The 60,948-nt window shown below is 46.4% G+C and overlaps 2 protein-coding genes across 3 annotated transcripts; one reads left to right on the top strand and one right to left on the bottom strand.

Annotated features, from left to right (window-relative positions):
- Positions 1 to 4,639: 4,639 nt before the first annotated feature.
- LOC307080501 (Golgi apparatus protein 1-like) lies at positions 4,640 to 26,512 on the top strand. 2 transcript variants are annotated; one of them, XM_079743224.1, is made up of 27 exons: positions 4,640 to 5,079; positions 9,354 to 9,383; positions 9,725 to 9,811; positions 10,176 to 10,391; positions 10,599 to 10,802; positions 11,606 to 11,677; positions 11,994 to 12,180; positions 12,710 to 12,924; positions 13,041 to 13,162; positions 13,978 to 14,079; positions 14,198 to 14,351; positions 14,858 to 14,995; positions 15,905 to 15,991; positions 16,714 to 16,776; positions 16,883 to 16,996; positions 18,038 to 18,126; positions 18,480 to 18,597; positions 18,976 to 19,068; positions 19,617 to 19,754; positions 19,972 to 20,095; positions 20,896 to 21,038; positions 21,298 to 21,399; positions 23,389 to 23,496; positions 23,649 to 23,769; positions 24,242 to 24,348; positions 24,782 to 24,945; positions 26,337 to 26,512. In XM_079743224.1, exons 1-27 carry the CDS (start codon positions 4,648 to 4,650, stop codon positions 26,422 to 26,424), a joined length of 3,618 nt encoding a protein of 1,205 aa, XP_079599350.1. In that variant the 5' UTR covers positions 4,640 to 4,647; the 3' UTR covers positions 26,425 to 26,512. The 2 variants fall into 2 exon arrangements, with proteins under 2 accessions (XP_079599350.1, XP_079599351.1); XM_079743225.1 differs by lacking the exon at positions 26,337 to 26,512 and having other exon boundaries at positions 24,782 to 26,014.
- A 6,471-nt stretch (positions 26,513 to 32,983) lies between these two features.
- LOC307080930 (synaptotagmin-9-like) lies at positions 32,984 to 56,338 on the bottom strand (the record flags this gene model as incomplete). Its single annotated transcript, XM_079743898.1, has 9 exons — positions 32,984 to 33,055; positions 36,638 to 36,767; positions 36,909 to 37,080; positions 37,555 to 37,675; positions 48,977 to 49,517; positions 49,718 to 49,935; positions 50,028 to 50,078; positions 50,429 to 50,604; positions 56,191 to 56,338. 9 exons carry the CDS (start codon positions 56,336 to 56,338, stop codon positions 32,984 to 32,986), a joined length of 1,629 nt encoding a protein of 542 aa, XP_079600024.1.
- Positions 56,339 to 60,948: the final 4,610 nt, after the last annotated feature.

Here is a 60,948-nt window from a genome sequence, read left to right on the forward strand (position 1 = left end):
TCTATGTTTTCACAATCCAAGTATTGTCACTGATTAGTCGACTCTTCTGGTTCTATCGTCATCTTGGAGAATATGAAGCAAGTTTTTTGTTGAGTACGTTGAGTGTTTTTCTTTACAACAGTCATTCTGGAACATTGGGCCGCTATGTAAAGAGCCTGAGGGGCCCCATACACACCGGCACTAGAGGGCCTATACACACCATCACTAGGGGCCCTATACACACCACCACTAGGGGGATGGGGGCCCTATACACACCACCACTAGGGGCCCTATACACACCATCAGTAGGGGCCCTATACACACCACCACTAGGGGGATGGGGGCCCTATACACACCACCACTAGGGGCCCTATACACACCACCACTAGGGGGATGGGGACCATATACACACCACCACTAGGGGCCCTATACACACCATCACTAGGGGCCCTATACACACCACCACTAGGGGGATGGGGGCCCTATACACACCACCACTAGGGGCCCTATACACACCATCAGTAGGGGCCCTATACACACCACCACTAGGGGGATGGGGGCCCTATACACACCACCACTAGGGGGATGGGGGCCCTATACACACCACCACTAGGGGCCCTATACACACCACCACTAGGGGGATGGGGATCATATACACACCACCACTAGGGGCCCTATACACACCATCACTAGGGGCCCTATACACACCACCACTAGGGGGATGGGGACCATATACACACCACCACTAGGGGCCCTATACACACCACCACTAGGGGGATGGGGACCATATACACACCACCACTAGGGGCCCTATACACACCATCACTAGGGGCCCTATACACACCACCACTAGGGGGATGGGGACCATATACACACCACCACTAGGGGCCCTATACACACCATCACTAGGGGCCCTATACACCCCACCACTAGGGGGATGGGGGCCCTATAGACACCATCACTAGGGGCCCTATACACACCACCACTAGGGGGATGGGGGCCCTATACACACCACCACTAGGGGCCCTATACACACCACCACTAGGGGCCCTATACACACCACCACTAGGGGCCCTATACACACCACCACTAGGGGCCCTACACACACCACCACTAGGGGCCCTATACACACCACCACTAGGGGGATGGGGACCATATACACACCACCACTAGGGGCCCTATACACACCACCACTAGGGGCCCTATACACACACCACTAGGGGGATGGGGGCCCTATGCACACCACCACTAGGGGCCCTATACACACCACCACTAGGGGGATGGGGACCATATACACACCACCACTAGGGGCCCTATACACACCACCACTAGGGGCCCTACACACACCACCACTAGGGGCCCTATACACACCACCACTAGGGGGATGGGGACCATATACACACCACCACTAGGGGCCCTATACACACCACCACTAGGGGCCCTATACACACACCACTAGGGGGATGGGGCCCTATACACACCACCAATAGGGGCCCTACACACACCACTGGGGGGATGGGGTTTCTAGACACACTACCACTAGGTGGATGGGGGCCCTACACACACAGCCACTTGGGGCCCTATACACACCACCACTAGAGGACGGTGAGGTGTGATTCATTACCTTGAAAGTGCGTCTGTTACGCCGGGGCCCTTTTAACCTGACATGCTGTACAATGAGTGTTTCCTAATCGTCACTTGTTTCTGTTTTTGTCCCCTGCCTCCAAACTACGGATCTACATGTATTGCGTTCTTGCCGTGCTCTGGTGCTATCTCAGATATCAAATCAATCAATTTTGCGCATGGCATGAGTAACATGTTGATATGATAGAAACAATCAAGTCTCAATGTACGTTTCCAAATATCCATATATTGGTAGTGATTCAATGACTTATGAACCCTAACCCTAAACATTTTTACATTTTCTATTGAGTTTTTTTATATTGTCTTTAAATATACATTCACTTTCTTAATGATGCAACACTAGCAGATATCCTTAACAAAGAACACACTAAACAAGTACAAGAAAATCGGGCATACATTAAAACAATTGGGGAAGTGCTGTTACTTACAGCTACACAAAACATAGCACAAAGAGGGCATGATGAATCTGAAGAGTCCAATAACAAAGGAAACTTTAGGGAAATTCTTAGCACAGTTGCTAACCACGACCCACTTGTTAAGAGAAGATTAACTTCTATTAACAATGCAAAGTACACAAGCAAGATCATCCAGAATGAGGTTTTGGGTTGTTTGGCAGAAATGGTTCGTTCTGAAATCATAGAAGAAGTGAAGAACAGTGAGGTTTTCAGCATCATGGCAGATGAAACAAAGGATGTTTCAAAAAGTGAACAGATTTCTTTCACACTCAGGTACTATTACAATGGGGCCATTAAGGAGAGTTTTCTCCATTTTGAATCTGCAGAGAGGTTAGATGCAGCAAGCCTAACTGGAAAAATAGTAAACTTACTGGAAAGTTACGGCCTGAACTACAAAAATAACCTTGTAGGCCAAGCATACGATGGCGCTGCCGTTATGAGCGGTAAACATTCAGGGGTTCAGGCAAGGATCAAAGAACAGGCTAAATTTGCCTTCTACATTCATTGTAGTGCACACTGTCTCAATTTAGTGTTAGTTGATGTAGTCAAAAATGTCCCAGAAACAGAGGAGTTTTTTTCTTTGTTACAGAGCCTTTATATTTTTACCTCTGTCTCATATGTGCACCCAAAATGGCTGTCTCTCCAAAAAGAAATGTATGGCAAAACAAGAGAGTTGCAACGTTTAAGCGACACACGTTGGGCATGCCGATTTCTAGCACTACGCAACATAATTGACACTCTACCTGCCCTTAAACGACTACTGCAACAGATTGCTCAAGAACGCCACGGTGAAAGAACTGTTGAGGCCCGAGGTCTTCTGCCTCAAATTGACCTACAATTTGTTGTGCACCTTGTCACTCTTAGTAAGTTGTTTGGGGAGACAAAACTACTGTCTGACATGTTACAGTCACAAACTGTTGATCTGGCTAGAGCTGTTGACTTGGTAAATGCTTTAGTCCAGACATTGAAAGACCACAGGCAGGAGTCTTTCTTTGATAAGTTGTGGGATGAAGCATTGACTATTTGTGGGCACTGTGATTCTGCACCATCAGTGGCAAAACGTCAGACAATGCTGAGCACTAGGCTCAGTGGCTACTGCACACTAAGCACTGTTGGTCAGAGGGAGGTAGAACGTGACAAAGCTATGTTTTGCACATCATTTTTCTATCCTGTAATTGACAGCATGCTCAAGGAGTTGAACAGACGTTTCTCCAATACCAACTGTGAGCTCATGACAAGCATACAGTCTCTCAACCCCCAGAGTGATGCCTTTTTAAAGGAGACAAATGTTTTTTCATTTGGCCGTTTGTACAATGCAGACATTGATGATTTAGGGCATGAGCTCCATCAATTTAAGAGAGTTTTGGACAGAAAAATACAGAGTGGTGAAATTACAAAGCCATGCAATACAGTTGAGCTGGTTTGTTTTATTGAGCCATACAGGGAAGTTTTCTTTGAACTCTTTAGACTGTGCAAGATTGCGTAACCCTTCCTGTAAGCTCAGCCTCTTGCGAACGCAGTTTCTCCACACTGAAACTGATCAAAACCTTCCTGCGGTCCACCACTACTGACATGAGACTCAGTGATCTTGGTGTCCTGAGCATAGAGTCCAGAAGGGCCAAGGCTCTGGATCTGGATGCATTTGTGGACCGTTTTGCCAGACAGCACAACCGCCGTATCCTGTTGTTGTAGTGTAGTGTTTACATTAATAGGTAATGCCACATTTGTATACCCTTTGTTGTACCCTGGAGGTTTGTTCACATTGAATTGAAACACTGTATTTGTACCCTGTACTGTATTTTTCATTTTTCTACGGCCCTACCTCCTTTAGCTTCAGGATTTAGGGCATGAGCTCCATAAATTGAGTGGTTAAGTTAAAAAGCCATGCAGTACAGTTGAGCTGGTTTGTTTTATTGGGCCATACAGGGAAGTTTTCTTTGTATTTTACTGATTTGAAAATAAAAGAAATAAATCTTTAAATATAATTTTGTGCCTTTCTTTTGTGCCCCTCTGGTTGAACACCGGCCCCTTTTTGCCCCCCCTAGTAAAATTTGTCTAGAACCGCCACTGCCTGTGACACTGGGGGATAGAACCCAGAACCTTCCTGTGACACTGGGGGGTGGAACTCACAACCTACCTGTGACACTGGGGGATAGAACCCAGAATCTTCCTGCGACACTGGGGGGTGGAACCCAGAATCTTCCTGTGACACTGGGGTTGGAACCCAGAACCTTCCTTTTACACTGGGGGGTCGAACCCAGAACCTTCCTGTGACACTGGGGGGTGGAACCCAGAACCTACCTGTGACCCTGCTTCAAGATCAGTTCTTAAATCCAGGGGTCCTAGGCTCCGGACATTTTTAAATACTAATGTACAAAATGAAATAAAATCCAAATAAAATATAAAAATACACTAGTTGACGTGTGGCAGTTAGTGTAGTTTTCTATTTCTTAGTGTAGAAATGTCCCACCTGATTAGGAGGTACATTCTACCAGCTGTAGCTCTATGCTGTAGCTCTATGGTGACGTCACGTCCTCTTCCTCCTCCTCAGCTCGGAGCTCTTCTGAAGATGGCGGAGTGTGTACGTGTTCCCTTTCTCCTGCTCTTCGCGTTCATCGCAGTAAATGTGTGTCTGATTCGCGGGGACAACGCGGGCTTCAAGGCCGTCGGTAAAGACATTATCAACCCGCCAGTGAGACCGGGTGCCGCGGCGGAGGCTAACCGGAGCCCGGTAGCCGGGGCCGGCGGCCCAGTGAGACAGGGCGGCCCGGCGGAGGCTGACCGGAGCCCGGTATTCGGGGCTGGCGGCCCGGTGAGACCTGGCGGCCCGGCGGAGGCTGACCGGAGCCCGGTAGTCGGGGCCTCGCCTCCCCGGCGGCGCTCCGCTCCCTGGAAGCTGGCCGAGGAGGCCGCCTGTCGGGACGACCTGACCCGGCTCTGCCCAAAACACTCGTGGAACAACAACCTGGCCGTGCTTGAGTGTCTCCAGGACCGCAAAGAGGTGAGGAGGACCGTCTGTCTCCGGGTCCGTTCCTGTCATTAGGATATAAACAGTGACCGCTTCATCACGAGGCATTAAGTCTGGGCGACCACTAAACCTGATTTTAAAGTTGTATCACACAGTGGACAGTAAACGGTTGGTCTGGCTGATTCTCGTCTCTCTTCACTCGTCTTTAAATGTCCAACTGGTTTTAAAGTAAGGAACAGAAGCCGATCATTAGGTGGGGAAACTTTACTATAAACTTAACTATTTCTTTCCAAAACGACCTATGGGGATCTGGTATTGGAGACGCTGAGCAGAATGTAGGGACTTCCTGATCAGGGGTTATGGTTATCCCCGCTATAGACGATCGAACCGACACCCTATAACGAGTGTTGAGGATGCATTCTGCAAGGGGAGGAAGGCTACTGGACGCCTTCCTTCTCCTGGGCATTACGATACTCAGAATAACTGGGAGGACCTTTGGTCAGCTGGGAGCTAGGGGTTGTACTGGTAACTACCTTTCAGTGACGTGGTGGGAGGAAGACCCTGTTATGTTCTGGGCTGTACCCTGTCATTGTGGTCAGGAGGGTTACACGTTTAGGGGATGATCTTAAAATGGAGGATGTGGACTTCCATGTCCACAGTTCGACCTGTAGGCATCCTTCTGGAAGGGTCCTTCCGGAGGAGGGATGAGTCCTTCTGGAGGAGGAGGGATGAGCCCTTCTGGAGGAGGAAGGAGTCCTTCTGGAGGAGGGAGGAGTCCTTCTAGAGGAGGGAGGAGTCCTTCTAGAGGAGGGAGGAGTCTTTCTAGAGGAGGAGGGATGGAGTCCTTCTAGAGGAGGAGGGATGAGTCCTTCTGGAGGAGGAGGGATGGAGCCTTTCTAGAGGAGGAGGGATGAGTCCTTCTAGAGGAGGGAAGGAGTCTTTCTAGAGGAGGAGGGAGGAGTCCTTCTAGAGGAGGGAAGGAGTCTTTCTAGAGGAGGAGGGAGGAGTCCTTCTGGAGGAGGGAAGGAGTCCTTCTGGAGGAGGGAAGGAGTCCTTCTAGAGGAGGAGGAAGGAGTCCTTCTAGAGGAGGGAGGAGTCCTTCTGGAGGAGGAGGGAGGACTCCTTCTGGAGGAGGGAGGAGTCCTTCTGGAGGAGGGAGGACTCCTTCTGGAGGAGGGAGATAGGACAGTTGGACTCCTCCCCCCTCTACAGGTTCCTCCAGACCTCCTCCAAGAGGGGTCCTTGAGGCAGCGAGCGGGCCCGTTCCCCTGCCTTGTGGGCGGTGGTGAGCTGTTCTCCTCTCGGCCTCATCACCAGTATCAAGGTGTTTCTAATAATAGACGTCTTGGTTTATTCCACTTTTACCCCTGTTACCAACAATGATAACATAGATGGAGGATCAGTTACCTTCAGCGGTCTTCTCGACTTGATCAGCTGGAGCTAAAACATTCGTCCTCATTCTTTGTTATTCGTCTGCATTGATTTGGAACGTGACAGGCACACGAGTCTCATGTTATTGATCAATCAGGATCAAGTTAGAAACAGGGCTGTGGTAGAATAACATCTGATTCACATAACTCATTCATCATGTTCATCATCATCCTCCAGTTCTCTTGATGCTGTGAGGTAACTGTTAGGTGCTAGGAGTTATGGGAGTTGGGGTTAGGAGCTAGGAACCACGAATTGGGTCGATAGGAGCTAGGGCTAGGAGCTTGGCGTTGGGGAAAGAAACTAGGTTTAGGAGCTGGGTCTATAGGCTGGGGGAGACTAGGACTCAATGGAAGAGGTAGAGGGGAGGGATGATAGGGGAAACGGTCAAGGGCGTACAATGAAAAGCAAACCGCAAAAATATGTCAAAAGTTTTGTATGGAAACCGTTTAGACAAAGCCACTTTAGAAGTGGTCTGGTCTAACCAGTCTGACTGATCTAACATACCCCAGCTCATGGCTGGAGGCTGGTCTGGTCTACCCCAGCTCCTGGAGGCTGTATCTCCCTGCAGGCGGTGAGGGCCGCTGGTCTTCAGACCGTAGCATTATGTCCGGACGCCGCCCTGCTGCCGCCGCTCCACAACATTCCTCCTTGTGGCCGTGTGTGTTTGCGTTTGGATGGAATATTTTGGGAAGGGCGAGTTAAAGATGCTCTGCTTTTCAGTTGTGAAAATCACGTGTGATTTTGTCTATATATGTTTGTGATTTAAGCTGTGAAGCTGTCATGGCCATTAGTGTTCTTGTGTGCGCTAATTGAGCAACGGCTGCTAAGGAACCACCACAGAACAATGATGGTGATAAAAAATCACCACCATCCTCATCTCCAGATCAGTGAGTATAGTGTCTCCTCGGGCAGGATGGTGTCTCCTCGGGCAGGATGGTGTCTCCTCAGGCAGGATGGTGTCTCCTCGGGCAGGATGGTGTCTCTGAGGGCAGGATAGTGTCTCCTCGGGCAGGATGGTGTCTCCTCAGCCAGGATGGTGTCTCCTCGGGCAGGATGGTGTCTCCTCAGGCAGGATGGTGTCCCTGAGGGCAGGATGGTTTCTCCTCGGGCAGGATAGTGTCTCTGAGGGCAGGATGGTGTCCCTGAGGGCAGGGTGGTGTCTCTGAGGGCAGGGTGGTGTCTCTGAGGGCAGGATAGTGTCTCTTAGGGCAGGATGGTGTCTCTGAGGGCAGGATGGTGTCTCTGAGGGCAGGGTGGTGTCTCTGAGGGCAGGATGTCTCATTGTTGGACTTCTCTAATGTCAACCCTCTGAAGGCATCCTAGGGAAAGATGAACCCTAACCTCTCCTTAATGAACTGTCTCTGTACTGTCTAACCCCTACCTGCTCCTTAATGACCTGTCTCTGTACTGTCTAACCCCTACCTGCTCCTTAATGACCTGTCTCTGTACTGTCTAACCCCTACCTGCTCCTTAATGACCTGTTCTGTACTGTCTAACCCCTCCCTGCTCCTTAATGACCTGTCTCTGTACTGTCTAACCCCTACCTGCTCCTTAATGACCTGTCTCTGTACTGTCTAACCCCTACCTGCTCCTTAATGACCTGTCTCTGTACTGTCTAACCCCTACCTGCTCCTTAATGACCTGTCTCTATACTGTCTAACCCCTACCTGCTCCTTAATGACCTGTCTCTGTACTGTCTAACCACTACCTGCTCCTTAATGAACTGTCTCTGTACTGTCTAACCCAGATGTGTCAAACACAAGACCCGCGGGTCGAATCCGTCCTGTTTCCTCATTTTATGTGGCCCGTGAGAGCTTAAGGCATTTGAACGTCTTAAATAAATACGAATAAGAATAATAATAATAATTTAATTTGTCTCCCACAGTGCCACCTGCGAAAATATGGCATCCTACCGCTAGATTGCAGTGTCTGAATCTGTGTTTATCGATAACACTTTACTAACAAGTGATTGTGCTGAAAAGATCTACAAATAATCCCAACATTTCCAAGGAAAAAAAAATATGCTGAGGCTAAAAACTTCTGTGCTACGAGGCAGTGTCGGTTGGTAAAGGAATACAATTTACACCTACATTCTGACACCAAACACAGAGCCAAGTATGCTAAATGTAGCCTCCAAGAAAACATAAAATTGTCCAAGACTTAAAAGGCAGACTGCAATCACAGCATCATCATATGTTTACGAAAGCTACAGCCCAAAATGATGCAGTAGTGAAAGCTAGATTTATTTTGGCTGAAGAAATCGCAAAGCTTCCAAGTGGTCTTCAGAGGGGGCATTTCTGAATCAGTGCATAATTAAGGTGTGTGAGCAGGCGTACCCCAAGATAGACTTTTTTGAATGTCAGTTTGTCAAGAAACACCATCGGAGATCGAGTTAAAGAACCATCCGGCAATCTTACCCTACAGCTGGCCAAAGAGACGCAATTGTCGATGTTGTAGCGATGGTATAACGATGTTATAACACAGTACAAATGTATGTTATTGCATGTACAATATTTGTACACATGAATAAACAATAATCAAATGCAAAGACAGTAATTTAACAATATGTTAAGGAACAGTTACATTTATGTAGTCTTACTGTTACAACCGGCCCTACTGTCTAGCCATTTACCGCTGCTGGATGACCTTTCTCTGTACTGTCTAACCCCTATCTGCTCCTTAATGACCGGTCTCTGTACTGTCTAACCCCTACCTGCTCCTTAATGGCTGGTCTCCAGTCATTAAGGAGCAGTAAAGGGTTAGACAGTGACTCCAGTCAGGGGCTCCAGACCTCTTCGGTCAGAAGTAAACGGTGGCTGTAGGCTGTGGTTAATGTGGCGCTCTCTCATATCATCCTCTGCTCCTCTGTCCACCAGGAAACTGAGATCGCTGCTGACTGCAACCATGTGAGTATTTCATCTCTCAGCATGCATTCTTCTAGCTGAGACGATATCCCAGTATGCTCTCTGCTAGCCCAGACGGTATCCCAGCATGCACTCTGCTAGGCAATATGCCAGAATGCACCCTGCTAGCCATGTGTTGCTCCATGCTAATGGCTAATATCTAAGCTGTATATTAATCAATGCTAACAGACTTCTCTAGCAGTAGTCTGTAAGCGGTTTCTCTAGCGATAGCCTAGCGGTATCTCTAGCGGTAACTGGCTAGTGGTTTCTCTAGTTGTAGCCTGCTAGCGGTATCTCTAGCGGAAGCCTGCTAGCTTGTCTTCATCTCATGTTCTCTCCTGCAGCTTCTCTGGAACTACAAGCTGAACCTCACCACCGATCCCAAGTTCGAGTCAGTGGCCGTGGAGGTCTGCAAGACCACCATTTCAGAGGTCAGACCCCCACACAGCCATCTTCTGAATGGTTCCCCCCAAAACAGTTGGGTGGAGCGTTTCCTATATCAGGGCTGCACCCTCACATTGGAATAGTGGAATCATGTTCTGAGTTGACTCAAATTCTACGCAACAACTTATTATTAAATAATTATTAAGTGCATAAGAAAAGTAAAAGCGCCCTGAGCTATGGAACCCTAGCGCCCTGAGCTATGGTACCCTAGCGCCCTGAGCTATGGTACCCTAGCGCCCTGAGCTATGGAACCCTAGCGCCCTGAGCTATGGAACCCTAGCGCCCTGAGCTATGGTACCCTAGCGCCCTGAGCTATGGTACCCTAGCGCCCTGACGCTCCGCCGCCCGCAGATCAAGGAGTGTGCTGCAGAGGAGCGGGGGAAGGGCTACCTGGTGTCCTGTCTGGTGGATCACCGTGGAAACATCAGTGAGTACCAGTGCAACCAGTACATCACCAAGATGACCAGCATCGTGTTCAGCGACTACCACCTCATCTGTGGCTTCATGGACAAGTGTCGCGACGACATCAACAGCCTGCACTGTGGCAGCATCAACACGGGAGAGAAGGTACTGCTAACTAGTACTAGTCCTAGTACAATGACTAGGACTACTCATAGTACTAGTCACTATGACTAGGACTAGTCATAGTACTAGTCATAGTACTGTGAGTGTAGTATGAGTATGTACTGTATTGTTCTAGATGTAGTGTAATATATCTGTGTGTGCACCATGCTCATCTCTCTCTCTCTCTCTCTCTCTCTCTCTGTGTCCTAGGACCTCCACTCCCAGGGCGAGGTGATCGAGTGCCTGGAGAAGGGTGTGGTGCAGGAGGCAGAGGGTGGAGCGGGGGCCACCACCATCAGGGAGGACTGTAAGAAGGCCATCCTCCGCGTGGCCGAGCTCTCCTCCGATGACTTCCACCTCGACCGCTACCTCTACTTCTCCTGCAGGGACGACCGCGAGCGCTTCTGTGAGAACGTGAGTCCTCCTGCAGCTCCTCTTCCTCCTCCTCCTCCTCCTCCTCCTCCTCCTCCTCCTCCTCCTCCTCCCCTTTCATCTCCTTCTCCTTAAAGGACAATTCCGGTATTTTTAACATTGAGCCCCCTTTCTGGTTGGTCTAGGATGAAATTGAGTGTTTAACACCGAAATTTTGAATATTGGTCCTGTCTCGAGTATTTGGCTAATTTCGAATTGCATTTTTTGAATGAAACGGAAATCAGACCGGAACTGGAAACGGAAAGGGCGGCTGGTTGTAGTCTCTCGCTAGGTTGTGCATATCAACAGTAGGGCTAGAACCGAGCGAAAAGACTACAAGAACCCCCCCCTTCTGTTTCGGTTCCGTTCCGGTTTCCGTTTCGTTTACAAAATGCAGATTTACAAAACGCCAAATAAAACACAACAGAAAGAGTGTATTTCGAAAGAGTGTATTTAGGGTTAGGGTTAGGGTTCTAACCCTAACCCTAACCCTAACCCTACGATACTTGATTAGGAACATCAACGAACACCACTAACCACTCGATAAGTTTCACATTTCTGAAAACGAACGTTTAGGGGTGTTTTTGAATGCCCATAGCCAGCCATGTGAAGCAGGCAGGGGCGATTCGAAATTAGCCAAATACTCGAGACAGGACCAATATTCAAAATTACGGCGTTAACCACTCTATTTCATCCTAGACAAACCAGAGAGGGGGCTCATTGTTCAAAATACCGGAATTTTCCTTTAACTTCATCATCTCCTCTCTGCCTCTTCCGCCTCCAACTTGTGTGTGTGTGTGTTGCAGACCCCAGCTGGAGAGGGGAGGGTCTACAAGTGTCTCTTCAACCACAAGTTTGAGGAAGCAATGTCTGAGCGGGTAAGAGAGTATAAGTGTGAACTGTGTTGGTGTGAACTGTGTTGGTGTGAACTGTGGTGGTGTGTACTGTGGTAGTGTGTATCGTGGTAGTGTGTATTGTCGTAGTGTGTACTCGTATCAGGGCAGACTAGCAGGTGATACATCTTCATTGTGTTCCGAACGCAGAGCCTCCAGCAATGATTGTGTGTGTGTGTGTGTGTGTGTGTGTGTGTGTGTGTGTGTGTGTGTGTGTGTGTGTGTGTGTGTGTGTGTGTGTGTGTGTGTGTGTGTGTGTGTGTGTGTGTGTGTGTGTGTGTGTGTGTGTGTGTGTGTGTAGTGCCGAGAGGCCCTGACCACCCGTCAGAAGCTGATCTCTCAGGACTACAAGGTGAGCTACTCTCTGGCGCGCGCCTGCAGGGCCGACCTCAAGAAGCAGCACTGCAGCGCCGAGACGCCGCGGGCCCGCGCCCGCGAGGCCCGGCTGTCCTACCTGCTGCTCTGCCTGGAGTCCTCGGTCCACAGGGGTAGGGCACGCACGCACACACACGAGCAGAGATATGCACGCACACACGCACAAACAAAGATATGCGCACGCACAGAGGCAGGCACACAGAGACGAGCACGGGCACATGCACAGAGACAAACGCACACAGACACGTACGCACACACAGACACGTAGGCCCGCCCGCACACAGAGACAAGCACACAGAGACACACACGCTCTAGTTCAACATTGTTCAGTCAGGAAGGAGGAGCGAAATGCTGGATTTTATCTAGAGATCAATAGATCGGTATCTATCGATCTCTATTTATAGATTAATAGATTGATAGATCTCGATAGATTGACCGATCACAGTTTTGCTCTCCTCGCTGTAGCGTAGTCGTTCAGCGTCAGGATGAGAGAGAGAGATCGCCTGATGAGGCAGAATACTCAGGAGGAGTACAGATGGGTCCCGGGGGGTCCTGGTGGGCCCTGGGGGGTCCTAGGGGTACCGGTGGGTACCGGGGGGGGGTCCTTGTTTGCACTGGTGAGTAGCTGTGGACCTGTTCCAGGGCGGACGGTCAGCGGCGAGTGCCAGGGGGAGATGCTGGACTACCGGCGGATGCTGATGGAGGACTTCTCTCTGAGCCCGGAGATCGTGCTCCACTGCCGGGGGGAGATCGAGGCCCACTGCTCGGGGCTGCACAGGAAGGGGCGCACGCTGCACTGCCTGATGAGGGTGGGCCGCGGCGACCAGGCCGCCATCGACAAGCAATGCCAGAAGGCTGTGAGTACCAGGCCCATCAGCGCGCAGGGACCTAGCGTCACCTAGAGGGGGTCTAGGGTTGAACCCCGTGTGGAGACTCTGTAGATATGACCCCCCTGTCCCCCCCCCCCCCCCAGCTCCAGACCCTGATCCAGGAGGCGGACCCCGGGGCCGACTACCGCATCGACCGGGCCCTCAACGAGGCCTGTGAGTCCGTCATCCAGACCGCCTGCAAGCACATCCGCAACGGAGACCCCATGTAGGTCCACACACACTGCTCCACACACACTGCTCCACACACACTGCTCCACACACACTGCTCCACACACACTGCTCCAAACACACTGCTCCACACACACTGCTCCACACACACTTCTCCACACACACTGCTCCACACACACTGCTCCACACACACTGCTCCACACACACTGCTCCACACACACTTCTCCACACACACTGCTCCACACACACTTCTCCACACACACTGCTCCACACACACTGCTCCACACACACTGCTCCACACACACTGCTTTACTCATTCTCAAAGTTTCGACAGCTGAGGGCCAATATAGGAAGCCAAAATTTGACTGCGGGCCGCCAAAGGAAGAAAAATTAGGCGGGAAACGCCGTCAGCATCCCAGTGGTGAAAAAAAACATTGCACCGTGGACCCCCGGGAGTGAGGTCAAGTGAGGGCTAAATCACGAAACTGAGGTTCATCCTCTCAAAGTAATGTACAGTCGGATTAAAACTAACAAATGTAACAGGATTTAATTGAAAGCTAGAGAGAGTCGACTTTTCTCTTTATATTTATTTATTTTTGTTTAAATTAAAATTGATACAATAAAAAAACTTTTTTTTTTTAACTTAATCTGTATGTTGCCATTGGCCCACGGGCCGCACTTTGAGAACCAATGCTCTACACACACTGCTAGACACACTGCTACACACACACTGTTCTACACATACTGCTACACACTGCTCTACACACAGTGTACACACAGAGCTCTCTACACACAGTGCTGTGAGTATAGTGCTGTACACGTGCGATGAACCAATGGGTCTGCTGTCATCAGGATCCTGTCCTGCCTCATGGAGCATCTGTACACGGACAAGATGGTGGAGGACTGTGAGAGCCGCCTGCTGGAGCTGCAGTACTTCATCGCGCGTGACTGGAAGTACGTTACCCACCCTCTATCTCGTTAGCCCTAATCAGCCTAGTCAGTCCTGTAATTTGTTAACTGTGTGTCGTTAGGCTTGACCCCATCCTGTAACTCGTTAACTGTGTGTCGTTAGGCTTGACCCCATCCTTTATAAGAAGTGCCAGGGCGACGCCTCCCGGCTCTGCCACACCCCCGGCTGGAACGACACCAGCGAGATAATGCCCCCGGGAGCCGTGTTCTCCTGCCTCTATCGCCATGCCAACCGCTCCGTGGACCAAGGCCGGAGGGTAGGACCCCTACGCCTAACCCCAAGACCCCTTACCCCAGGACCCATGAACCTAACCCCAGGACCCTAACCCTTACCCTGACCCTAGGACCCATGACCCTAACCCTAGGACCCATGACCCTAACCCCAGGACCCTAACCCTAGGACCCATGACCCTAACCCTTACCCTGACCCTAGGACCCATGACCCTAACCCTTACCCTAACCCTAGGACCCATGACCCTAACCCCAGGACCCTAACCCTTACCCTAACCCTAGGACCCATGCCCCTATGACCCCTAATCCAAACCCTAGCCCCAGGACCCATCAGCTTCCTCATCCGCCCTAGAGTTCCTTCTGATGCTGATCCTTCATCATTGTCACTCACATCTTTCAACCAGTTTTACAGTTTTAAACTTGAGCTTTACTGGCTCCTCTCTCCTCATACCAAACCCCTCCCCGTGCTCCTCTCCTCATACCAAACCCCTCCCCGTGCTCCTCTCTCTCCTGTCCTCCCGCTCCTCCTCAGCTCTCCAGGGACTGTAAGGTGGAGGTGCAGAGGATCCTCCGTCAGCGAGCGCTGGACGTGAGGCTGGACCCGGAGCTCCAGACGCGCTGCATGACCGACCTCGGCAAGTGGTGCAGCGAGAAGATCAACGCCGGACAGGTCAGAGCTCACCTCCTCCCTCCTGCTTGACTCTACTGCCTGACCTCCTCCCTCCTCCCTGACCTCCTCCCACCTCCCTCACCTCCTCCCTCCTCCCTGACCTCCTCCCACCTCCCTGACCTCCTCCTCCCTGACCTCCTCCCTGACCTCCTCCCTCCTCCCTGACCTCCTCCCTCCTCCCTGACCTCCTCCCTGACCTCCTCCCTCCTCCCTGACCTCCTCCCTGACCTCCTCCCTCCTCCCTGACCACCTCCCTCCTCCCTGACCTCCTCCCTGACCTCTTCCATCCTGCTTGACTCTCCTCCCTGACCTCCTCCCTGACCTCCTCCCTGACCACCTCCCTGACCACCTCCCTCCTCCCTGACCTCCTCCCTCCTCCCTGACCTCCTCCCTCCTCCCTGACCTCCTCCCTGACCTCCTCCCTCCTCCCTGACCACCTCCCTGACCTCCTCCCTCCTCCCTGACTTCCTCCCTCCTCCCAGACCTCCTCCCTCCTCCCTCCTCCCTGACCTCCTCCCTGACCTCTTCCATCCTGCTTGACTCTACTCCCTGACCACCTCCCTGACCTCCTCCCTGACCACCTCCCTGACCACCTCCCTCCTCCCTGACCTCCTCCCTCCTCCCTGACCTCCTCCCTCCTCCCTGACCTCCTCCCTCCTCCCTGACCACCTCCCTGACCTCCTCCCTCCTCCCTGACCTCCTCCCTCCTCCCTGACCTCCTCCCTGACCTCTTCCATCCTGCTTGACTCTACTGCCTGACCTCCTCCCTCCTTCCCTACCTCGCCTCTATCCATTCATTCACCCCTACATGATTGGCAGGTTTGTTGGTCAAAAGGCCTCTTAGATGTGGTTTACAGGATTGATTGATGGCTGGCGTTTTAATTGACAGCTCAACTGTGGCTCTTGCAGGAGCTGGACTGTCTTCAGGACCACCTGGAGGACCTTGTGGCAGAGTGTCGAGACACAGTGGGAGACCTGACCGAGCTGGAGTCGGAGGTACAACTCTCAGACCCTCTGTTCCAGCAGTCCTACTGTGTTACAGCAGAACCTCTGACCCAGCAGTCCTACTGTGTTACAGCAGAACCTCTGACCCAGCAGTCCTACTGTGTTACAGCAGAACCGCTGACCCAGCAGTCCTACTGTGTTACAGCAGAACCTCTGAACCAGCAGTCCTACTGCGTTACAGCAGAACATCGGACCCAGCAGTCCTACTGCGTTACAGCAGAACCTCTGACCCAGCAGTCCTACTGCGTTACAGCAGAACCTCTGACCCAGCAGTCCTACTGCGTTACAGCAGAACCTCTGACCCAGCAGTCCTACTGTGTTACAGCAGAACCTCTGACCCAGCAGTCCTACTAAGTAGGAGTTCTAGGGAGGAGAGGCTCAGAACCTGGACCAAACAGCTGCCAGGGTTTCGTATCCACAGAAGAAAGCTTATTCGCGAGTAGATGAAGTGTTGAAGTGAATATTTTAAATCGTGTATTTTCTTCACTTACTGTTTTCTGTCGGGCGATTCTGTGCTGACAGATCCCACAGAGAAAGAAAGGACTTTAGAAGGTAATCCAAAGTCTGATTGGTGGGACTACCAGTAGGGTAGATGAGAACAGGACCTCCAGGTGACGGCTGGGTACCAGTAGATGAAACTAATTCACCAGGTCAAACTAACCAGCTGACCTTCAGATGATGCTAATCTAAAACCCACTCCCCGTTTTCTGCAGGACATCCAGATTGAAGCTCTGCTGATGAGGGCCTGTGAGCCGGTCATACACGCCTACTGCCACGTAGGTGTCTGTCTGTCTGTCTGTCTGTCTGTCTGTCTTACTCTCTGTGTCTTACTCTCTGTGTCTTACTCTTTGTATCCGTCTGTCTCTCTGTCTGTCTCCCCAGGAGGTGGCAGATACCCAGCAGGACTCGGGGGATCTCATGGAGTGTCTGGTGCAGAACAAACACCAGAAGGAGATGAATGAGAAGTGTGCTGTGGGCGTCACTCACTTCCAGCTGGTCAGTCAGAGCGCTGCTCCTATCCAGAGGGTTAGGCTTTAGAGTTAGTGTTAGGCTTTAGAGTTAGAAAAAAAAAAGTTACAAAGTTGTTAAAAATAGTAATCCAGTTTTTAAATCTATGTTAAAATCGGGAGGATATAGAGCTAGTTAGCTTAAAAAAAAGTAGCAAACAGTGTCAAATGTGATGCGTTCAGGTCGGCTCAGTAATATGATTGATGTGTTCAAATGCAACACAAAAAAAAAAAATTGAGCTTTTGGCAAAATATAATTATTTATATAATTATATTGCTTGTTTTCAAGCAATATAATTCCATCTTTACTAAAATAGATAGTAAAGATGGAATTATGACATGTTTAATGTGCTATCTTGAGCTATGATCATCTTATCAGCAATTAAAGCAATAATACAAGTTCTATTTCAACAAAATAATAGAAAAGTATCAATAGTGGTATCAATAAAGACTTGCATTGTTAAGGAGTCTCGAAAATGGAATCAATATCAATAAAAATGAACGATCTCCTGTCATCTGAGAGAAATTAAGATGATTTCATTTATGTTTAACCGTTAGTATTTACGTGTTAAAGATCTTATCGGTTAACCGGTTAACCGTGGACTTCCCTTATATACTGTACATATATAAATGTATATCATACATTGTATGTTTTTTTGTGTTATCCCAGTAATGTTTTTTATTTTTTTAGCATTTAATATTACTTTTAATAGTTCTGGGATGTTGGAGCAATAACCTGGTGTTTTTACGCTTCAGTCTGCTCTGTGAATTTGAAGTAATGTTCAGTTTTTGAATGAAGATGCGGCAATTACAAATGTTTAATCGAAAAAAAATAATCGTCAGATTAATCGATTGTTTAAATAATCGTTAGTTGCAGCCCTACTTTAGAGTGGTGTGCAGTTGAACCGCTGTTGGGGTTTGCACCACCTCCCCTCTCTTCTCTATCCAAAGCTTTATTTGTTTTTAAAATGAACAAAATACAAAAAGGTAAAATACGAATTTGATTTGAATGTGTTCCTTTTGTCTCCAGATCCAAATCAAAGACTTTCGTTTCTCCTACAAGTTCAAGATGGCCTGCAAGGAGGATGTGCTCAAACTGTGCCCCAACATCAAGAAGAAGTAAGGCTGGAGACTAAGGAGACCTCAGAGCAACCACAGTATCCTCTAGATAAAGAACCAGAGGGCTAGCTAACCAGAGGGCTGGCTAACCAGAGGGCTAGCTAACCAGAGGGCCAGCTAACCAGAGGGCCAGCTAACCAGAGGGCTAGCTAACCAGAGGGCTAGCTAACCAGAGGGCTAGCTAACAAGATGGCCAGCTAACCAGAGGGTTAGCTAGCAAGCAATGCATAACACCTTGAAACATGCAGCATCAAACTAAATCGTACCTTTTGTCGCTCTCTCTTTCTCTTCTCTCTCTCTCTCTCTCTCTCTCTCTCTCTCTCTCTCTCTCTCTCTCTCTCTCTCTCTCTCAGGGTGGATGTGGTGCTCTGCCTCAGCACCCAAGTGAGGAACGACACCCTCCAGGATGCGAAGGAGCAGAAGGTTTCAGTCAAGTGTCGAAAGCAGCTCCGTGTGGAGGAGCTGGAGATGGTTAGTCAGGACTGGACTCTGTCTCTCTCCTGGTGGTTGGTCAGGACCTTCACCCTGTCTCTCTCCTGGTGGACCCTGTCTCTCTCTCTCTCCTGGTGGTTAGTCAGGACCTTCACCCTGTCTCTCTTTCTCCTGGTGCACCCTGTCTCTCTCTCTCCTGGTGGTTAGTCAGGACCTTCACCCTGTCTCTCTCTCTCCTGGCGGACCTTGTCTCTCTCTCTCCTGGTGGTTAGTCAGGACCTTCACCCTGTCTCTCTCCTGGTGGTTAGTCAGGATCTTCACCCTGTCTCTCTCTCTACTGGTGGTTAGTCAGGACCTTCACCCTGTCTGTCTCTCCTGGTGTTTAGTCAGGACCTTCACCCTGTCTCTCTCTCCTAGTCGGAGGATATCCGGTTGGAACCAGAACTGTACGAGTCGTGTAAACAAGACATCAACAATCTGTGTCCCAATATTGCTTTCGGCAGTGCACAGGTGAGTCGTCTGTTTGTGAGCCTGTCTGTCGTTACCTGTCTCACTGCCTGTCAAGAGCTAGAGCAAAGGGTTTTTGTGTGTGTGTGTGTGTGTGTGTGTGTGTGTGTGTCGAGGTGAGCTCAGCTTGAGTGTGTGTGTGTGTGTGTGTGTGTGTGTGTCGAGGTGAGCTCAGCTTGAGTGTGTGTCGAGGTGAGCTCAGTGTGTGTGTGTTGAGGTGAGCTCAGTGTGTGTGTGTGTGTGTGTCCAGGTGAGCTCAGTGTGTGTGTGTGTGTGTGTGTCCAGGTGAGCTCAGTGTGTGTGTGTGTGTCCAGGTGAGCTCAGTGTGTGTGTGTGTGTCCAGGTGAGCTCAGTGTGTGTGTGTGTGTGTGTGTCCAGGTGAGCTCAGTGTGTGTGTGTGTCCAGGTGAGCTCAGTGTGTGTGTGTGTGTGTGATTCCAGGTGAGCTCAGTGTGTGTGTGTGTGTCTGTTTCCAGGTGAGCTCAGTGTGTGTGAGTGTTTGTGTCTGTTTCCAGGTGAGCTCAGTGTGTGTGTGTGTGTGTGTGTCTGCAGGTGAAGGAGTGTCTGAAGGAGAAGAAGCGGCAGCTGTCTCAGAAGTGTCACCAGCGGGTCTTCAGGCTGCAGGAGTCGGAGATGATGGACCCAGAGCTGGACTACCAGCTTATGAGGGTCTGCAGGAACATGATTCGGGTAAGACACGCCCCCCAGTCACATGACCCCGGGTAAGACACGCCCCTCAGTCCCATGACCCGGGTAAGACACGCCCCTCAGTCCCATGACCCGGTCAGACTGATTGATTGATTGTAAAGGTCTGTATCAATATTTTGAGAACATTGAGATGCACGAGGTTCCTCGAGAATCGTTGAGAGGTAACTGCGTATCTTTGTGTGTGTGTGTCTGTGTGTAGCGGTACTGCACTGACACGGAGGGGAAGAGTGTTCTTCAGTGTCTGAAACAGAACAAGAACGCAGAGCTAATGGACCCCAAGTGTAAACAGCTGATCACCAAGAGACAGATCACCCAGAACACAGGTACTCACCCTCTCACCCAGAACACAGGTACTCACCCTCTCACCCAGAACACAGGTACTCACCCTCTCATTCAGAACACAGGTACTCACCCTCTCACTCAGAACACAGGTACTCACCCTCTCACCCAGAACACAGGTACTCACCCTCTCACCCAGAACACAGGTACTCACCCTCTCACCCAGAACACAGGTACTCACCCTCTCACTCAGAACACAGGTACTCACCCTCTCACTCAGAACACAGGTACTCACCCTCTCACTCAGAACACAGGTACTCACCCTCTCACTCAGAAGACAGGTACTCACCCTCTCACTCAGAACACAGGTACTCACCCTCTCACTCAGAACACAGGTACTCACCCTCTCAGCCAGAACACAGGTACTCACCCTCTCACCCAGAACACAGGTACTCACCCTCTCAGCCAGAACACAGGTACTCACCCTCTCACTCAGAACACAGGTACTCACCCTCTCACCCAGAACACAGGTACTCACTCAGAACACAGGTACTCACCCTCTCACTCAGAGCACAGGTACTCAGCCTCTCACTCAGAACACAGGTACTCACTCAGAACACAGGTACTCACCCTCTCACCCAGAACACAGGTACACTCACACTAACCCAGAACACACGTACTCACCCTCTCACTCAGAACACAGGTACTCACCCTCTCACTCAGAACACAGGTACTCACTCAGAACACAGGTACTCACCCAGAACACAGGTACTCACCCTCACCCAGAACACAGGAACACTCACCCTCTCACGTTGTGTGTGTGTGTGTGTGTGTGTGTGTGTAGACTACAGGCTGAACCCGGTCCTGAAGAAGTCCTGTAAAGCGGACATCCCCAAATTCTGTCAGAGCATCCTGAAGAAAGGGGGTGGGGACAGCGAGCTGGAGGGTCAGGTGATCGCCTGCCTCAAGCTGAAGTACGCCGACCAGGTAAACACTGACTAACCAATCAGAGAGGACCTGTTTCCTGACTGCTACTGTATAGCGCTAGCTGACTGCTGCTGTGTAGCGCTAGCTGACTGCTGCTGTGTAGCGCTAGCTGACTGCTGCTGTGTAGCGCTAGCTGACTGCTGCTGTGTAGCACTAGCTGACTGCTGCTGTGTGTGTAGCGCCAACTGACTGCTACTGTGTGAATAGTGCTAGATAACTACTACTGTAAATGGTTAACTGACTGCTACTGTGTGGGCAGCGCTTGTCTCCGGACTGTGAGGACCAGATCCGGGTGATTCTGGAGGAGTCGGCGCTGGACTACAGACTGGACCCTCAGCTGCAGATCCACTGCACCCCTGAGGTACGAGATATCATGAGTGTGTGTGTATATAGCGAGTGTGTGGTGTGTATAACGTGTGTGGTGTGTATATGAGTGTGGTGGGTGTATCATACCGGCAAACTAGTCACTATTCTGCGAAATTCGCCGTTTTTAACCCAAAATCGGTCACTTACGTGAATCGTGTTGATCCGAAGAGGGGCGGTTGACCTACCGACCGACCAACCAACCAACCATAGAGTGTATAATAACCGACTATACTGAGCCAGAAACAAGTGTGATATCATCACAATAAAAAATCTTTGGCCAAATGACTCGCGTTCCACGACCACCAATCATAATCAAGATAAACCACAGCGCGCGTTGTTTCCCCATCGGTCTGGTCCTGGAGTGGACTTGCTCAGTCGTCAGTCACTCCTGTAAGGAAACAAAAAGTTTAAATTAGGTGACAATCCATCCCATGTCGCGTCTCGTTGCAGCGCCTTCCCTATGCAAACGTTGCATGTTGCAGCGCCTTCCCTACGCCACTAAGCAAACGTCTCGTGGATGAGACTGCGCCTGGGTTATTTTGTTTTGCTATAACGTATACTTTAAGACAGCCCGTCATTAGCCGCGTTAACATGGACACTTCTGAACTGATTAGAGCTCGTTAAGGAGTTCAATCGGAATAAAAGAACAGCTCGATCTGAATAAATAATTATCATATATACGCCTACATCGGAATACAATTCTCTGATCGGAATAGAATTCCATGCTGAATAGAAGAGGTGATGTACTCCACTATAATCGACATGTATACACTTATTCAGATTGGTTTAGGTGGGTGCGGCTAGTTTTTAACTTTGAGCGATGGCATCAGCAGCTGCAGTTGTTTACAATTGGTCCGTCTGTACTTTTATGCACACCGAACTTGACCGCTGTCAAGGAAAGTGGATTTTTTGCCTGATTCACGTCTTTCTTATCAGTCCGCAAGTAGTCCGGAAACTAATCAACCCCAGCGTGTCCGGTTGCTAAGCAACGTCAACATCTTTGGCGCGATATTTCTCTGCTGATCAACAATACGAATGGTAATTGTAAAAAGACACAACGTGTGAAGATATTGTTTCGTTTTGGCAAGGGGATGATGTATAGAAGGTCGCCGGTCATTATCGAAAATAAGCCCCTTCAGGGCGAAGCAAGACACCTCCGCTCCGCGTCGGGGTCCGGTTCGCCCTGTCGGGGCTTATTTTCCCGATAATGACCGGCGTTCTGTACAACATTATCCCTTACATACATCATATAAGTCCAGACCAACATAACGGTTGTGCGCGAGAGACATATGAATGTACGCTTACCACTTTTGTAAATACCATATATACAGTACGTTCGGAAAATTGCCAAATTTGGTCAGTGGGATTTACTGTTTACCTGTCCTAAATGTGCATGTGTGGTATAGCGACCCCATGTGGCAGCAGAAATAATTGCTTTAAAACTGGTTTGGTTATAGTGGATAGACCTTTTCACATTTTGATTGTTCTGTTGGAACAGAACTATGAGAAGGGGCACCTGCTTTTTACTGTTTACTTGGGTGCAAATGAGATAGTATCACTGAATGATTTTTCACAACTTAACTGACCAGGTTATTGGTTAATAAATGTGCCTTTTTTACCATAAGAAAATGTTGTCTTTTCTCTTTATTTTCTTCTGGGAGTACACCAGAATGTGTAGTTTACATGTTAAAATAGCTACAGTTTAGGATGTCACCTATTTCAGCACTGAGTTTGCAGGTATGGTGTATATAACGCGTGTTGTGTTGTGGTGTATATAACGTGTGTGTTGTGTTGTGGTGTGTATAATGTGTGTTGTGCTGTGGTGTTTATAACGTGTGTGTTGTGTTGTGGTGTGTGTAATGTGTGTTGTGGTGTGTATATAACGTGTGTGGTGTGTGTATAACGTGTGTGTTGTGTATATAAGGTGTGTTGTGTTGTTAACGTGTGTTGTGTATATAAAGTGTGTGTTGTGTATCTTGTGTAGATCGCCCGGCTGTGCTCGGAGGAGGCCGCGGCCCAGGAGCAGACCGGTCAGGTGGAGGAATGTCTGAAGTTCAACCTCCTCAAGATCAAACAAGAAGCCTGCAAAAAAGTATGGCCAATCACAACCCTCCATACGCACCCATCAGCCAATCACAACCCTCCATACACACCCATCAGCCAATTACATCCCCCCACACACACCCATCAGCCAATCATGGAACACCACCTGATCCACGCTTACAAACTTCCTGTCTGCTACAGGAAGTGCTGAACATGCTGAAGGAGAGCAAGGCGGACATCTTTGTTGACCCGGTGCTCCACACGGCCTGCGCCCTCGACATCAAACACCAGTGTGCTGCCATCCCGCCCGGCCACGGGCGACGTGAGACACCCCTCTGACCCACCCTCTCTCTGACTCACTTTCTCTGACTCACTTTCTCTGACTCACTCTCTCTGACTCACTCTCTCTGACTCACTCTCTCTGACTCACTCTCTCTGAATCAATCTCTCTGAATCACTCTATATTTCTTTGACTCACTTGTTCTCTCTCTCACTCTCACTCTCACTCTCAGTTAAAGGCAAAGTCATTTGAACAAATTGAGAAGGTTTACTGAATTACAACCGAAAGGTTTACACTTCTGTTTGAACAAAAAGTTATATAACTAATATTTTGGCCCAGTAATCGTTTGTTGGCTCCAGTAGTATCTTAAGTCTCCAGAGCACAGGTGGGCTAAAGTCCAATGAACACCAGCAGCTTGTGTTGGCTAACTGTTTGACTGTTGGAACTCAACCGTTAGCTAGGGAGAAATCTCACCAGCTAGCCTGTACAGACGTGTTGTGATGTGTGTCTTCAGAGATGTCCTGCCTGCTGGATTCCATGCAGGACAAACGAGTCCGTTTGCAGCCAGAGTGTAAGAAGAGGCTTCAGGACCGCATCGATATGTGGGGCTACGCTGCAAAGGTAATCTAATCCTAATTATCAAACCCCAATGATCTAACCTCAATGATCTAACCCCAATGATCTAACCCCAATGATCTAATCCCAATGATCTAACCGCAATGATTGCACACTGTAGCTTTTAGTAAAGCACCGTTTACGCCTCAGTTTGAAGTTGATCCTCGGGTCGCCATCACATGTAGGAGTAAAAACTGGCTTGTTCTGGTAAATGGCTGCTGCTCCCTGGTACTAGAGAATGATCTAGAGTGCTGCTCCCTGGTACTAGAGCATCTTCTACGTCTATATTTCTCTGGCGGTCAAACCTATGCGTTGATGTACCAGCTGTTGTGATTGAGTCTCTAATGGTTTGGATCAATCCCTTTCCTGTGATATGTGGCATGAGTGAACATCTGCAACGTAACCCCATGACCTCTGACCCGTCACCTTTGACCTCCAGGTGGCGCCGGCTGACGGTTTCTCGGACCTGGCCATGCAGGTGATGACTTCACCGTCTAAGAACTACCTGCTGGCGTCCATCGGGGGGGGCGTGGCCCTGCTCTTCGTCTTGGGTCTGCTCTGCGGCCGCATCACCAAGAGACTGACGCAGGAGCTGAAGGACAGGTAGAGCGGGGACACGCCCACTCTCCTCCCACTGCCACCAAGCCACACCCCCTGCCTCCAACAAGCCACGCCCCACCTGGCTGAACTCACTGAGGGGAGGGGCTCCATGTTGAAGCTGTTTATTGGAACAGTTTATGGCCGCCTCCTGGGTCTAATCCCGCTTCTTCCTGCAAGAGCCACGCCCCTTCCTTACCTCTCCTCTTTGTTTCCTGTTGTGATTGGACATTAACTCCTCCCCGCCAGGGTATTCCTCCAATCAGGTGTGTGTGTGTGTGTGTCTGTGTGTGTGTCTGTGTGTTGTGTGTGTGCGTGTGTGTGTCTCTCCGTGGTACTGCATGGGCTCGAGGGCCCTGTGACATAACACCTCCTCCTGCTGTGGTTGACTATTGGTTGACTAACAGTCAGGGGGCGCGGCCTCGATGCTAAGGAAGCGAAGCGGCTCACTGTTGCACTCTGATGACATCAGTGACCCCTGCTGGCCTGATCTGGTACGACCGCTCTGATTGGTGCATCAAGGCTGAGCAAGCAATCAACAGCATCCATGTTTCGAGTGTTCGGTTACCATAGAGATGAGATGTGAACATTTTTGTTTAAAATGATGATACTGGAATCATTGCACATTTGTTGTTGTCTTTTTCTATCTTTGAATATATATGTGTGTATATATATATATAGATATATATGTGTATTTATACATATATATATATATACACATATGTGTGTGTGTGTGTGTGTATATATACACATATTTATATGTGTGTATATATACATATATTGTTTTTTCTGTCATAGCCTTATTTATTTTGTTTACTAATGGTGAAAGTCTTACAGATCTGATGTGATTGGCTGGGCTGCTCCAGAGAGAGGGATTGTGGGAGTTGGTGTCACGAATGTGAAACCAAAGCGGAGAACATTTCCTACTATTAGAAACCACTTGATTGACAAGGAGCCGCTCAACCAATCACAGGAGACCTTAACAGCTTCTGCTCTGCGCCTGTTCAAAGTCTTTTATCTGCTACACACACACACACACACACACACACACACACACACACACACACACACACACACACTACACATACAGAAACACATTTTGTTACAGCCTTACACCGTGTGTATGTGAGCAGATCCATCCCATAGTCTAGTTTGTCCTCGCTGGGCCCGCAGGGGTGTTGTCATGGTAACGCTGCTGGGCTGCTTTGTGTACAGATGATAAAACGTTTAATAAAATCTGCTGGTTTTTACCAAGTTGTCTTTTCTTTATTAAACTACCTACATTAGCTTTAACTACCATGACTAACCACAACTGAATCCCAACCCTTATTATTGTCCAACCAATACTATTGTCTAAGCCATACTATTGACTAACCCTAACCTATATTGTTTTCCAGGGCCTCTAGACCAGAGCCACGGAGAAAGAAGAGATGCAACACTATTTGGCTGGCGGGGGGGTCGCCTGGTTCACGTAAGCCTGTATAGTTCCAAAACACGCAGGGTGTCATGTTCTGCTATGGGACTGATTGCCATATTGAATGTTCAGTATATTGCTTGAAAAAATGAATAAAAAAAATTAAATCTATACAGCCCATCAATATATTGAACCTGGGGGGGGGGGGGGTAGGTTCAACCATTGAACCAGGGGTAGGTTCTATATATATATATATGTATGTATGTATGTATGTATGTATATATATGTATGTATATATATGTATATGTATATATATATATATCCTATCGGTATATGGGGGGGGTAGGTTCAATGCATAGTTTGAAAGATAAATAAAAAATCTGTCTATATATTGAGCCTCGGGGTTAGGTTCACTATATCCCTTGAAAAATTAAATAAAAAAATCTATAAAGCCTGTTGATATATTGAGCCTTGAGGGGTAGGTTCAATATATTGCTTGAAAAAATAAATAAAACTATATTCCCTATCAATACATTGAACCTGGGGTGGTAGGTTCAATATATCTCTTGAAAAAAATCGATACCGCCTATCGATATATTGAACCTCGGGGGGTAGGTTCAATATACCGCTTTGAAGAAAAAAGAAATAGGTTCATATATATTGAGCCTGGGGGGGGGGGTACGTACATTATATATCGCTTGAAAAAGAAAAAGAAAATGATTTACCCTTCATTATGGTTCAATATATCGCTTGAAAAAATAAATTACAAAAATCTATACAGCCTATAGCTATATAGAGCCTGGGGGGAAGGTTCACTATATCGCTTGAAGAAAAAAGAATTGTCGATATATTGAGCCTGGGGGTTAGGGTCAATATATTGCTTGAAAAAATAATTACAAAAACCTATACAGCCTTTCGATATATTGAGCCTGGCAGGGTAGTTTCAATATATATCGCTTGAAAAAAACAAAAAATCGATATACCCTATCGATATAATGAACCTGGGGGGGGTAGGTTCAATATATCGCTTGAAGAAAAAAAAAAAAAGAAGATCTTTATACCTTATTGATATATTGAACCTGGTGGGGTAGGTTCAATATATTGCAATATAAATCCAGAAAATCACATTGTCTGATTTTTAAAGAATTTATTTGCAAATGATGGTGGAAAATAAGTATTTGGTCAATAACAAAAGGTCATCTCAATACTTTGTTACATGCCCTTTGTTGGCAATGACAGAGGTCAAACGTTTTCTGTAAGTCTTTACAAGGTTTTCACACACTGCTGCTGGTATTTTGGACCATTCCTCCATGCAGATCTCCTCTAGAGCAGTGATGTTTGTGGGCCTTCGCTGGGCGACACAGACTTTCAACTCCCTCCAAAGATTTTCTATGGGGTTGAGATCAGGAGACTGGCTAGGCCACTCCAGGACCTTGAAATGCTTCTTACGAAGCAACTCCTTCATTGCCCAGGCGGTGTGTTTGGGGTCATTGTCATGCTGAAAGACCCAGCCACGTTTCATCTTCAGTGCCTTTGCTGATGGAAGGAGGTTTTCACTCAAAATCTCACGATACATGGCCCCATTCATTCTTTCCGTCACATGGATCAGACGTCCTGGTCCCTTGGCAGAAAAACAGGCCCAAAGCATGATGTTTCCACCCCCATGCTTCACTGTAGGTGAAGCATGTACTGTTCTATTTTGGTTTCATCTGACCATATGACATTCTCCCAATCCTGTTCTGGATCATCCAAATGCTCTCTGGCAAACTTCAAACGGGCCCGGACATGCACTGGCTTTAGCAGGGGGACACGTCTGGCACTGCAGGATTTGAGTCCCTGGCGGCGTAGTGTGTTAGTGATGGTAGCCTTTGTTACTTTGGTCCCAGCTCTCTGGAGGTCATTCACTAGGCCCCCCCGTGTGGTTCTGGGATTTTTGTTCACCGTTCTTGTGATCATTTTGACCCCACAGGGTGAGATCTTGCGTGGAGCCCCAGATCGAGGGAGATTATCAGTGGTCTTTTATGTATTCCATTTCCTAATAATTGCTCCCACAGTTGATTTCTTCACACCAAGCTGCTTACCTATTGCAGATTCAGACTTCCCAGCCTGATGCAGGTCTACAATTGCGTTTCTGGTGTCCTTTGACAGCTCTTTGGTCTTGGCCATAGTGGAGTTTGGAGTGTGACTGTTTGAGGTTGTGGACAGGTGTCTTTTATACTGATAAGGAGTTCAAACAGGTGCCATTAATACAGGTAAACAGCCTCTTAAAGAAGAAGAAGTTACAGGTCTGTGACAGCCAGAAATCTTGCTGGTTTGTAGGTGACCAAATACTTATTTTCCACCATAATTTGCAAATAAATTCTTAAAACATCAGACAATGTGATTTTCTGGATTTTTTTTTTCATTTTGTCTCTCATAGCTGAGGTTTACCTAAGATGAAAATTACAGGCCTCTCTCGTCTTTTTAAGTGGGAGAACTTGCACAATTGGTGGCTGACTAAATACTTTTTTGCCCCACTGTATATATAGGGGAGAGGTTTTTTTTTACCCATGTGTCTTTGTGTCTTCCAGGCAAGAAACAATAAGACGGAAGTAAAATGAAAATATCTAGCTTTATTTCATGATGTCCCCTGTCAATATAAATTATAACAATGCGTCTATGACATAGGTCTGTGGAAATGGTGTTGTTGCTCAACTTGCCCCATGCGTAGGGGTAAATTAAGCCATCTGGGGGTAAATTGACCAATTTACCTTTCCAAATAGTCTTATATATTTGCATTTGCTGTAGCCAACTTTAAACAATATAAAACCTGTCAATATTTCTGTATTTTGCCACTTCCGGCTGCCCTCTCCATCTCCTTTTTCTTCTTTCTTGGCATGATAGCCTTTCTACAATGTTTAAAATATGAAAAAAACAAATAATTTGTGTAATTCTACATTGAAATTTTGAACTAAAAAATCACTGTATTCCCTCCGCAAAAGTATAACAAGATTACATACAAGCGACGTGCTGTTTTTGTTGACTAAATAGTTGAATATGACAATAATGTAATCGAGTAAATCATTGTTAGCATTGTTTGTCTAAAAAAATAGCAGGCCTTTTGCCTGCTATTTTTACCAATGGTGCTTGCATTTGGGTCCACCGCTCAACTCTAATGTTTCCAATCCCTCATTGTTGATGTTTATGAATCTTATCACCCTCTAAATCACAAGGCAGCATCGTGTAAGCCAACTTTGAGACAGGAAGACAAGAGGAGAGCTAATGGTATGCCATTAGCATGCAACAATAAAATCAGCGTCCACTCCACTCTGTGTGTGTGTTTGCGTTGTGTGTGTGTGTGTGTGTGTGTGTGTGTGTGTTGATGCCCGTGTAAGAATCCCCCTGACAGTGATGCGGTTGCAGACTAAGTGACCTTCTTTGTAACTCTTCCAACTAAGTGCTTCTCAGTATTTGCAAGACCCCATCGCCACACCATTCAGCTGCTTATACTGGAGCGAGCATACACACACACACACACACACACACACACACACACACACACACACACACACACACACACACACACACACAAGTTACTATTCTGAGTTTACAATCAAATTACACCCACAGTACAACTGCATGTCAAGAAACACACAAACACATACGCAGAGGCTTTCTCGACGCTCCGATGATGCAAGCTGTGAAAGTCTGCATCTCTCAGATGATGAGAGAAGCACGCGAATGTGAAAGCTACTCTCCATGCCTGTAGATCACGCGGTCCGCCAAGGTCCTCTTCGCACTGTCCTTGCACTGTTGATTGAATCTGTGTTGTTTACACAAACCTTATTTTGCATTTTGCCCCACCAAATAATGTATTCTACCCCTTGTAGTTTCAATCCTTCTGCCTTATAAACAGCCAGCTAAGTAGCCTCCTGGGGTAAGGCCCAGCGGCCTGTTTGGATCTCAATGTGTGCATGCCAGCACATTGGCTCAAAGCGTAATCATATGTAGGACATATTTACATCCAAGAGCCTTTCATCTTGTCCTAAACGAAATCCATCCACACGTAAGCAGCATACACACATTGTGCTACACTGGTTCTCTTTTTAACCTATACTCCATCTGTGTTTTGAGTGACCGGATCGTAAAGAGAGAAATTTGGAGATTTATGTGCGTAGGAGTGTGTTTAAATTAACCCAACACTACCCGCCTACACTAGGACAGCAGAATAGTCAATAATAAGCAAAGTTGATTTTCATGATAGCCCTCAGGACGCTGGCATTTATTATTCATTATTTATTTGTTATTTTTATTTATATGGCCACCTTGTCCGCCATTGGACACAAATTGATTTTTTTTTATGCTGCAAAGAGGACTCATAAGAAATTGTTTTTCGGGTCACGAGTCTTTTGTTGATTTAATAGCATACTTTTTTTATTTGATTTGATCAGCAATACTGAAAAATAAACAAGTCAGGCTGATGCTGCATTAAATATCAGATATTTAATAAGCTAAGCTTAATCATGATAGTGTAAAATTATTCTCAAACATCTAACGTAAACAAAACTGTAAAATAAATTGTCCGCAAAGGACGTTTAATAAAATACGTTATGTTCTCCTACATAACATATCACCTTTTCGGTTGTACCGCTGACAAAGCCTGCAGACTCAAACAGAGACTCATGTCACTGTAACCGTTGGCTAAGGAGAGCAATTTCCTAACAGAGTGGATCTAATTTGACCACTCAGCGAAAAGGTTGCCCCTGTAAATTCTAAATGTTTATTAGAAGGGTCTTGATCCCGAAGAGGAAAGAATGTAAAGATTTATCCGCTGTGTTTGTTTTCTTCCTCATAGCGTTTCTCAAAGACCTTGTTTATTTTCACTCTCTTGTCAAACATAAGTGTGTGTGTGTGTGTGTGTGTGTGTGTGTGTGTGTGAGTAAACTAGTTATAACTCAAGGTGTTTTTATGTGAGTGTCAGTCTACTGTAAGTGCTTACAACACAGAGGGCATCTTTTTAAGCATTCAATATTCCTCCTCCAACACCAAGTGTGTGAATACAAGCTGGCAAATGTTCAACTCTTGCGTCAAATGCATAATTGTTTTCATGTATGCCACTGTGCGTGTGTAGTCCATTTACCAAACAGTTTGATAGTGTATATTTATACATTTTTATTAATAACATTGGAACAGACACATTTTGCCTAATAGTTTCATTATCTTTGTGTTAACAATACAATTAGTATTTCACAACCAAGAAAATATTTTCAAATGACAATTCTCTCAAACACGGCGTTGCATGCATTGTCCCTAAAACAAACAAAAGAAATACTTTTATTCTTCTCATTACTTTGAACAATATTCGTATGCACTTCCATAAAATCTTGTGTACCTGTTTTACCCTTACAATATATACAGGATGTGGCCGAATAACAAGAAGAAACAGCAACAAAGTAACTAGAGCAGTCAAATGAACTAGTGGTTGTGTTTGTCTGTGTGTCCGTGTACCTATGTGTGTGTGTGTGCGCGTGTGTGTGTGTGTGTATATTTGTGTGCTTGTCAAATCGATCCTGTTGATAACAAACAGGAAATACAAATAACAACTTACAGCGCTATCCTCACTATGCATTTCCATCATCCATGGGGTGGGGGGGGGATTTTGGGTATCGTCTATAAAGTCCAGATGGTAAAGGCACAGGGCACGTTATGAGGTTTTAATTTGATTGCGGATGTTAACATTATCTTGACCAAAATTGGTTGTTGTTCAGTGTAAGAATTCATCGCACAAACACTGACTATCACATTGAATATTGCAAAGGGGTCTTCTCCAACCGCCGAAACAAAAGACTCAAAGTATTTCACAGTTAACATAGTCGACTGCGCCATTTTTACCCCCACCACTGAAATGTCTCATCATGCATTTGGTAGAAAACCATGTCAACAGTGAAATGAAATGTATTCTGCCTTACAGTGATATATGTGCTACACCTTGAAGTGCCATTTATTACATGAATCAGAATGGGGAATGTCCATTTTAATTAGGTTACAAACGTTAAAATTAAGACCCCCTTAAGACAAAATTCCTTCAGATACCCCAGAACATAAATCAAATAGGTTACACCAAAAGCCTCACTCAATCGCCGGGTTAACATTTTGGTCCATTTCGTACATCAGAGGTAATGACTGAAGTGTTAATAGAGCTCATCAGTTTCGTCCAACATATTAGTACTATTACTGAATAAGAAATTTAAAAATTAATATAGTGATATTGTTTTTTTTTTGTGTGGAATGTTTTTAAGTGGTTTTTGGTTGTCATGATACAAGAGGAATATAGAGTAGGAATTATTCAGCCTGTTGGTCCTAGTGCAGTGTGAAGATAGGCTACATTAATGATAGATTAGTTAACAGTACAAGGAGACTGCTGCTGCCACAGTAGAAACCAAGCTCTACATTGCATTTTATATCATTCAGTTTAATTATCAGTAGCTATGCTGATCGTTGTTGTCATAGAGATAGTGGGCACACATTTGTTATCACGTGCTATTTGTGTGTGTGTGTGTGTGTGTGTGTGTGTGTGTGTGTGTGTGTGTGTGTGTGTGTGTGTGTCAGTAAGTGTGTGTGTGTCAGTAAGTGTGTGTGTGTGTGTGTGTTTCAAGGTGAGGGCGGTGCCTTCAGGGAGTTGGTGGATCCTCCTTGACTCCCACCGCCGGTGGTGGCGACCCACTGGTCAGAGAAAAAGAGAGGAGAGAGGGCAAGACAGAGTGTTAAAAACAAAGTCTATTACAGCCGTTAATCATGTCATTGCAATTACACACCTTTCGACGTTGAACGCCAACACAGCCTGGATCAGGCTGTCTTGGAGTACAACATACTAGGAATAAGGTAGACTGCTTCTGGAACTAAGCTGGGCTGTCGGGGGGTGATTAGGCACAGGGTTCAACTGTCACCTTGGCAGATCTGTAAAATAGATCTGCTGCCGGGCTAATTTTAATGACATGTTTCAGAGACAAACGCTACACACACAAATACAAACACAACAGATAGAGAGAGGCAATTTGAGATCAGAATCATGAGACACATGATTCAGACCTATTAGAGCAGACCAGAATCGACAGGTCTGTCTGTCCCCTGACATCATCAGAACAATCCCTTGTGGGCCCTGCATGTTTCTCCTGATCCACCGTCTGCTGTGGTAGTGTTTCCAACAGATTGTGTCACTCTGCCACCACCGCCACCAACCATTCATTTGTAACGGGATTTAAGCCATTCATTGTCTCACTAATAAAATAATCCACTCACCAACCCAGGGACCTCTTTTGCTTCTGACAGATGTATTAATAGTGATTTGTGCCCAAAGTGAACTGGGATCAACCTACCAGCCTTCCCAGTGGAATGTACCATCTGGTTGGCTGATCTATCCGTCATACATCTTGGTGGGTGCACAGTCCGGCTTGTGATTTCACAACGGGTTTTCAAATGGCTTGTAAAAGCAAATCAAAATCGAGGGGGAAGCCTGGCAGAGGGGTGGGGGGTTAGGGGCACCACCATGTCCCTCAACTCCCCTCTGATCCGTTCACAAAATGAGACCGAAGCAAACAGGCTCTCCACTCGATTCCGCTCTCCTCCCTCCCTCCCTCCCTCCCTCCCTCTCCATCCCTCTCCATCCCTCCCTCCCTCCCTCTCCATCCCTCCCTCCCTCCCTCCCTCCCTCCCTCCCTCTCCATCCCTCTCCATCCCTCCCTCCCTCCCTCTCCCTCCCTCTCCATCCCTCCCTCCCTCCCTCCCTCCCTCTCCATCCCTCCCTCCCTCCCTCTCCATCCCTCCCCTCCCTCCCTCCCTCCCTCCCTCCCTCCCTCCCTCCCTCTCTCCCTCTGTCTCCATCCCTCCCTCCCTCCCTCCCTCCCTCCCTCCCTCTCCCTCCCTCCCTCTCCCTCCCTCATAGGTTTCCACTCAATAGTCTCTGACCTATGGCACGGGGGGATTGTAGGAGCATTTTGTTGTTGTAGTATTGCTTGTGTGTGTGTGCGCGCGTGTGTGTGTGCGTGTGTGTGTGTGTGTGTGTGTTTTGGCCCTCACTGAAGACACAGACAGTGAATTATTGATGCCTTCAGTCTGTGGTCAGAGGGTCAGGAAGGCTCGCAGCAACACTACAGAAAGCTTTGGCCTTGGAGGCCATAGTGAGAGAGAGGTGTGTGTGGGTGTGTGTAGGTCCAGGTATGTGCTTCATTGCATAATTGCATGCGTGATCCCATGCATATCTATATTCTGTATGTGTGTGTGTCTATGTACATACCTATGTGTGTATTAGACATGGTCAGAATGCCGTAGCACCACCACAGCCACAGGTCATTTCCAGCAACACAAATACGCCATTAGCCTGGATTCCTCGGCTTATTAGTGCACTTCTAGTGCCTTGATGGGGCCTTCACCAGCGCACTTATGGACATCACTATGGCTGCTGTAACTGCCGGCCATCTGACTGAAAGTAATGAAAGAGTGCATGTATGTGAGTGCATGTACAGTATGTGTTTTGTGTTTGGCTAATATGTCTAATAATATACCATGCATCAACATGGGCACTGACTGCACACTGTGTGTGTGTGTGTGTGTGTGTGTGTGTGTGTGTGTGTGTGTGTGTGTGTGTTCGTGTACAAGAATGTCTATCTGGGTTTGCATGTGCATGGGAAAGCTTCGCTCAACACTTGACCTTTTACGGCTCCTGTCTGCGATGTAGTGAATATCACAAGGCTGAATGGGTTCCCGGTGCTGCCCAATGCTCCTGGAGCCCCACCTCTAGAGCCCCGTACCCCCCTGACACGCCCCACCACAGCCTGCAGAACCAGGCTGTGAATACACAAGTATCTGTGGTGCATTGATCAAAGGGTTTAAGTCCAGTGCTAGGAGAGCCCTTCGGCACAGCTACCGTCTCAACTGGATTCACCGTCCTGTGACAGCTCCTAGACTGCTAATGGTGCAAGGACGAAGGTGCCAGCGACGGCTATGTGAGTACAAATGGGGCCAGATATATGAAGGTTGGCAAAAGATATGAGTATACATTTAGGTTTCAGACAGAACAGAATCCAGGCAAAAACAAAGGTTATGTAATGAGGATTAGAAAAATGGTTGATAAGCAATAAGTAAAAAAACGTACTTAAAAAAACGAAACAAAGGGGTTTAGAATAGTGTGCATTTCAGTTGTGTGTGTTTACCAGTTGACATCTTAATTAGCACATCGTACAAAGTTTAGAAACCAAATGTTTCTGAAATGCAGAGGGCGTTCCAACTCCAAAGACAATTGCAATGGGGTATCAGGTTTTTTAGTACATCTTTCATGCCTACCAAAAACTCAAACTCCAGCTTTAAATTCGTAAAAACAATTTGGAAAACAGGTCAGAGAGAGACATCTGCTGTGACATGCCTCTGTATTCTACCCCCCCAGCAGGCCAGATGCATTAATGATGGCGGTAAATATTTTACCTTTGGTCCGCAGGAACAGAATGTTAACAGAATTATGTAAACAACAGCTGAGGGTGAATTGTACATGAATCACATAGTGGATCATCTGTTTCACCCTGCTATTGTGAAGTACTGGGTGGCGATTCAGAAATAGAAACCGAGTGTGAATGAGTCCTTCTCTCTCTGTCGTGCATGTGCTGCTTTGGCGTGTAATTGCACCAACAATCATGGAATAACAAGAACGCTGCGTACGAGGATTATGCAATATTCTTACGCAATGGGATCTGTTCCTTTTTTTAGTTCACCCCATTCGAGACTCCAAAGGAAACATCAAAACATTAGCCTGCTAGCATAGAGTATTAAAAGAGACACAGCTGCGTGTTATATCGAGTTTCTTGCATGATTTCAACGCGGTTCGGTCTTGTGCTGGATCTCCAAACCATGGGGCCTCGTGTTGGGCTATGTAAATTAGGCCTGTGAAGCTCCCATACACACACACACACACACACACACACACACACACACACACACACACACACACACACACACACACACACACACACACACACACACACACACACACACACACACATTACGAGGTGTGAACAACTGCTGACAGTGCCTGTGGAGACTCGGGTGAGGTGTCAACTTCACCCGTCGTATGCAGGTGGTGCATAAGACTCAAACCAGCAACATTCTCCGCAACGCATTGACCGCATGTACATAGACACGCACGCGTAGAATGGTACTGTACACAGACACACACACACACACACACACACACACACACACACACACACACACACACACACACACACACACACACACACACAGCGGGGTTCTTCGTACCTCTACGAGGGGGTGCCAGTGTGCGATGGGCTTGCGGGGGTACGAAAGCATCTCACCCCAGTGGTCTCGGCCCAGACTTTCGGCCTCATTACCCACTCTGCACACACCGATCACCTCGTTATGGCCCACCCTGTGACACGGGGAACACACACACACACACACACACACACACAGGATCAGCAAGTTAATTATAGTCATTAAATGATTCAAAGTACCAGCTGTACATTATGGAAATAAAGAACGACAGTAGAGAGCGATGGGCGGGCCTCACCGGTCGTAGTCCATGACGGCGATGAGCAGGCTGATCTGGTCGATGTTCTCGGGGGGCACGTCGAACACGATGGCCTCGTTGTACACGGGGTTCAGGGTGTTGCGCTTGGTCGAGGTCTTCCGCTTCTTCAGCCTCCGACCCTCGCACATGAGGGACACCTTCACGTATGGGTCTGGGGGCACACGCAAGGGGCCCCAGGGGGTACGTGAGGGAGCACACAGGGACATGGGGGCGCTGCCGTGCACGTGGTTTATCCCCCCCCTGGGACCCAGCATGCACGTTGCCTGTTGGCTTTGGTTGCGTGTGATTTGTGTTATTTTCTAAACGGGCTTGTTTAGACGTGCCGGATGGGATCCAGATTTACATGTATGCAAGTCTCTGCAAAACGAATGCCCCTGTTGTCTTCTCCACATTCTATATGTTGTATGGTTATTCAAATCCCAGAGGTCTTGTTAGAAAGTGTCACATGTATGATTAACTGCGTGGCTCACAGAGAGAGAGAGACTGAGAGAGGGAGGGAGAGAGAAAGAGAGGGGAGAGGGGGAGAGACAGAGAGAGAGAGAGAGCGAGAGGGGGGGGGGGGGGGAGAGAGAGAGAGGGCAGGGGGGAGAGGGAGAGCGAGATAGACACACACACAAACACACACCAGAAGCTCCGGTGATATCCATAGCTTTCAGGTTCCTGGCTTTGATCATGGTGATGGTGAGTCTGCCCGCCGTGGGGAGATAGCACAACGAGAACATCAGCTCCCCCAAGTCCACGTTATCCTGGGGGAAACACACACACACACACACACAGACACACACACACACATACACACACACGTAAGCGATTTGTAGCGTTTTTGCGTTTTTGACAGAGTTTAAGATGAAAATGTTAGTGTGGATTGTTTTTGAAAACATGAAACATTAAAAACATATATGATATATAAATATATATATACATATACATATATATATATATATACATATATCCATACATGCAGAGACCAACGCCTCTGCACACAATTGGATAAACCTACTATACAAGAGTTCACCTCGACTCTGCATAGAAACCAATGCACAGCCACCATTGAATGTTGTACGTCCTGGCACTTGTACATTGCACTTATTCAAGGTACTTAATTGTGTAACATCTACAGTAGCTGCTCTGTTTGCTTTACACGGGGAATGGGTTAGCCTAGCGATTGTAATACTTGCACTTGGTTCTATGAACATCTTTACTGTACCGACAGCGATATATTGTTTCACTTCTTATGACAAATGTACTTATTGTATCAAATGCACTTATTGTAAGTTGCTTTGGATAAAAGCGTCTGCTAAATGCCCTGAATGTAAATGTACAACAAATCAGACCAATGAAACCTGCGACAGATCAGGGGCAGCCATCTTGGTGTCTTATCAAACGCCTTTAGGGCGCTCCTCTGTACCTCGTTTTAAATCAGCCCCGTATTAGATAAAAGGTAATGATTGACCCGACCTCGGCCAGGCATGCTGGAACCCTGAGCGGGGGGGGAGCCGGAGCATAAGCAAGAGAAAATAAGAACCGGCAGACAGACCCCCAGTTTGAACCTTCTGCAACAATAAATAACTTTTAATATTAAAGGTTGAAAAACAGTGAGTCAATGAAAAACAACAGAACAGCTGTTTTGGGATAAAAAATATACTGTTTCTTAAGGATTATCATTGCAAAAAAACAGCTCATGTTTCGAAAACAGCTGTTTTCTAATTCCACTGAAATTAGTGGCATCAGTCACATTGACATGAACATCACATCACTACGCACTGAACTCGACTACGTCGTCCTCAGAAGACATCCGTCCATGCCGTTCATTTAAAACCTTGTGCGGGGGCGTAACAGCCTTCTGTATTTGATGCCCATAAGAAGCACCTATGGCTGCGTTACAGCCGGGGGTGACTGATTTCTGGAGACCTCCAATGGCAGCAGGAAACATGCTGAGACACGAGTGATTCACCAACAATTAGCATATAACGGCTTGTAGAGCTTATTATAGTGTAATCACACCAGTGTGGCATAGACAAGGTTTTATTATTAAACCCAACTATATAAAAAAGAGTTTTCGTAAATCAAAAGTGACTACCACCACGCTACATCTTGTTCACGAAACTAAGTTTGTTGTATTCCCCAACTCTGAAGTACAACACTCACACACACATTATATATTTCTGATCTACTGACATCATACGCTCTCTCTCACCCTAATTAACACCTGTGAACGTGTGGGGCACGTTGTAGAGACACCGGTGCCTCCCAAGGCTTTCTGAAGAGAAGATTATTCTGAAGTGTATGTGTGTGTGTGTGTGTGTGTGTATGTGTGTGTGTGGGTGTGCGTGCGTGCATGTCGGTGGGAGTGTGTGCAGGGTAATGGGGACGGCGGTTCTAGCCATATGGGTGATCTATTGACACAGAATCAAATGAGTCTGCCTTTTTCTCTTCTGATGAAGTCATAAACTGTCTCAACCTCTGCAAGGCTTACGGACACAGTTTGCCTTCTCTATATATATCTCTATATATATTTATCTATATATATATAGATATATATAGATCAGGCACACTGGTAATCTCTTCCACACTTTAATTTCGATGTATTGAGGATTTATGTGTGTCTTCCAGTTATGCACATGCTTGTTATAAACCAGGTTGAAAAATTGTGTGAACTCAGACACACACACAAACACACACACACACACACACACACATATATATATATTTGACAATGATAACAGTATCTAAATAAATAAATAAATAAATATATATATATATATGTGTATATATATATATATATATATATATACATATGTTGATACTGTTATCATTGTCAAAGAAAAGCATTGAGTGGATTGATCTAGTGCAGGCTGTCAACATTTACCATCCACCACGCTCCCGCTGCATAGGCAGGAACCACACCCAAGCATCAAGGAAACAAGTACAGTGTGTTCATAAGATCACTGACGATGCTGTGTGTTAATGAGTCAGTTAGTCAGGCTTGTCAGTAATAAAGATGAATCCGCCTCCCATTCTCTACACAATCAGAGCCCACCGCTGCCCCGGACGCCTCAGAGGCCCCCGCGACAATCTCATATTGATATAGCATGATTCGATTTGCATGGTGAATACAGCAGACAAACGCCGACCAAACAAACAAACCCCAACGGCAAGCACATAATATGTGTTGGCGACCTCTTTTCCTGACGCACTTTTCTTGCCCTGCTTTTACTGTCAATTACTGTGACCCCATATGCACAAGCATGCACACACACACACACACACACACACACACACACACACACACACACACACACACACACACACACACACACACACACAGTGGTAACACCTCCAAAGAATGAAATGAAAATCTAATAAATAGCTCCATCACACAGACACTCACTCGCAAGCAAAACACACACATTCCCAGACAAGGTTTGCCGACTGCACAATGGCTGCCACTGCTCTTCTGAGCACTCAAATCAAGTCTGTGGTGGGAGTTATGGTCACTTGGGCCCAGCAAATGAAATTAGACGGGTGCTGTAGGGGCCCCAATAATGCAAGTAAAGTGTAGGCAGTCCATCTTCTCCAATTGTGTTGTTAACCACCATACTCCCCCCCCCCCCCCCCCCATACACACACACACACTCCCCCCAAGCGAGTTTCTCTCTCTCTCTCTCTCTCTCTCTCTCTCTCTCTCTCTCTCTCTCTCTCAGGTACAGCCACGCAGTATGTCTGAGTACCTCTGCTCCTTCATCCTCTCTAGTCTGTCTCTTCTCTAGTTGTCCGCCTTCGGTCTTCAGCTTTGTCTGCGCTGCATTCATTTCGTGGCCATGTGTGTATAGGGAGGATATTCAATGGTGCTTGAGCATCTCCAAGTTAAGTAAAATGTACATACAATGTGTTTCATTTTATGCATCACATTATTGGATATGTATATATTGATCATCCTGTTTTGAAAATGTTGATTTTAAGATGAATCAACATTCTCAAAACAGCCTGGTAACTATATATACAGTATATATACAATAATGCGATTCATAAAATGAATCACAGTGTACGTACATCAAGCTTCTTTTGAAGTATAATAGCACAGTTGCCTTGAAGGGAGAGTTTGGAAGAGGGATAAAAGCACTTATCAGTTTGTAAGGGAAGGAGTGCATGGGCCTGGACTTGGTTCAGCTCACTTAAACACTGGGATCTCCGGTTACATCATCCCACAGCAGCCCCCTGCTACAGTATACACTATCTGCATGGCTGGACACGTGTTGGGCTGGTCTGCTGGGGGGCTCTGGAGCTAAATACACTCTGGCAGATTTGGGCTATTGCTCAAGGAACCCGCTGCCTCACCTCCAACACCAGCCCCTTCCTCGGGATTCATCCCCCACCCTTAAAAGATCATGTATGACTAGTTTACCCTCACAAGTTGTTGAAATAATGACTTAGCACAGATTGATTTCAGCCCCTCTGAAGAACGACAAAAGGTGGAGCCCTTCAAGGCGTGGCGAGGGGGGGTCTATCGATGTTATGATATTGATCACATGCTACTCAGACCAATGAATAGACATGTTTTAAATTGTGGCAAGTGAGCGCCCCATCATGTCATGGATTAAGCATTCAAGTGTAATCCATGGTCTCATCGTTATTTCTGCGTGGAGGACTTGATCAAGGGAATACCTCCAGGCTTTCAAGGAATTAACTCACTTAAATAAGATAACATTGCAATGAGCCTCATGTTTTATTTGCGTCACGTAGCTTTCTGTAGCAGATATGGTTTGCTTTCTTTGATCTCATATAATTCAAATGAAAACTTAATATATATATATATATATATATATATATATATATAAATGTGATATGAGTCCTTCATTCGGTATCATATCAAAGTTTCATAGGCTTTGAAATCTTGACAGGATTACGTGTTTATAAATTGAAAGCACTCAAAGCAGTCTCCTCGTCACGGTGACATCATTGGAGCTGAACCACAAGACACGGGGCAGCTAGGTGGGTCTCAATCCCACCACCCCACGCACCCACTAGCCCAGTCTGTGATGGGCTGTTGGTGTGCCCTCTTCTCCAGGCGCAGTGCTTCATGAGAAGGACCAGGACGACAGGCGGGACAGGGAGGAAAGGGCCATTTAAAGGTGACATATTATACCACCAGGTGTGCGTGCGAACAGCCGTTACAAGCCGTTTGAAAGTCGGCATCTTCTGACATCACAAGTGGGCGTGTCCACCTAGATGTATGACGGATAGATGAGCAGATTTTGCTACAGTCCACTGGGTAGGCTGGCAGACTGATCTATCTAGCAAACATCTAGGTGGACATGCCCACATGCCCACACTTGTGACACTTTTCAAAACGTCTTGTTACGGCTAATCACACTCACACCTGGCGGTCTAAATGTCACCTTTAAAAGAAAACAAGAAAGTGGAAAGAAATCAGCTAGAAGAAAAAACAATCCTTTCCCAGAGCTTTATGACGGTGTAGTCATGAGCACAAAGTAAATGAAAGTTAAAAAAAACCAGAAGGTAACACCATGTGGGGCTCCCGAGTCCATCGACAGACTCATATTTCTCACCGGATCAATACGGGCCAAGTGCTTGTTACACTGCTACATTTGTCGTCGTTAGGGAGTGTGAAACTTCCCCTTACCGTCTCACAAGGACACACACGGGCAGGTGCGCACACACACAAACAGGCACACACACACACGCACGCACACATGTGCACACGAAGGCAGACACACACACGTGCACGCACAATGTGCGTGAAGATGCTGACCCCATTCATCAGGCTCCTAATTACGGGCCTGGCAGTCTGGGGTCGATAGTATGGATCGCCTGGGGCCCTTATCGTCTTCAGCTCCAAAAAATATCTTCTCCATCCCTCAACTAAACACGAGAACCAAGACGCAACCAGGAGAGTGCATCAGTGTGTGATATACTGTGCGTCCTGTTGATTCTACATGTATATGTCCTGTAGATCCTACATGTATATGTCCTACAGATTCTACAGGTATATGTCCTGTAGATCCTACAGGTATATGTAGTGTATATAATACAGGTGTATGTCTGTATATGTCCTGTAGATTCTACAGGTATACAGGTATGTCCTGTATATTCTACAGGTATATGTACTGTCGATTCTACAGGTATATACCTGTAGGTTCTACAGGTATATACCTGTAGGTTCTACAGGTATATATCCTGTATGTGTCCTGTAGATTATGTCCTGTAGATTCTGCAGGTATATGTCCTGTATAATCTAGAGGACATGTAGAATCTACAGTAAATGTCCCCTAGATTTTAAAGTACTTCTGCAGTGTAGAAGACATGCTGATTGACTCGTATCGCTCACCTATATCCACCAACGTATCCTCTGTAGACCGCCAGCACAATGCTAACCGGCAATTGTAAAAACAAATGTCCGGTTGCACAGGTCCAGAAGGACTCGCCGACAGGACAGATGGGAGTTAACGTGATTTCCATTGGCATATGGCCCTCGGCAGAGCAGGAAACAGAGGGTCTTAGGAAATGAGCAAAGCTCCTCTTAGTCAAGACGGAGAAGTGCAATGTATGATCCCTCCTGGGGCAATCTATATACAGGGAGGACCAGATACAGTGTAGAGTGTAAAGGATTGATCACGGGGAATGACTAATGGTTACAATAAGTGGTTGTCCAAGGGGCGAGTCTGAGTAGGTTACTTGCTTGATGATGCATATGTTGGGATCTAGGTCTGACACGACCTCATGCTTCTACAGTGAACACCAGATCATGTTTTGTTAGTGTTTCTTTTCCAGGTTGGCACCAATAGGTTGTCAAGGATATGGGGAAGCTCCTGATTTGGCGGCGGCCTGCGACGCAGAAAAAGTGATGGGACAATAGTTGATTGCAAAACCTTTTTGCAAAGGATGATGTGGATTGTTCTTTATGCAAATGATGAGGTGGAGTGTTCCAGTCACATGTACTGATCGGAACATCTACATTCAAATGTGTTAAAATGTATTTCCTGGTTTTGAGCACTTCCGTCGACAATGTTGTAAATTCTCACGCAACAAGAAAGGGCAGCATCTTGCTTTACATATATTTATGAATTGTGTGATCTGACAAGAGATCTATAGTTCTGTGACTTGGATGTACCAGAGGTATTAAAGAGCGCTATGCCGCTCCCCTTGACATTAAAGTCCGTAAAAAGATTGCAGTACCATGCTTGAGCACCGGGGGCAGAGTGTAGTGCATCAGGGTGAATGAAGCGACATGCTTTTTTTTTTATCTCCTTCTATTTCAGCTCTGCAAATAACACTATCTACTGGTTATTGTGAATGCACAATTATTCGCTGATGTGCAATAGATTCATGTGATACAACCTCCTACACAACGTGAAGAGCAGTTGGCAGCAGGGTTCATCCTCTATAATCTCCTAAACGATTTTTAAATAGGCGCCAATTGAATAAACCAGGGCAATATTTTGCCTGTAAGCTACATAATTCTCGCCGCAAAAGATGAATTGGGACAGCATCGCAAAATAATTGAATGTAGCTTTTACCATCCAAGTAGTTGGCAGCTATTGTGGCAATGGACATAAGGATATCCTCATGAATATTGCATGAAGAAAATCAATATCGGATAACAATTGCCTCTAAATGGTTTAGGCCTTAATGAATATCATGCCAGTCGTCTTTCCCATCGTCGGAAAAAAAGGACCACGAATGTGTGATCAAAAAAAATGATAAGCTTGTAGAACATTGATTTAATGGTTAATCTCCATTGGTGCTCATTTACTCTATTGCCTATATGGTGAATTGCGCCCTTGGTGTTAGCTTCATGTATGAGTGCCAAATCTTCCTACTAGAACCATGTACAAACAAATTGTTCACGGACAGACATTCAATGGGCATGGTGTGTGGCTTTATTAACTCGACGTGTGGATTTTTTGTTTATTCTGCGTTTCTTTTCTCAATGTACACACTTATTCATTAGAAAAATTGGAGCAACAAGGGGTAAACACAAATCGGTGTTTGGGTGCGTGTGGACGCACAGGGAGCCAAAGAAGTCATCATTAATAGACCAGCCAGCAGAGGTTGGACCAGCATAGGGGTCCCTGCCTTGAGAGAATGCCCCCAAGGGACCTGACCCAGATCTACTGGCGACGTGGTGGTAAGGGGGTAACTGGGTGTGAGAGAGAGAGAGAGAGAGAGAGAGAGAGAGAGAGAGAGAGAGAGAGAGAGAGAGAGAGAAAGAGAGAGAGAGAAGGAGAGTGAGTGTGTGTGTGAGAGAGAGAGAGAGAGAGAGAGAGAGAGAGAGTGAGAGAGAGAGAGAGAAAGAGAGGGAGAGAGAGAGAGAGAGAGAGAAAGAGAGGGAGAGAGAGAAGGAGAGTGAGTGTGTGTGTGAGAGAGAGAGAGAGAGAGAGAAGGAGAGCGAGTGCATGTGAGACAGAGACCTAGAAGGTGACAGAGTATCTGTGAAGAGAAAGGTTCAGAAAAGTGTCTGGTCAGGCCCGGTGCTCGGTGATGAATTGAGAAACCGCCTCTGATGTGTGCTTGACATTGAACTCTTCACTGTATGTGTGTGTGTGTGTGTTTGAATGTCTGTGTGTGTGTTTGAATGTGTGTGTGTGTGTGTGTGTGTGTGTGTGCGTTCGTGTGTGCGTGTGTGTGTGTGTGTGTGCGTGCGTGCGTGCGTGCGTGCGTGTGTGTGTGTGTGCGTATGTGTGTGTGTGTTTGTCTGTTTGTGCACAAGCATCAATCACCCGATATGGCTTCTGATCACTTCTTACACTCTGCTGAAGGAGAGAATGCATTAAATGAAAAAAAAGAGAAATCTATAAATAAATCACAACATGAAGAATCTTGTGAACTACAGAGACTGGGTTAATCTAGTCATACATATGGAACCATATTTACCCTCCTGGGAAAAGCATCTTCAAAAGTATATTTTCCGACTGTATTGTCAAACTGTATCTCGATGCGGCAGCTCTGACATATTGTATAAGAGGTGAGTAGAAGAAAGGAGAGAAGCTTTCGAAAACCATGAAAAACAGCTCATGAAGATGCTGAAGCTATGGCTTTTCCTCCCTATCTGTGGAGTGTGTGTGGTTGAGGGCTGGGTTAAGAGGCCTCCCCTGGCCCGAGTCAGACCAATTAGACGGGGTGAGGCTGTACCCCTGTGGTTCATTGTCCCAATGCACACAGGCCAAACCACCATCACCACACACAATCACTAGGCCTCTGACACGGCAGCATGGAACACCTGCTCTGTATGTTTTTATTCCTCAAACTCTAAAAATAACTTGGCTTGCTCAACATCAAACCGGTGGGGTCCTGGTCGTAGGAGTGGCGTGTGGCATGAGCAAGGTTGAACACACATTTCACAATAACATAACTTTTTATTGAGCCGACTGCCACAGAACACTTCTCCAACATCATGTTGTGAATATTACCATCCATTTGAATTCAGAACTGGTCAGGAGACCAAATAAATACACTTGAAACTTGAAACAAGAAATAGTGAATATCATAAGGCCAGGGTCACATCTATGAATAGAAAAGGTAAAAGCAACTGTACAACTATACGGTTGCCGTAACAACAATCCAGAAGCTAAGCAACTACAGATCTCTCGCTATAAATGTTTCTTGTCATATCTCGAAACTCAAGGTATGAAACAGTAATAAAAGACATACATTTTCAATCATCCTTGTTCTGATTTAGTAGGGCTAGTGGTGGTTTGCTTCCAACAGTATACATGATCTCTACCACCTTTACTGCCACAGCGAACTGTGATTATTTTCATAGTTTGCACCTTTACCACTTGTGGCGGCTGCACTTCAATCTGCTTGTGGTGGCGTTTCACTGGGAATCATAAAGAAAAGACAGAATTTTTTTGGTATTTGAAGTCGCATTAATGAGGTCACATTTAGTCAAGCATTTTAACTAAAGCAAGGAATGATACTCATTTTAGATAGCTGGGGGCGGGGCGGCAATGTGTCTCTGCTACCTTGACGTAGCTATTTTAAACATTTGAATGCTGTCTCTCTTGATTGGCTGCAGATAAAGCGCTCCTAGACAGACATCCCCCCGTGATATCTGTCGAGCACACTGCCTGTGTGCGTCTTGGTGTGCCAGTGAGCTTCGGATTTAATTCCATTGCCCCTAATGAAATGCAAACATTATGTAGACACTGTATCCAGCCACCAAAGCGAATGTGGCTCTTGTCGTCGCTGTTGATCTGGGTCACTATACCCCCATGTGTTTCCCAGCGCCATCATTAATCATTAACCGTGTCTAAGTATATTTCTGTGTTCCTCCCTCTTGCAACCAAGATGAGTTTCAAACTCAAGAGGGATTGGGGGACGGGGATTGCTACATTGTTGGGTTGTTCCCCCCCCACTTCTTCCCGCACACACCCACACCCACACCACCCTCACACCCACACCACCCTCACACCCCCACCCCACCCCTCCCTCCTGGCTGTCCTCGGTGGAGGTTTACAGGATATATTGCACTGTTCTTTGATTGAGTTGACTCGGTTAATCGGATGAAATGGATGGGAGTTAGGCTGGTACAAATATAGTACAAATGAACAGAGTGCTCTCTGTTCCGCATCCAAGTTACCTTATCAAGTCTGAATATAAAATACCGCTCCGCTGTTCCCCATCAACATTAATTTAATCACCCGGCAAATGGCTGATAAAAGACCCCATACCCTAGTCTAGTCTCAATAAAATATCTACTTCAACCTTTACACTTAATGTGTCTTGAACTTCAAAGCAACAAAGGCCATTTTACAGCTACAATTAGTCGTATACGATCTATGGCTTTTGCATTGATGTGTTTTTATTAACTTAGCTTATCAACAACAATATATTGTTGCGTCATCTTGGAGAGCATTTCACATATCTCTATCCCTTTCCCTATTGGTTTGCCTGTCAGTTTTTGCTCGCATCTTGTCTAGCCTGTGAGTTTATGCTCCACAGCAGATTTCAAGGTGCCTCTGGTTGCCTCTGTAGTCGTACATTGATCAGCACCTGTGAACCTAGCTGATCTGCTCATTTCGTTCCTCGATTCAACGACTTAAAAGGCTCAGGTAGCATCTTCTCTCATGTCCCTCTCCTTCTGATGTAGTCCTCGTTCTGAACCCTTGAAGGTAGGAATACCCCCTTGAGATGAACTGTCAATTCTTAATCGAATACACACACATACACATTGAAGTACATCAAAAACAAAGCCAAACAATTGATGCTGATTGTCAGCTTTTAATCCAGACATAGCCTCACACTTGGCTCTTAGCTTCTGCCTGAGCGTTGTTTATTTCTCACTTCTCTCCTCTTAGTTGATAATAAGTGAGCTTCTTCACACTGTTAAAGCACTGCAGGCTTTAACAGCGGGCCAAGACGATTAAATTCATCCTTTGGCTTTTGTTTTACTGTCTGTGTAAAGGGTCCAGAGTGTGTCAGTACAGACTCACACTCTGACAGAGGAAATAGACGGTTGAATGTTCTGCCAACATTTGCTCCACCCTTTCAGTAATACACCCTGTCAGCTTGAATTTCCTGGGCCATCCATCAGATGGACTTCTGGATTTGGCTTTTGTTTTTTCTCTTCCTTTTTTGTTTTCTTCCTTTTGGATTTGGTTACATTATCGGTTATGTTATCAGCTGTTTTCCAATGTTTTGTTCATTGGATTTTCACATTGAGCCACAGGAAGCGTTAAAGCACACCACTCTTTAAGGAGCATCCGTCACGCTCAGCTGTTTCCAAGAGAGCACTACCTTGTATGAGTGTTGGGAAACAACTGCAGCCTGGAGCGCTAACTCTGTTTCAATGGGGAGAAAAACCTTTCGTGGATGTGTGCTCTACCGGTCAGATTCGGAAACACAAAACTGTTTGACTTTTTCAATACAAAAGACAAATCGAGTGGATGTCAGCAATGTTTTATTCTAACCATGGAGCGAAATTCTATTCTATTTAAAAAAAATTCCCTTTGAGTAATTAAAGAAAGCAAGCAAATATACATCTGACTCACACTGTCAGCAGAAATCAGATGTTCTGGACTCACCGAGGTGACGTACTGGATGTCCCGGCACAGTCTGGTCTCCCGGGGGAAGTCGGGCAGATCCAGGAAGCTGTCCACCACCACCTGGCCAATCAGATCGTGGCGGGAGAAGCGGTCAAAGTCGTACACGCTGAAGTGCAGCTTGCGGCCCGGCAGCTCTGCGTACGTGACGGGGAAGAGGAACACCTCGTCGAACACGGGCTGCAGTGTCTTGCGGTGCACCTTGGTCTGGTGCTTGGTCATGCGGTCGGGCAGCAGGTAGATCTTGACGTATGGGTCGGAGGTGCCCGAGAAGTCCTTGGCGGGCAGGTCCTCGGCCTTGTGGATCTTGACGATCAGCTGCTCCAGGTCGCAGTCGAACTTCAGCACAAAGTGGAGACGCCCGCAGCTGTCGGCCCGCCGGCCCTCCTCCCCGTCAACCGAGCGCTGCTTGTAGAGCTCCGGTTTGATCCGGCCCAGGCCCGAGAGGGACTCCTGCCGCTGGAACTGCCCCGGGTTGAAGTCCGGGTTGGACAGGTTCATCTGTCTCCTGATGGAGTGGTGGCTGTTTTTGGGGGGGGAGGGATGTCGTTCATTCGTCAATGTCTGCACACAAGTTTGGAACTACTGGGTGGTGTTGGTGTGTGGGTTTGTTTGCTTGGCAATCTGTGCGTGCGTGTGTGTGTGTGTGTATGCGTGTGTTTGAAACTTAATTATTCACTTGACCGGACATGGAATATATATATATATAATGTGTAAACTGACCGAACAGACGAGGTGGGCTCAGTGATCTGTCTCTGGACCCGGTCTCTGGCGATGGTGTGGAGGTGGTTCTTCTCCACCTTGCTCTGGGCCTCCAGGGGGATGTCTGGCGAGGTGTGGCTGATCTTCATGGCTGAATCGGGGACGGCCACGCCCGCCGGTGGCCCCGTCATGTGCTTGACACACGCATCCTCACTGTACTCCCTCTCCTCTCCATCCACCTGCGCAGAACACAGTCAGACATTTGGATTTCTGCAATTGCAACCATATTTTAATCAGAAAATATTATTTATGTTGATAAAGGGGAACATACTTGAGGGTGAATATGTGGTAGGTTGTAGTAATAGAGGAAGGGACGGATAGACTGTGAATTCACACAATAGATGTTTTTTTCAGTATACTAGAGTAGACGGTATCATCTTGCATCCGCTAGCAAGGATGCACAGGTCTAAATTCAAAGTTTGAGTCAATTTCCTGCTAATATTGAAGTGGTATAGCTGCTGGCGATACCACATTTACAACCATATTGGAGTTTTACAGAAACAACAATAACATTTAAAATAGGCACTTGTATATCTCTGATGTGCACAGCGACTTTCTCTCTCTCTCTCTCTCTCTCTCTCTCTCTCTCTCTCTCTCTCTCTCTCTCTCTCTCTCTCTCTCTCTCTCTCTCTCTCTCCTTCATGGTCTCCCTCTCGCTCTCTCCTGCATCACCTCTGTTAGGACAGGCTGCTGGTCCCCCCCCAGGAAGTGAGGCCCCTTGAAGACGTTGGGCAGGAAGCGTGAGCTCCAGGGCACCCAGCACAGCTTCCAGGACACGAAGAGCGAGACACTGAACAGCGCCAGGCCGCAGGTGGTGACCAGCAGTGACAGCAGGCTGACTGAGACATCTAGAGAGACGGGGTGAGGAGGAGGACAGAGAGGGAGACACACAGTCAGCCATTGGGCGTGGCAGAGTTGGCCTTTATTTGGTTACTGAGTCACACTTTTATTCAATTCGAGTCAGAGTGCCAATTTCGGAACATATTTAAAAAATAATCTATACAATCATATCAACCTATAATGGGAGGAGGCTCTGTATTCATGTATGCATCTATGTATGTATGTATGTATGTATGTATGTAAGTATGTATGTATGTATGTATGTATGTATGTATGTATGTATGTATGTATGTATGTATGTATGTATGTATGTATGTATGTATGTATGTTTGTTTGTATGTATGAATGTATGTATGTATGTATGTATGTATGTATGTATGTATGTATGTATGTATGTATGTATGTATGTATGTATGTATGTATGTATGTATGTATGTATGTATGTATAGATATGTCGATATATATGATGGTATGTATGTATGTATGTATGTATGTATGTATGTATGTATGTATGTATGTATAGATATGTCGATATATATGATGGTATGTATGTATGTATGTATGTCCCCCTTGCTGAGGACCCAATGAAGAGCATTGTTGAGTGTGAGCTCTTGAGAGCTCCAAGATATTTTATTTGGAGTGCATTACTACCAACTTTTTCACGATAAATGCTTTTGTTCACGGAAATAGCAACCTGGAAATAACCTGGTCCACAATAGCTAGCTGTTAGCAATGACAGCAGCCAGTTGATTATTTCTTGTTTGCTATTAGGTTGAACACTATCTCACTTATAGGAAAGGAGTCTCTGAATGTACATCGGTATGTATGTCTTGATGTATGCATAGATGGTTGTCTGTCCTTTGATTTTCCTGAAAATAGTCTAACACCTGGCCTATACACACCTAGCTGTATCCTTATCCTCAAGTTCATTCATGGTGCTGTTATATTTCAAGCAAATTACATTCTATAATTTCATTCTATACGGTCATTTTGGATAATGGATATTCACTCTCCTGTAGAGATGACTTTCTGATGGCTGTGTTAAGTAAAATAGTTGCTCTCCAACGACACATTACTTCACATCACTTTGTCTCACTCGGTCAATGATCGAGAGAGAGAGAGAGAGAGAGAGAGAGAGAGAGGGAGATAGGGAGATACACACACACAGACTGAACAAAATGCAACCATAAAACTAACGGATGTCTCTACTCGGGGAAATGGACGAATGTCTTTTCCTGTCTTTGGAGTCAATCAAGCTTTTGAATTCCCCCGACGGACACAAACACGATGGCCCTCTTTCCTTAATTTGACCTAAATCCTCTATTGATGAGGCCGTGTGTGTACTGTGCACGGCCTGATTATCGAGCCTGTCAAAGGGGGATGCTGCCAATACTCATTGGACCCCCGGGACCCCCTGCCAGAAGAGGAGAGGAAGTTGAAAGAAAATGGGGTTTCATCTCTGAGCAGTTTTACGTCACTCACAGGAGGTGAATTGCTGGGGCAGATGTATCGTCCTATGATATAGCCAGCTACGCAAACACACACACACACACACACACACACACGCAAACACACACACACACACACACACACACACACACACACACACACACACACACACACACACACACACACACACACACACATGCACACACACACACACACACACACACACACACACACACACATGCACACACACACACACACACACACACACACACGTTTCCATAACGATTTCCATTTTTAGCTTGTCACTTCACAGTCGCCCCGTTTTCGAGCACATGACTTATTAATGTTAAGGGTATATGTAAGCATGTGCAAACTCTGCAGGGTTCACTAAGTCGAGAGGATACAGATTTATTTTGAAGTCACAGACACACATAGACACACAAACGCAAACATACACACACAAAAACACACACATACACTTCTACAAGCAATAATTTCAAGAGCTTGGATGTAGCGATATGTTTGTATGGACAGAAAACAAAGGTAATGAATGTTAGCTCACTGACTGATAAAGTGTTTGCTCCCCTGGTCTTACCCACATCTGTTCTCGATATATATGTATATCTATCCCTGTTCTATCTCTCTTTCTCCCTCCCCCTATTTAACTATCTCTATATCTACAGATCGATAACAGTTCTATTCATCCCATCTTCCATCTATCTCTCCATCTATTCTATGCATTGATCTTTTAAGATAGTTATATAGACTTAATTTCTATCAAAATCTTTCACCGGAAATATGCTTAACCCTATCAACTGAAACCTCCAGGTACTGCATTTTATTAAAGGAAAGTGCGACAATGATTCAAATTGAACACCGTCCATTCAATTCTAAGAATTTGAGAATTGAGGCACCGCACATGCGATTATATCATAGGCGATCTTTACCTTTTCAAAAACAGTCTGTTGGAAATAATATCCTCTGGCCAAGTATAAACGAGATGAGCATGAGAGATAGTGTTTTTGGGTGGCTCACAATGTAGGCAATCCAGAGAGAGAGCCACCAAGAAAAATTCACCCAGATAAACTGTGTGACTGCCAGTAAGACTAAACCCACCAACAACTGAGCCGCTACAGACTGATGTCACAAACAAGCAGAGCGAGCATAGCCAGACCATAGCACAGTGTCTTGAGTACAGCATAGCAGCAATAGTGCAACGGAGCCTTTACACAACCTGCCTATACAGAACCTCTTGAGTCAACATGGGCCTTCGACTGTTGCCTTTTCATCATTGTCCATATTAGTCTTTATTGTGCTTCATTCAATCATCTCTGCTGTTCTCCGAGGCTGTCTTGCGATGGCAGCCAGAGATATATATTTGTTTTATGTTTTGAGGGAACTTAATGTTTTCCTGCCTGCATTTGGGCCACTTTTATGTTTAAAAAAAGATACAGACATCGCACCCGTAGTTGAGTTTAAAAGATGTGGATGGCACCATTATCACATTTTTTTTGAACATTTTCCCATTTAGTATTCCCTACGTTTACTTTATCTCATGTTTGCAAGTCTATGCACCGAGAAGTGATAAATGTTACCATTGGTGGGATAGACTTCCCTTCTGGCTAAACATACAAGACAACAAACCCTGGCTGTTTTATCAGTCAGTCCAAACAACGGTGTTGACGATCCAAAAATAATTACTGCAAATGAAAATATATATCGAAATATATTGACAGTGGTGACTCTCAAAGGTTACGTCACTAGGGCGGGGTGATTAGGCTGCACATTGATCCATCTAATCAATGTTTATGGGAACTAATCACCATCCAGAAAATAATTATCATGTTTTTCACCAGGAGCTATCTTCTCGTTAAACCCTGGGAGAGTAGTAGAGTTTTCCCTCAGGACTCCTGGAGACCAGCTCAATATGCTGCAATAAACCGCTCTGCCAGCAGCGTAGTCAGTAACAGAGCCAGCCAGCCGCTGCAGGAGATGGGCAGAGATGGGCAGGGCCCAGGTGGGGCTCCAGAACGGGCATAGGGATGCACAGAGGTAAATAAAAATATCAATTATGACACAAAAAAAAAGTTGCGTGGGTGCAGTTCAACTATGACACCCAGGAGGCAAGTGGGCGAGTTCGAAAGAGAAGAGAGGGGAGAATTGAAGTCAGAAATTGGGAATTGCTGTAAAGGGGAGCAGTTGGAAAGAAGGGAAGTGATGATGCTACAGTTGGAGTAAGGGTGGGTCTGGGAGATGAAGAGAGGTGAGGAGAGGAGAGGAGGAGATAAGATGCAGCGTGCAGATGAGTTGATAGAAAATTTGAAGAGCCAAACAGAGGAGATGAGAGGGGAGGAGAGGAAAGGAGAAGAGAGGGGCTGAACAAACAAGAGAGTAGCGGAGATGAGAAGAGGATGTAGCACAGGAGAAAAGAACAGAGGAGGAGATGGGAGAGGAGAAGCCAACTAATAGATTTACTGGGCTCATTCATTAAAATCATATGAGGTTGACATATTTCCAAAACCTAAAAGTCAATGAGGTTATGTTGCCAGGCAACAACAATACCACTGTAATGCAATCAAGGATGTAATGATACCTCGCCATCTCTCATTAACCCGAATCCCGGAAACCATGAAAAAAGTCTCTCTCTCTCTCGCTCTCTCTCTCTCTCTCTCTCTCTCTCTCCCTCTCTCACTCTCACTCTCTCTCACTCTTGCTCTCACTCCCTAACTATTAATTTGTGTATTTTTAAAACCTTTATAATGTTCTGTGTAGAATGAAAGCATGACAGCATTCTCAACTATCTATGTTATTACTACCTCTAATTGTCAATGAGTATCATCCATACCTAGGATAATCAAACGCAATGCCTCGATCATGAAATAACGCATGCTTTTGAAACATGGATGGAAAATATGAGGGTGATTTGAGGATCATTTCAAACTGAATTAACCGTTTTGAATGTGAGGAAAATCCTAAGTAACATCGTAACGATGTTCTGCTGCATAGAGTGTAACCTCTAGTGGTCGGAGCAGAGGCTCTGCTATAAGATCTAGCCCTGGGAGGAACCCGGAGCACCCAGGAAGTAGTATTTGTAGAGCAGCGGCTTGGATCGGCCCAGAGTGATGGATGTTTGGGGGGGGGAGGATTTCTAACGGGTGCCGCCACGAGGAAATGGGTCAGAGTTTCTCAGTGGACACCCTCGTTGCTGTAAGTTCTTTTTTTTTGTCATGCATGTTTAATGATGGATTGTAAGATATTTAAGCATAATCAAGCACCAAGGCGCCAGCTGCTTTCAACACCATGCACACATACAAACAGTCACATGCACACACATATGCGCACACACACACACACACACACACACACACACACACACACACACACACACACACACACACACACACACACACTGACACACACACATACACACACACACGCACTGTTTATGCTACTGAAGTATAATATACCCTTTTTTTTGAAGCAACATGCTTAACGGTTCTGTTTGGGATGCTCATCAATGTATTGCTTTTAACCATTGAGAATGAGAGGTGGGGCACATCTCTCTCTCTCTCTCACTCCCCTCCCCCCCCCCCCTCTCTCTCTCTCTCTCTCTCTCTCTCCTTCTTTCTAGCGTTCACGTGCCATCTTTGATTATGTCTGATAGAAAGTTTTGCTCTAGGGCATAAACGGGTCTGAGTATTTATTACCTTACTTTAAATCAGGTCAATTAACAGACGCCTTTTAGAAAAAAACAACCTATACTCATACGTATACATTGCTTATATTCGTAACCTACATCGATCGAGAAATCGCAGTGATTTTTGAGGCGGGAGTCCAAGCCAACAGCTTGCGGGACGCTACCCCTATGGCATGCAACAAGTTACTGCTATGGTGAATTAGGCAACCAACCAGGAGAGAGGGAGAGACCCCACCGGTCCTCTGTGAGAGAGCAGACCGGCTCCATTCCCATTGAAGGTCTTTACTAACGACAAACACGAGGAAATCAAGAGGTAGCCTTCAAAGAAACGTCAAACCCAACCTGGCCTTATTTTGTGGAAGTTTTCTGCTTAGGACTATATTATATTACAAATGTTTGTTTTATTTTGCAAAAAACATGGGAATAGAATGAGATGACGGTGTCTTGCCTGAGTCGGTGTACCGCGGTCTAGCGAGGTCTCTGAAGTAGTAGATGAAGTCCAGGCAGTTGTCGTTCTGCACCTCGCCTCTGGAGCACAGGTCGGAGAGCAGCTCCAGAGCTTCTCGACAGATCTCATCCTCTCTTTCTGCAGGCATTGCCCACCAGCATCCTTCTGACTTGGGTCGAGCACTCCGACTGATCCCTTCCCCCAACCCCTCGCAAGCACTTTACCCAAGTCACCCTATGCTACTGACTGAAGGAACACCCCTTGGAAAGAAAATATTATTCTCTTCCTTTTTTTAGCGCTCCACCAGAAATACCCTTCTCTCGTCAGATTTCTAGACGCCGATATTCTCCCGAAAATGCTCGAAAAAAACCCAGCATCTACGGATTTGAACGGCGTGAAAGATGTCTAACATTTCGTAGAGCATCGCTTCGGAAAAACTAGTTGAGTATACGAACAAAACAAAACCACACAATCCACAGTGCCAACTCGGCTCACAACTCTCGCTCACTCTCGCTTTCAATTGAACTGAACTCCTTTCCACGCCATCCTCTCCTGCTCTGTGGGCGCTGTCCGTCCCTCTCGGGTGCTGCTGAGCGCACAAGTGATCCCGGATGCAACAACCGCGGCGTAAAGGAGCATCTCAATGGCTTTCACTGCGCTCCATTACTCCATTTACTGAGATGAACACACGCGATGCTCTGTTATCCTTCCTAACTCCCCCCTCCCCCGAACACTCCCTCTACCCTAACCCAAAGTGTCCCATTTAAACTAGGGAGTGGTCATTCTCAGAGGTTTTGCCTCTTTGTTTCTACCATGATTGCCATCTGAATATAGCACGGGTGAATTGAGCACCCCTCTGTACTGAATCGAGAATCGATTATGATTCGGGAATAGTTGTTTTTTTTTTTATCGAGGAACGATTTTTCGAATAGTGACCTCAACCCTGAAAATAACCCATAAAACCAACATATTCTAGTCCAGTGTTGTCTCCCGCCCACCGTGGGAAAACCACGCATTAAAAGTGAGCCTGACACAGCTTACGCTCTTCTCAGGTTTTCAGGCACACCTCCTATTTCTCACTGAAATAACGCTTATTTACCTGCGAATAAAGCCTGCCTTTGAAAGCCGTTCGCACAGCCTACAGTAGTGCTCTACGAAGGAAGCTTCGAATTTGAAAAACTATCTATTAGTTATCGCTATTGCTATCTATGAGTATTGACCCACAGTATTACTACTATAGAGACTGATTGGCCATCGGAAGATTCGGGAAGATTCCTCAGCACTGTATTTGATTGATTGATTGTATTATATTGATATGTCCTGCACCCTTTGAGGCAGCCAATATGGGTTCATAAGACATTGTTGCAAACAAACTAACGATACAGTACAGAATAAGGTCTACAAGTATTCAGATCAACCGATGTTTATGATTACAATTACATAATCATAAACACACCAAATACATAATTATAATCAGGGAAATAATACTCTTTGTCTTCTTGCCACAGCCAAACTTGTAGCCATAGCCGTTATAGTATATACCCCCTTCCCTAGACTAAAACAAATCAGGATTTCTAGCTTGGACTTTTAAACAAACTAACAAGATGTGCTTAGGTCATTATAGGTGGACAATACATCTTCCCACCCCAATTGCCAAATGCAAGGGAAAGGTTCTGACCTGAGCACACAGATAACTTCGTCTTCGTTCTCAATTACAGATAACGTAAGGTTCAGTATGGAGGTCAGATTTAATTGTGATATAAGTTCTAAGTTTTGTCTCATTCCAGATGAGTTAGCTATATTGAGCTATAACTGTAGCTGCAACTCAAGCCACTAGATGCTGCTAATAGGTTAACTGGCATTGCAACAGCGCAGATGAATGGACCTATTAACAAATAAGATAGACATTGTATCTTTTTACTCGTAAATGCCCGAAAGCCAATGATTCTTATACTTACCCGCCCTCTTTCTCTACATTACTTACTCTACATCGGTGTGTTTATGGCCTTACGTACATTGGCAGTAAAGTTGCAACTTTTGGGGTTTAGCCTCAGGGTTCATCTCTATTAGCCCTCTGACACATGCCTCCTCCGTGCATTACTCCGTCTCTTCTCTGCAAGGTGTGGCGCAGCCAGGGGTTTAACGCTGCTAAGCAGATGTTTGGAACCAAGAGAGAGGGATGGAAACAGCCTCCGCGCCGGGCCCACATGCACGGGCTGACCTTTAATGATGGAAGTAATGAAGGACTTGAGGCAAAGCAAATGTCATGGCTCTGTGGGACAGAGAGCCTGGGTGGATGAGCTAATAAACCTGTGTCTGTATTGGGAGATGGGGGAATCGAACCGACAGCCCCTCGGAAAGCTTTATTTGTAGAAACACCCCCAATGAATCCCGTTACACTGATAACACTTGAATAATAATTGAATTTCCCCAGTACTTTTAATTGTGTGCGTATGTGTTTATAACAGTGTGAGTGTGAGGTGACCAAAGTGACCTCACCAGATGGGCCTGTGCTGTGCCTCACTTTGACCATGTTTGCTGATGGGATGTTTCCTTAATGTATTTTTAAATTTATTTTTTTCAAGTGTGAGGTAAATGAAAACAAACCCACTGCCACAGAGACTCACCCAGAGTCCATGCCAGCACAGCTGCTCAGGGGGAACACAGAAGCTCTGTCTCCTCTGCACACAGGCCAGACTCACTCGGATCTCTGTCCGTCTGCCTGCCCGTCTCTCTCTCTCTCTCCCTCGGTCTGTATGTCTCTCTATATTAATAAAAATGAAGAAAATAAAGGCAATAACCATTTACTTGAGGTAATAAACATGAGAATGTGAGAGAAACAGGACACAATGATACCGAAGGCCATGCAGCGGCATAAAGGGAAGGACAAAAGGGAGGTTTGAGGGAGGAAAGGAATACAGACAGTGAGCAAACAAGAGAGTCTTTGAAGGCCCTGGCATTTGACAGCAGGGGAGAAAGTCTGAATTCATTTAGCATTCATGAGCAATACAGCTGTCTGGAGCTCAGGTCTTCTTTGAAAGAGTCATTGGTATTTATATTGGTCGTCACTGACAGCCTCAACCTGTACAATTGTGTAAACCTTTTATAAGTAAGTGTTATGTCTACCTAGATAATTATTTGTTATTTTGAAGTGTGAAGCAATGAGTCAGGAATTGATAACTGTTTCTGTCACAAAGTTGAATCATATCTCTATTCCTCTCTCTCTGATGTTATGGGTATTTTTTTTTCATAATTTGTGTTTAATCTCTCTCTCTCTTTCTCTCTCTCTCTCTCCCTCTCTCTCTCTCTCTCTCTCTCTCGATCTCGCTCTCTCTCTCTCTCTCTCTCGATCTCGCTCTTTCTCTCGCTCACTCACTCTTCCTCTCCTCTCCTCTACCCCTCATCTCCTCTCTCCTCTCCCCTCCTCTTCCCTCATCTCCTCTTCTCAGATACAGAGCGCACCTGGATCCAGAGCAGGGGGATGAGTGTATTTTCTGCTCTCAGATTGAGACCCTGGTGCATTTATTTGTTCAGTGTCCTCGGCTGACAGTACTGTTTGAGCTTTTAAAAAGGTGGTTTCAGGGTCTAGGGGAGAATTTTTCTTTATTTTTGGCCCAAAATAATGTGCTCAGAAGAAGAGTTTACACACATTGGTGAACTTTTTATCTGGTTCTGCCAAGTTGGCCATCTGGCTAACACGCAGGAACCGGGCTGGTACCGGAGTGTCGGTTGTGTGGAGCCGGTGCTGGTTCTGAAGGGACTGCTGAAGGCCCGACTGAGGGTGGAACATGCTTATTATCAAATGATGGACAATATGCAGGGCTTCAGTCACATCTGGGCTGTTGGAGGGGTTTTATGCTCTGTGGGGGGGGGGGGGGAGAGAGCTGAATGTAAGCTTCTGATTAGAGAAACACGTTTTCTGGTTGACAGGTTTGTTGTATTTTAGGGATGTTTCTGTTTTGTTTTTGTTTGGTTTTTTTTGCTCTTAAGTGATGATGTGATAGTGATCTGTTTTCTCTTTGCAATGGTGCAATAAAGGGATTTTGAAAACCAAACCTCTCCTCTCCTCTCCACTCCTCTCCTTTCCCCTCCTCCCCCCTCTTGTCTTCTCTTCTCTTCTCTGCTCTCCTCTCCTCTCCTCTCCTCTTCTCTCCTCTTCCCTCCTCTCCTCTCCTCTCCTCTCATCTCCTCTTCCCTCCTCCCCCCTCTTGTCTTCTCTTCTCTTCTCTGCTCTGCTCTCCTCTCCTCTCCTCTCCTCTCCTCTCCTCTCCTTTTCCCTCCTCCCCCCTCTTGTCTTCTCTTCTCTTCTCTGCTCTCCTCTCCTCTCCTCTCCTCTTCCCTCCTCCCCCCTCCTGTCTTCTCTTCTCTTCTCTCCTCTCCTCTTCCCTCCTCCACCCTCCTCTCCCCTTCTCTTCACTCCTCTTCTCTCTACTTCCCTCCTCATGCCTTCTCCCTTGCACCTGGTCGGCCTTACTGTGAGTGGAGCCAGAATCTCTTATGATGCCCAACTGAGTCTCCAACCGGCCTCTCACAGTGGCTTGACCAACCTCCGTTGCTGTTACTTACTATTAGTTGCAGGTGGCGTAGCCACTCTGCTTCTTGCTAAGGTCTTTCATGTGAAATATAGTGCTCCAATTTAATATATATTGTGGCAAGGGGGGGTGTGCAGGGACGTGGCCAGGGCATGGGGCTGTAGGTGAGGAGCCAGGTGCTGTGTGCTCGTTGGTGAAACAGACACAGTTGCAGGAGATGATCATG

Source organism: Pollachius pollachius, assembly GCF_949987615.1.
Source record: "Pollachius pollachius genome assembly, chromosome: 9".
Lineage (NCBI taxonomy): Eukaryota > Metazoa > Chordata > Actinopteri > Gadiformes > Gadidae > Pollachius > Pollachius pollachius.

Bases quoted from the DNA above. Each gene is read 5' to 3' on its own strand.
- LOC307080501 (XM_079743224.1), top strand. From the start codon at position 4,648: ATGGCGGAGTGTGTACGTGTTCCCTTTCTCCTGCTCTTCGCGTTCATC. The intron at 18,127-18,479 runs GTAAGGCTGGAG...TCTCTCTCTCAG, and splicing joins TGCCCCAACATCAAGAAGAA to GGTGGATGTGGTGCTCTGCC. The intron at 18,598-18,975 runs GTTAGTCAGGAC...TCTCTCTCCTAG, and splicing joins GTGTGGAGGAGCTGGAGATG to TCGGAGGATATCCGGTTGGA.